Source organism: Macrobrachium nipponense, chromosome 9 (assembly GCF_015104395.2).
Source record: "Macrobrachium nipponense isolate FS-2020 chromosome 9, ASM1510439v2, whole genome shotgun sequence".
Classification (NCBI taxonomy): Eukaryota; Metazoa; Arthropoda; class Malacostraca; order Decapoda; family Palaemonidae; genus Macrobrachium; species Macrobrachium nipponense.
Window position 1 is genome coordinate 9346016 of NC_061110.1, and position 55000 is coordinate 9401015.

The 55000-nt window shown below is 36.1% G+C and overlaps 1 protein-coding gene across 1 annotated transcript; it reads right to left on the reverse strand.

Annotated features, from left to right (window-relative positions):
* Nucleotides 1-5590: 5590 nt before the first annotated feature.
* LOC135218572 (protein pellino-like) lies at nucleotides 5591-28989 on the reverse strand. The gene is made up of 9 exons (XM_064254959.1): nucleotides 28858-28989; nucleotides 24203-24332; nucleotides 23452-23631; nucleotides 23101-23214; nucleotides 22694-22882; nucleotides 21401-21499; nucleotides 20623-20838; nucleotides 16798-16913; nucleotides 5591-14168 (listed from the first exon to the last, which is right to left on the reverse strand). The coding sequence occupies exons 1-9, from the start codon at nucleotides 28965-28967 to the stop codon at nucleotides 14042-14044; spliced, it is 1281 nt and encodes a 426-aa protein (XP_064111029.1). The 5' UTR covers nucleotides 28968-28989; the 3' UTR covers nucleotides 5591-14041.
* Nucleotides 28990-55000: the final 26011 nt, after the last annotated feature.

The following is a 55000-nucleotide window of genomic DNA, read 5'->3' on the forward strand; positions in this document are numbered from 1 at the left end:
TGCCAACCCGGAACCGAAAGCAGGCTTAGATTATTGATGTCGTACCCGGTGCTCCCGAGTTGTCGTTCTTTCTGGAATGACGTCTCGTGATCGCCAAAGTATAATAGAATGGTTCCCATTTTCTATATACTTTGGTGATGGTTGCGTGTTTTCATTCCCTGGACGCTCGATAGCTTTATATAATTTCTTTTAAAGTTTTATCTCCTCTGATGTCTTCATATTCGTAATGTTTATTGGATGTTTCGTCCTACTGTCTCGTAGAATCCTTTCGGTTGGTCTTATGACGGAGTTGGAGCCGATTGTTTTCAAGTTACAAAGAACTATTTGCACGTAAATACATACATGCATGGATAGAAGTACACTTACAATTACATACAGGGAACAACATAACCTCAATATGATTTTGTTCTGAAATCTTATTAACATAATTGTAGTAAAGAAAAATTTATTTTAGACAGAAAGATAAAAATAGCATTTTACGTTTTAAAAAAATACATTATATAAAACTGCATCTGGTGCATATTTCGTGGTATTATTTATACCTTCTTTATCTGTACACTATGCTCCTTTTCTTTATCATTCGTGTCAGGTCCATATCGAGTCAAAAGCCATGGGTCTACCTGACTACATCTGCTAAAAGCAGGGTGAAGCTGGTTTAATCTGCTTATTTGTTACTTTTAGTTAGCCAGAGTTAGATTAACCAGAAGCTGTTTGCTGCCCTTTCAATAATACATTTACTGCGTTAAAGGACAATATATTTGTGATAACCGTCATAATATGGTGTTTCGGTCATTCACCAATGTCTAAACAATAGATCTCTGTTTACCAAATTTAAGTTGGCCCAATAATCATTGACTATTTAAGAAAATCTATTATTATTATTATTATTATTATTATTATTATTATTATTATTATGATATTGAGAAGATGAACCCTATTCATATGGAACAAGCCCACCACAGGGGCCATTGACTTGAAGCCCAAGCTTTCAAAGAATGTGGTGCTCATTAGAAAGAAATAATATTGTGATACTACAAGGTAATGTGAAATACGCAGAGAAGAGATCAGTGATTAGAGAAGTAAAGATCAATGAACAAATTAGTAAATAACTAGATAAAAATTGAAGTAAATTATTGCAATACAAGAGAAACTTTTCAAGTTAGTAATGTTTTAGAGATTTGTGAATACTCAAATTATTCAGTTTCCAAATATCAGTAGTTTTTTTCTTTAATTAGTAATCCTTCCCAATAACTAACACCTGCTGGTTAATTATAAGTCTTGTAGGATATAGCAGGTGAACTTTCCTCGTTTGTGATGCTTTTGATTATTTCTCTGCATAACATGCATATTCATGCATACATACAATACATGCATGTGTTTACTTTGGAAAGCATGAATACTTGTTTGAGATGGAGGCTACTTGTTAAGAAGGTAGCACTGTGGAACACTGCTGTTCCATTTTAGAATTTGCTTCCTGTACTATCAGTGCCGTAGAAGGTTTTTTGTATTTTGTTATTATTTCTTCTAGAATAACAAGTAATGTAACAGAGACTAGAGACTAAACAAAAACAAACATTTCCATGAATAATGTGACAAAATGTGTTTCTCCAGACAATTTCAGAAACATCAGGGTAACAGGAAATAGATTAATAGAGAAGCCCACTCTCTCATTGTTATTTATTTGTTTATATAGAAAACATCAAAACTTTGTGGCTAAATTTTATTTTAGCTGCCAGATTTGGCAGCCGATCATGATGCGACCCCATGGCCATGTGACTTACTATATGTCATTCACCTGTTTTCCATTTGTATGCCTTATCAGGTACCTATCGCCACTTCTCTGTTCACACATACTAGGACAAGACAGGTCAGTTTTGGAGAATAAAGTTATCACATAAACTTAGCATGACCATGTGCTGCTACTAATGGACTATAAGTTCTGGCTTTGCTTTCCCTTGAGAGCTAAAGGTTATCATCCACAAACTTAGATGACCCAGCATGGTTTTTGCATGAATCCTTGTAGATTATTGGACTCAATGCAGCCGTACATACCCCTGGAGGAAAAAAAATGGATATCCCAGTTACTGTGCGCCATTATTGGCTTTTCCCAAAGGATAAAAGAATGAATATCCAGAGTAAAATGTTGTAAGGAAAGAAAACACAGGAAGTCCAAATCCAAACAAGCAATCACCGGCATCATTAACTTTCATCTGCCTCCTACATTGACAACAGAACCCATCTGTCTGGTTTTTGATGGTGAAAATAGAGTTCCACTTCTCCAACATCAAGAGATGCACAAAGAAGGCAGAAACCTGGAATCAATCCCAGACACCCTTTTCTCCCAAAGATCGCAAGTTGGCTTGATGATCAGGGTGGGAGATAATCATATGGGGAACCTGCACCAGAATCTCATTGACAAAATCTCCTGCCCTTACCCAACTATGCCCATCAGGCCCTTAACCTGTTAAACTCACTGTTGGGAGACAAAATGGCAGGGCCAGCCTGGAACAAACTAAGGCCCTTATTAATTCTCCCAGAACGAGCTGATGGGGTTTCCAAGGTTAACCATGCAAGAGAAGTACAGTGACATTGCCTCCCAGTCAACAACCAATCTGCCTTTCCAATGCAAAGTATACTTATCAATGGCATCTGAAAAGGTTGATGAATTGATGGGGGCCTTCAAGGTCTCACAACATAAGATCTGTAGCATATGCTTGGGCAGGGACAAGCAAGACCAATAAGGGACAGTGAGAATCAAGTCGGCACCATGGAGAAGTGCCCTTATAAGCCATTACAGAAAAGGCTCCTCACCCAGGTGCACCTGGCTGCAATTGCAGAAAGTCTAATGGTGGCAGTCACAACCCCAACAGGTGCACCAAGTTGATCCTACCCACAGACAATAGCTTCTGCCTAGAGGCCTCCAGCTTTAGCTGTATACATTCGCACAGTATTGAGGACCCCTACCTATTTGCAGTTCAGGATTCGCAGATTTTTCTGTGGCATATACCCATTATTCGTGGAAAATTTGGCCATTCGCGGTATTGTTCATCAAGAAATATTCACTAATTACGTACTGTATTTTCATATCATTTTCATGACTCAATGCATTTTTTGTGATAAAACTACGTATTAAAATACTCGGGTACGTATAAGAATTTTTAGAGGGTTTTTTTGGTGTTTGAAGTGTCAAAATAGGCAATTATAAGCATTTTTAGCTATTTGGCAGGGGTTGTGGTATGCATCCCCCACAAATACCAAGGGTCGACTGTATAGCCACCAAACCCTTGCCTCGCCATGTATTAGGAAAAAAATACTGGTGGGAATTCATCATTGCTAATTTCCAGATGCCCTTGCAGAAAACAACAAACGTCACTACTTTTTACATATACTACCTACACCTTCAACTACTTTTCTGCCTCTGGTACATCAAAGAATCCTCATAGAAATCCAGAAGACAACCAGAAACATGTATGAACCAACCTGTTCCTACCTCATGAATTATTGTTTGATGGTCCATCCCAGCAAATGTCATCATGACCTTCATTATCGAATTCCTGGGTCATCAATTCTTGGCAAATGACGTATGTCCCCCTGCCCCCAAGGTATCAACCATCAGCAAATACATATCACTCTCTTATCTACCATAAAAGGCCTCCAGGAATTCACAGGATCAGCAAATTTTCATTACCCAGATAGTGTTTCGGCCACCTTCATATCAATGTCTTAGGCCTACTACCTCCATAAGATGGCTTCATCTACATCTTCATGGCTATGAAATGATCCACATGAAGGCTAGATGCAATACTAATTTCAGAAGCAACAGCACATACTTGCGCCAATGCACTCCTCAATGGTTGGGTTAGCGGCCTCAACGTACCTGATGATATAACCTCCAACGAAAGACCAGCTTTCATTGCCAATATGGACCATGTCCAAATTAATGGAGTAAAATATCCACTACACTAATACCTATAATGCTGCTGCCAATGACACGGTAGAACAAACTCGGTGCTCCCTCACAGTCACCCTCATTGCCAGATACAGCCTTCAACTGTAAATATGTGCTTGTGTTTGTAGCTGTTGATACAGTAAAGTTGATGCTCTAAAGTTTGAATCTGATATGACAGGTTAAAGTCAAGACAGGATAAATAATGAAAACTGTTTCTCTAGGAATGTTGTTGTGTTTAGTATGGCATCAGCTCCACCCAGTATGAGCCTTTGTGCATCCTCTTATCTCGTACAAGTGCAGTAATGGACATATCAACAGTTGTGGTAGATTCCAAAATCAAAGTTGTAGTCTTCAGTGGAACTCAGGTTAGTTAAGTCCTCCTTATTGATTAGACTAGATGTTTATATTATTTTACTGGTTGTTGAATTTAAAATAAATTAAATCTCTCTGGGTTTGAAAGACTCGGCAATAAGCAATGAGTTTTCATTTTGTATCTGTTTATGCAGTTTTACATTGGTCAGCAACTATACTACTGCATAATGCTAAAATGCCTGTGTGAGTGTGATGTAGAGCATAGATAGTCATTGTGCGATAGGAGATAGAGCCCTCCTGTCCCGAGTCCTTTGTATTCTATCACTGGTGCCAACAAGCAATATTCTGGTCAAGACCAAATATAAGAAAATCTTTGTAATTGGTTGGTCTGTCTTGTTGACCCCTGGGGGGCACCACGAGTGTAACTCCTTGAGGATGAGCAGTGGATACGGTATCAAATATTTACAGAACTATACTACATATGTGAATTTTTTTTCCGTTATAATTAATATGCAAAAATGTACTGAATTAAAGAGAAAATTTAACTAATGAACACTGTACTATGGACAGAATGACATTATGGGGTTGTTTTTAGGGGTTTGAGGGGTATAGGTCTTTTAAAGGTTTATTTGACCTAGGTCAATTTTCAACTTGAGTCTTGGAACAAATTAACAAGATGTTACTGTATAAGTTTACAAGCAGTTACACATGGGTGCACTGTCAGAATCAACTGCTAATATACATGGGTGCACTATCAGAATCAACTGCTCATAAAATCTGTCATACTTTAAACTGTAGGTTTAAGAGCCTTTCATAAAGACGTTCTTGGTTAATTTTTAATTTTCTAGTCTTTAATCACTTTGAATTCTTGCAGAGAATCCCTTTTACTCATATCTTTTATGGCTCATGAACCTTTTCTTGAAATACATGAAACCTTGTCATCATTCTTCTAATCCTTAATTACTCGAACATGTTATATCATCCATTCTTCATAATCGTCACTTGGTGTTGTCACTTACAAAAGACAAGATTTCAGTAGCCAATTTGCAAAGGTATGTGAAGAGGCAGTATTCTTATTCATCATCATCATCATCATTATTTATTACAGAACATTTGACAACTTACTGATGGTTTTTTTAATAAAACTCAAAATTTCGTTTTGCAGAACTAGGTCATTCTCAGCATAAGAGGACTAGAAAATCTAGCTTCAGCTTATGTACTGCATGTGTGGAACAAAGATTCTTTGGAATAAATTCATTTTTCTCAAGTCTCAAAAATCTATACGTACATGGTTGACTGAAGGAGGTAAGTGGAAAGAAAAGACATGCAATTACTGAAACCTTTATTTATTACAGATTATTTACAGCTACTAGCTTGACTGGCCAGCCAGCCCCCCCGGGTTCCCTTGACACTTATGCAAGGCATTCCTGCCTATACACTAATAAACGTGTTAACCCCATCGACTTGTATGGGTGGAAACAGTTCAAGGAAGTAAATACTGACAAAATAAGTCTACAATAAAAAAAAAAATCAGAAAACAATGCTAATGCCCATATTTAAACCTTAATCAAATTCTCCAGACCAGTCTGCAGAGTACCTCGGCACCACATCATTGATCTCAGTGCTGTTTTGAGGAGGTACTCTTGGATATAATACAGTACAAAATTTCACTAAAGATAATAATATAAAGCTTTGACAAATGATTGATATAATAAATCAAGAAAGAAATCAATACAGCATACACGATATGCACACAAGCACTAGCAGAGGAAGTTTGTCTGATTCAAATGTCGTCATCGCAGGCGCTTCAAAAGAAACAAAAATTAGCCTGCAAACTTCTAATGTCATTTAGTGAAACAATAACAAATAGACTATAATATATAATTTGTACTTCCTCAACAGTTACATTTGAAAAGAGGCAACTAACTGGTACAAAATGTAAAATGTGTCAATACAAAATTTGCAAATTGACATTGTGCCACTACATGACATTTCTCCTCTAAAGATAACAAAATATATTTACAAATAATCAGTCATTGCAAAAAATATTCTAGCAAAAAAAAGTTGACTTATCAGTTAGCATGCAGTCTCCATATACAATATAATCAAATAAATAGAGTTTGCAAAACAGAAGGCAAGCTCAATTTGAGCTTACTGGACATAAGGAAATATCAAGAGGGAAATATCGAGAGGAATAATGGGTATCAGATATAGCATATTGAAAAACTTTCATTGAGTGGGCACAATCAAGGATAGTGCAACAAAATTCCTGTGCAAGGTACCTTTTGAACTTTGCCCTGTCTCCTGCCAGAAGAAAATGAAATAAAGTCTTGCTTCTTTTTCAATTTAGAAAAAAAAAATAAATATAATGGGTTAAACTAACACCCCTGTAATCCTCTCATTTTTTTTCTTATTATTAAACTTATGCAGTTTTTCATATTGGATGTTCGTATTAATTTTAATAGCCCAGGTTCTTCAATGTTTTCCCATATCTTAATGTAAGAGGTTTTCGGTTACAGGAAAATTTAGACAAATCCACACTCAAAATAATTATCCAAGATCTTGCTTTCAATACTGCAAGTTATCTAATGTTAAACCAAAGCCAGAGTTTACATAAAGACTTACATAAAGTTTTAGAAAAATTTAACTCCATATTGTCAACCTCATTGTCTAACTTGCAACTACTTCAGACGGTCAAATACTCTTAGTTGAATACTTTTGTTTTGTTAAATGACAGTGTTAGGATTTCATTTGGGAGCAACGAGGTTTCACATGAAAATAAAAAACACTGGTAGTGATAAGACAAAGTTACTTTTTATTCTGCAGCATATTCTTTGGCAATTTCTCAATAAGCAATGACACGTTGAACGAATTAAAAAATACACTGATATTGACGAGGCAAGGCTGATGCTTCAGTGAAGTTCCTTTTACCTGCTTAATGCACATTATGCCAAGTAAAACCCGTCACATCCTTGCATTGCCAAAAAACAATGAAAAACTTTTCATGGTACACTAATTTACAAACATCCATCTGGCACAAAAAAACAAGACCATTACAATACTTCTTAGGTAAAATATTGTAACAACTTAGGAATATGAATCTGTACATATACATAATTACAAACACACAAAATCATATATATGTAGACATTCAAAGGACAAACAGCCATTTCGTGTAAACTCTTGTAAACTTTTCAACTGACCCAAAAAGGATTCACATAACCATTCAGTTATAAGGGCAATGCTTCATCTATCTGTATACCAGAGCTCAAACAGCAAAAAACTGGAGATATGTATCAACAAAAAGCACAACATTTTTTATTGCAGAGGAAATTTAATAGTGCGTAGTTTACCTAGACCACTGTCCATTCTGTGTACAAATTAACAATGTAGTCTTGTAACAGATTTTAAAGTGCTTTCAGAATAAACTGCGAGATACTTAAACAGGGACTTGCAAAAGGGAACTTATTATTTGGTTCACTGTAAATCTAGAACTGAAAATGTCATTCTTTCATGAAGAATTTAAACCAACTTCACCTTTGATATGCAATGCTACATCAGGACATTAACAGAACCAGCACAAAGCAAAGAGGACAGATAACCTATAAGCTGAATATACAGTATTTTCCTGATCCATTGATTTTGAATGAATACCACCTTATTTGAGTATCATTTTACTTATGGGAGGTCAGTGGGACAGACACCCTAACATCCTCATCTGACTTACGACTGAAAAAAAAAAAAAATAATAATATCAGTACGTAATGGGAAATACTAGAAGCATAGAGAGAATTCTCAAGTTTGAGAGTGTAGAAAGAGAAATTGTCATTGAACTACCCAAATTATTTGATGAAACTATTTTTGTGTGTGCTCTGGAGCGGGAACAAATTTACTCTTGTTCCTCTAATCTTGAAAGGCCAGCTGACAAAGCAATGCCAATGTAAAGAAAAGGTTATGGATTCACATCCACTTGGGAACGGTGTAAAACATAACGCAGGGTCTATTAATAGATCTATAACATACTTGGAGATTGGTTTGCATAATATATAACCAAATACAGTGTGTGTTTATTTGTGTGCATACAAATCAAATGTAAGAAAACAAAAATTTCATAGTAGTTTGAATGACATCCTACCTTTTGATGGTAAAATATACAAGGATGATACTTAGCTATAAACTGACCACTCAAAGCTTAACAACTTAAACTAATAGCATAACCCATGTAAGGCTTGCAGCTACCCGGGGGGGAGTAATAAGTGTGGCTGGATGTGGTCTGGGGTGAGACCATGTGTAGGCTTTCAAAAACAGCTCTTTACAAATTAAAAGAAAAAAATGATTTCATTTGATTAGCTAAACCATGCAATTTAGCACAAAAAATCTACAACACGAAACATGATCAGGCCTGTTAGGTAAGATTGTGTTTCTTCTACCGTCACAAAAATGTCATGAGAACCACCATTGGAACTAGAACAGTTCTAGATAAAGTTTGGAGGAAAAATGGTAATGGAAGGTATTCAGTGGATCTGAAATATTGAACTTCATATAGGACAGTAATGCTGTGATTATTATAAGAATTAATGCCATGATAATTATAAGTAAGAAGTTCAAGATCATAACTATTTTCAAAGAAAATGTTGCAACTCTTAATGGAATACAAAAACTAATCATGCATCATCATTGCAAAAGAAAAGCAACAATAAACATGGCCATCATAACACTAATCAAATAACTGCAAAGAAAGAGCTGCAATGCAAGCCTTCAAAAGTTTCCAGCATTAATGACAGAACTGCACCCCAGGCCAAGACAAATGGTTACCTCTGGACCTATAAAAAGAATCACAGTCTGTTCAGGGGCTTAAACTATGTACAGAGGTGCTCGCGCGTGAGGGGGTAAAACGACCACACACTGACTAGACCACTCGTTTGCACTCCACACACGACTGCATTGCTGGTGGTACATAGTTTAGATTCTCCCTACAGTTATCAACATGTGTGGATTTGATCCAATGAGTAGTAGTAGTAGTAGCAGCAGTAACCTTTGCTATCTAGAACGGTGCACAGCGAGCCACCGTGACCACACTCGCTCAGGGTAGGAGTAAACGGAGGAGGGCTGAAGAGGGGCAAGGCCATCTATTTCAGGGTAACATTACTACCCATGTAATAAGAATGAAAAATAATGATGGCAATGGTAATAATTACAGTAATAATAATGACAGTAATGATAACTATGAAATTCATTTAAATACATCAACACAAAGAGGGTCTCCTTCAATGCTATTACAAAGTTACATCCAACAGAATTTTTTTTGCTTTACCAATTTTGATGGAATAAACCTTCCTTAATGAATGACGTTAACCATGACCACTACAGTTCAAAAGTTCTTTTTGTAAACTTTACACTTTGCCACAATACCGGATGCAAAACCGTCTTGGACAATCTACAGTTGCTTATACATTCCTCTGTGCGGTTTTTAAAAAAAAATTACTTTTAAATTTTCGAAAATGTCAGCTATTTTCTTGTATATTATGCTGATGGTATTTGCCTTGAATTCTTTCATGTTATCACACAACTTGAAGTAAAAACTCTCGCATAAAAGCACAGCAGCAGTTTTTCCTATCAAGTCTGAAGTCCCATATTTGCAGTCATAATATATTTCTAGTAATTAATCACTGAATTAGAACAACAAGATTATTAGTATATTTGACATAGGTTTCACAAGATTGGTAAAAGCCCAGTGAAATTTAGTCCAACATCAAAACTTTCTGCTTGTAATTTTTTTCTTATTTATTCAGTATAAATTTTTGTATGCAGCATTTCATCGAAATGAAAATTTGAAAAGAAGTAGATCTTGGTAAGTGATATTTCATGAAATCATGAACCTTTTGTGCCTTGCTCATAGAACTTGTTAGATTCTTAATACTTGTAGAAAAGGTGTTCTTCAATAAATAAAATTTCAGTATGACCTTCCAAATTAATTAAAAGCTGTCAAGATTTTTTAGAGGACACTTTGCAGTACTGCATTATATTCCACAAAAATGTTTTGAGCACATTAGAGTGTATGGTAACATTTCAAAAGCCAAGGCAAATGTCCATCAAATCTCTAATGCATCCAGCAAAATACAGTCCAAGGAATACTGCTATAGAGAATACTCCCAATGCAAATTTCAGTTTTAGTTCAACAGATCGCAATTCATGGGTTGTGGAGAACCAAGTGAAATTATGGGTTTGATTGTATGTAGACATAAATCCGTAATATTTTGATTATATGGTAAAAATCTAATTGATATTCCCTTACTGTGTTCATTAGTAGACGAAGTTACAGATACAGTATAGTACATTTAGATATATAACTTTTATATACAAGAATGCTTCTGAAAGGTTTTGATCCAAAATGTACATCACTGCCATCAATAGTATGATACATAGATCACTGCTCTTATAAAAGTTCATTACAAAGGGGTTAAAATGAACATGACTTTCAAATAAGGTTAAAAACATTAGCATTCTCATGCAGCAGTCACTGTAGTTTAAATACTCTTAAAACCATATTCAGTCTTTTAGTTATTAAAATGCTGTGTTCATTCTGAAAATGATAATTCTAATGGTTTAAAACATGCATGAAAACATTTGAGATGTGGCACATTATAAGCGTTGCAACTTTAAACTGGCTGCCAAACATTGATTCCCTTTCATTTTTACCACCATTACAGAACTGCTTTCCACGCTACCTGGTAGTAACCTATGCATCTGAAAATCGCTACTGCTGTTTATGATGGTATAGTCTTTCACCAAAAGTATAGTATCCAAAAGACCTTTTGATACAAGTGAGGGGAAAGGCGTCAAGATATGTCACTAAAGTCTATCCTCAACAGAAATCGATGTTACACAACTTTAGTTAAGTGAAAGATTTTGCACAAACAACTAAATGAATTCCATCTTTTAATAAATTATTTTGCCAACTACATTATCAAGGGAATATATGCTGTCAGTATTAAAGTTATCTACCTTATAATCATCAAATATGAATGCTTCTATAAGGATCAGGTACATCTATAAAAGAAAAAAGTAAAAAGCTAAGGTTTAACTTCAGAACTAGCCACCAATGTGAACCATTCCAAAAAGTAGTAACTTAAAACAATGGTAAGCATTACCTAAGTGTCACGTGCGTGACTTTCGTAACCCCTGTCCAAGCGTCCTGCTCTCCTCTAGCCAATGAAATGTCCCCCCTTTAGGATGAAGACTAAGCTTACAGCCTGCACTGTCACACTGCTCCAATGACAATCTCTCAGATTCTCAAGAAATTACAAACCAATTCCATCTTAGCTTCTTTTGAATGCAAATCTGGTGCACCCTTTACTGTACTAGCTAGTGCACACACAGTCCCCAGAACACGTACTGTACCTATTCATAGTTGCAGACCCTCTCTTAGAATAATGAAGATGTACAGGTGAGATAACATGTAAGTATTATATAGTACATATCATAGCAGTGACTACATCTAAGTTCCACATCTGAGTACAAAAATAGCTCATCGATACAAAGGGACACCACTTTTAAAATGTACAGCCTAACTGGTCACTTCAACAGATACCCACAAATACACTATTTTTAATATTAATTATAATAACTTGAACCTCGTGTATCTTTACTTCCAGGAGTTTTCATGGCCATAAACATACTATTTTGTGACTTGCTGCCCCCATCATCCACAAAAAAGGAAAAAAAAAAATATGATCAGAAATAAAAAACAGAATCTTCAGCAGACTCTTCATATTACACACTGCAGGTAAATCTTACTTATAATCGGGGCACTTCCATAGGAAATTTTCCCATTTTTCTATCTGATGAAAACTACTGTTATTTGAACTGCCATCAAGTAATAGTTTTGAATATTAGTCTCAGCAGACATCAGTATGCATACATATTTCCATATGTCCACTTACCCTCAAATTGTATTCAAACTACCCAGTATCACTAGCCCTTAATCTACACTTCATGATCGTGTAAACTTTGTTTGTTGACAGCTTGGCAATTCATATCTGCACAAAGTATTATAACACTTCAATACATCTGTAACCATTTTACCAGAGAATATTGCTCATCAAGCTTGTATAAAACTTAACTCATATTTTATCACACTGAGATCTCTATGCTGTGTGCATGTGCATGGGATGTTTGTGTTAATATTCTGTACATAACCTGCTGTGTTTTGCAATTACACTCACAAACACAACTTTTTTCTATGGTGAGCTTTGTTTTAGAAAAAGATATTAACCACTTATTAAGGAAATTCACTGCCCATGACTTTCATACTATAAATTAACACTATATACTAATAGTACAGTTGGTATATTTTCCCTTTAACAATATGTGTAGCTAGTTAAAGCTTAACATCAGTCCTCTATATTAGGCACACACACAAGATTATTTTCAGTAGCAAAAACCCATTACATTTAGCAACCATTTTTTACTGCATATTATACTGAATAATGCTTCATGCCCCCATAACCTATAATTTAGGCTGCAAACTTTTATGCAATAGACTGTTGCAGTGCACAGGATGCATATTTAAAATCCTCTCTTTTGAAAGCCATGATATCCAACAGTTCATATATGAACATACACACTTAATGAAAAGTTGCGAGGCAGTGCACGATAATCATAAAAAGAAAATTTAGCTGATGCACAGAGTAGAACCTTATTGTTCTCTTTGAATGGCCCAATCTGGTGCTCAGACTCTACCAATGAATATGCAGACAAATGAAATAATACGTACTCTAAAGTCAAAGGCAGTTGTAGTGATTTATATATGGATAGGTGATGGTGAATTACACTGGATTGGGTGGTTATTTAGAGGAACAAGATCTTAGGATAATTTCAATTATGTCACTCATACCCACTCATATTTAGGATGAGTACTGAATTGACAAAGCCTCTCACTACGTTGAAAATCATTTGAACGGAAAAAAAAAATGAAGCTGCTAATGTTCCTCAGTGACAATTTCTTTCCCAAAGTAAATTCTCGATGCACTTTTCAATGACACACTAACAAATGCAATGAAGAAAACTTCCTTTCCTCTTAACTTCCTATTGTACAAAAAGTAAACACCAGGAGGTTTACATATGATAATTACAATCTATGCCTGATGCATGATATGAAATGTCATCAATAATGTTCTCCTTAATTTTAATAGTGGTTATGCACTACACTACCAACAAAACTATTAATGACCACTTGGTTTTACATTAGCTTTCTTTGTGGAAAAAGTACATCACTTACTGCCTGAGACGAGATACTTCAATGAACAGCGAGGGGGACAGTAACAAACTCCGAATCATTCCTCCGAACACAGATCAGAGATTCATGCAGTGCAGCAGCGTGTGGGGTGAGTCAAAGAAGGCAAAAGGATCGTCAATATTCATCTCCTTTTTTTGTTTTTTCAAGTGTTACTGCATCCCTCAGTCATTGCTAATTATTACTCAACAACCAAACGAATAGACAATTACTGTATTTTCAATTTATTCCACCAAAGCTCATGAGCTTAACTCGCAGTTTCAACCAGCTTGCTAGAGTAAAATTTAACATTTAATATATTCTAGTTGCATAAAACACCTGTTAAACAATATACAGTATATGTACGACTGATAACTTCCATTTGTAATAAATACTATATTTCATTCAAACTGTAGAGTGCAAATAAAACTGTGGGTTGGTGATATGATTCCAGAGGCTGCCCCCCCACACACATAACGCTACGATATAGTATAAAGGGAGGGAATTTAATCGCAGTTGTCTTGAAATATAAGTCGGACAAACCCTGGGTCCCCCTCTAACGGAGAGGCGCAGAATGGACAGGCTGCATGGAACCCATTTGTTCCATGGGGAATAGGCACAGCAGCCCAGTACCTGTAGTATAAAAGAGGTACAATGAAAATAAGTGGCATAAAATCCATCAAATCTATAAAAGTTGTAAAATCTTTCAAAGTTAACATGACATTTTGACAAACTGCATGAAGTCAATTTGAATTCTTATGCTCACTGGTTATAATGTACAATATGTAATTCAACAAATATGAAAGTTGGCTTTGCCTTCAAAATATACATGTGGGCAATATCTAAATCCAGTAAATAAGTTTTATCATTTTCACGGTTTCCTGACACAAATTGCATTTTACACAAGCTTCACTTCTACCCTTGCAAGTAACAGCAAGAAATTCTATTGAAATGAAGTGTTATTACAAACTGCAGAGAACACTTCACCTCAGCAAGAAAAGTCAGGCTAATGGGGAAAGAATAAAGGAACTGCATGAAACAAAAACAAAAATTTTACCAATAAGCAGTTTCTACTGCAGATGGTAGTTCTGAGACAAATAGGGCAATGATTAAAGCCACATACACTGAACCCTCATTGGAAAAATCAACCTCACAAGGTGCATTTCAAACAACAAGGCACACCACCAGGAAGCAAAACCCCTTCTACTATAAAACAGAGCCTCAGTTACCCTAATGTTGTATGTACTCTACCAGTTCCTGGATTAAGTGCCACTCCCTTTTCAATAATGTACTACTTTTATATTATTCACCTATCCTTTTCTTCCTTCTCTAAGTCCAAATTATATACTACTCCTTCCACCAACCAATCATCCTCCAGTCTCTCCATGTGAACCAAAATAATCTCTTTCACTAATGGCAAACTTTCTACCACTCCAAAGTACTTCCAAAGTACGGTCTCCAATTTTTATACCCTTTCAATTCAATTATTCTTATATAAGTATACAAAATAAAAAATTTAATTAATATGTAGTCCACATGTAATTTGGTAAAAGAAAACCATACATTTCCAAGATGCTGGTCTATTAATTTGTCACAAGTGCAGAGCTTGAAAGAACTTCAAAACCCCTTAGATAGCTATAATTTTTGCTTCCAAATGCTGTCATGTATTGTATTTCTATTCTGATATTGAAATTAGTTAAGCATTAAGTCGCTTTTTAAACTAACTTTACCTGACCTCTGCAAAACTTCCTGTATACAGTATATGTATTGTAATAGATTAGTAGTTTAAACATTTAATAGAGTAGTAGTTTAAACATTTAATAACATCTGAAAAAAATGTTATCTTTCAAGGATTATTAATAAATACTAAATGTACTATTAATAAATAATAAATGTACCCATTCTAATGTTTATGAAGTAATTAAGTTACTTGGACCTTTATTAAATTATCTGGACGTAACATAAGACTGATAAAAGCCACACACTATGTAAAAATGACAAATTTTCAACCAATTTGTATTTTTCATAACTAACAAACCTTTGGTCTAAACATTACTGGGATCTATACCAGGTCACGGGGTGTGTATTACCAAGAATGCCTTTGGCGTCCTGTGACCTGACAGTTATTTTCCTACCGCCTTTAAGATAGGACGTGATTACTTTCTATGATTACTTTCTATCTGTTTTAAAGCCGGTTTTCGTTTGCCCGATTTTATTCATTTTTTCTCTTTTTACTTCTTCTTTCTCTGGGTGTTCTCAGTGTAGCATCTGTAATCTCTCTTTCTTCTCTCAGTTTGGCGCTGGGTCTTTGGTTCTTCACTACGTATCTACTTTTGACCTGTACTTACGGTTGGTTAACAAAAGTTTCTTGATGACAAACATGGGTATATTAGTGCTAATATTCATAAGACCAAAATAGTTACAATACTGCCAAAAGTATGTGGATGGCCAGTTGTACACAAAAATATATATGCCTACACATTTTCTACCTAAAACAAATTTTATTGGGTACTGGTAACTACATGTTGTACTTTTGAAATAGTCTACCAAATCTTTGGAAAACCTGTTTTAACATGAGGTTAATATCTAATTACTTCCCTCGGTGCCTTCTGGTCAGTCAGTCCTCCAACTAATGGCAGTAAGGGCTGTTTTCTAATAGAATATCAGTAAAAAGACGCTTGAAGAAATAGGGTGAAAGTTCTCTAACTGTTTCTTTTGTGCAAATCCCCAAACCTGCACAGGGTCCAGTGTTGTTCCTTGGAGATGATTACATAATTATTTTAGCAGCTCCTCATGACTTTGAGCTGCTGTACAAGATACCTTGATCCTGGCTGCTATCTGCTATAGGATTTTTTTTTTGTTTTCCATTAAACTTTTGGCTTAAGAGTTTTGATAAATGCAGCACAATTTTCTTTTGATTGAGAAGTGATTGAAATGTCGACGATGGTTTTGTTAGAATTGTTTGGTTGGGAAATTGGCTGTTATCAGAACCTTTTGATTATGTGACTGACATTCTTTTGTTATATGATTTGTTGGTAATGAATTATGTTATTTAAGCTTCCAGGTATTGACAATTTTTCTAGTGAAACAGTGAGTAATGTTTTTCAAATTAAAGAAATTCTATTTGACCTTTTTCCTAATATATTGTTTGCAGTGATATCATGTATTGTACAAGGCTAATAACTTGTGATTAACAAGAAATTGATGGGATTCAATCAATTAATTGAGAAAACTCTTGAACACCATTATATGCAGTACTTACCTCACAGTCTTTTCGGAGGCCATGTGTCCGCAGGGATTAAAGCAAAAAGTTGGATAGCCACTGTCAACATAGAACGCAGGTTCGATTCCCATGCACAGTTTGACTACTGGCCCAACCTGTAAGAAATATTTAAAGTGTATAAATGGTAACAGAGGAATGACTTCACCAAGGCAAACCATCCTGTAACAGGGGAATGACTTTACCAAGGCAAACCATCCTGTAACAAAGAGGGGAATGACTTACCAAGGCAAACCATCCTGTACAGGAATGACTTCACCAAGGCAAACCATCCTGTAACAGGGGAATGACTTTACCAAGGCAAACCAGCCTATCATAAATGGCAAGGTTCAATGAAACCCATGTAATCAGGTGAGTATGCCATACAGTATTAAAAAACTAAAACAGGCAGCTATAAAGGACATTTTGACCAGATTACTAACTTAAAACCTCTCAACCTCTAACAGCCTGGCCTAAAAGAGCTCATTAGATATTAAGATAAAAATTTTATGTATCGGATTGCAGCTTCGTAAAAACTTAAGAACTGAATAGTGAAAATCCTAATTATTCAGAGAAAATTTTTTTATAGACTTTATGAAATTTTATGAAACATTACATATCATTTAAATTTTATTCACATAAAATGTTTTATTGTTAATATAGTATCTTTACAGATGGGAATTACATGAGGTACAAGATAACCCCACTTCTACAAGTTTGCCTTTTTTACAGATGACTTCCATTTTTACTAAGTATTCTATAACAAAGTTGCAGTGTCTCACGTCTACTCTAAATAGAACTGGTCACAATAGATCTATTGGTTAATATGAGTTATAAATTAGAGCAATACACAATTGAATATATTCACCTGGACAGGAAACTCTACAAGGGGAAAAAACACATATATATACAGTACACTGATGACCAAACATGACAAGTACTATTACAATGAAAAAATATGCCATACCTTCCTTCCTAAAACTGTACGGAAATTGTAATAAATGTGAAATAAATTTTTAAAAATTAGTACAAAGATAAAAATGTTCATCCTACTCATTTCAATTATTCTTTGAACGTAATATACAGTATATCTTTACCTTAACTACATCTTTGTAATGCAGATTTGTTCTGAATGAAAAATCAATCCAATTATCTTTCCTACTTAAAGGAAAAGGATGCACCAACTGTCATGTTGAAAGTTTTGATCTGACCAGTTTTTTATCATTTCCAGTTTGAGGATGGTATATATCACCCAACAGTGTTTTAAAAAAAAATCCTGGATCTACCCTTCTCAAACACTTGCACCCTTTACTTTTTCACAAACCAATCCAAAAGCAAAATACAACTGCTGCAAAAGGGACAAGTATTTAACCTGATAAATATGGCAAATTTTTAATCAATTTGCATTTTTCATAGCTTACAAACCTGAGGTCTTAACAATAGGATAATTCTTCTATTCTTCTCGTGCCAGCTGGAAACAGTTAAAAACAATCAAAGATTGTACAGGGAGGAATCTGTGGCATATGGTAACCCATACATATACGAGGTGGAAGCTGGTCACCAACCAAGCTTGGACCATGGTCAGCCTCTTCCTCCTTTCAAACAGTTAGTGTACAACTCAATTTTAAGTCAATGGTCCCTTCTAGTATCTCAAATTGACAAGCATTTTTTAATTAAAACATTAAGCACCACAGTTTTATAAACAAAACTGGTTTCATCACACAAATGACTCATTTACACATGCATAGTACATTCATGGACTAAGTCCCAGATACTGCACTCTTTTGCATAGAATACAGAAGAAAAGCAGTAGCTGCTCAGCAGGTGCACTAACTGGAGCCTACATCATAAGTCATACAAAAACATGTTAGGCTTGAGAACTATTCAAAATATAAAGCCAGGAATTTCTCATTTCTCACTGATGTACTGGGCCTTGGCCAGCTTAGCATAGTTACATGAAATCCTCAAGCTAATGACACTTGGAAAAATTTGAGATACATAAACAGTTATACAATGTCAAACTCTTCTCGACATGACTGGTTAATGCTGTAAGCATGTAAACAATATTTGTAAACTATGGGAAAGGTTGGTGCACTTAAAAAGCAATTATTATTAAATAGTCATGAGTAAGCACCCCCCCCCCCCCCCCCCCAAAAAAAAAAAAAAAAAAAAAAAAAAAAAAAAAAAAAAAAAAAAAAAACAGCAGCTTATGGATGACTTTCCCAACTATATGCCACCCTATAAAATTCTATTTTTATTTTATCTAAATACTGTGTTACATTAGGTGCGAGTACTGTCTATAGTGTCATTGTCTGAAAGCCTATCCTATCTCTTATACCTGCAATTTTTACCTAATAACTATAAGAAGTTTCAGAATGATTTTACTATTCTTTAAATCTTTGAAACACAATACAGTTAGTTACTAGCCTATCCTAGCCTGGCCTGTATACAAGCTTTGGCTAACCTACTTCTAATTAAAACACATAATTGGGTTCATGTGAACAATCTTAGTATGCAAAGTGAAAGTTCCCTGACAATCTTTTGAGACAAGACTTGACATCGTGAGTCAAAAATTACTGTCTCAACACTTATTACTTCGCCATCATTTTTTATAGTACAGGTATATTTAGTATATTTATACTAATCAGGAACTCTCAACTCACTGGAAAACTTAAAAGTAGGTACTAGGCATAAACATGAAGTCTCATTTCACTGCAAAGCATAGATTCAGTAGATTCAGCAGTTCATTTTTTTTCAGGATCCAGAGACCTGTCAGTACTAAGGATTAACTAATTTTTTTTTAATGCACAGGATAGAAAAGGATCTCAGATGGTTATGAATACCAAATCTGCAAGGTTGGTGAAGCATTGACAAAGGGCCTCCGAGAAATTCTGCCATTCATCTTTTGTTATGTGCATCCATTTCCACAATTCCCCAGCCTCTCATCTTAAATCTCACAACAAAATAAAAAAAAAAAAAAAAAAAACTTCATTGTGATTTTTTTACATTAAATCACAAGCTCAATTTTTGGTTTAGTGTTTCATCAGGTATCCTCATGGGAAAAGAATAATTTTTGATCTGCCTCTTAAAGTTCATCAGCACACTCGATCCAGAATAAAATAATGCAAGCCCAGCAAAACTGTATAATAATCAAATTATTTTTCAGAAAGTTAGGTCAGCTGACAATAATCATAATTCTTTTCTGATGGTTTTTTTGTTCTAACAGTTGGTGATTCCACAGAATTCTTGTTACTCCTTTACAAATAAGACTTTTCTCAAACTCTTATATTGATAACCTAGACTCTCAACTATCTTCCTCCTCTCATTCCTGTAACTAAAATAAACTTACTGCAGAGATGGAATGAACCACCACAACCCAAAATGGCATTGTGTAATGCAGCTATGTAGTCAGAATTTTGTTAACAAAAACATTTCATACCTACCGTTAATACGCCTACACATTTTTGTCAACAAACACCACTAGGTGGTGTATTGGAAATTTAAATAATACTATACCTCCTACAGCTGGAACTTGGCCCTTTTCCTTTGCCTCAAGGGAACTGGTTTAATCTACTAGCTAGCAGGGAACAAGTACAAAATTATCTTATAATACATACACTAGTGTTATACCCACTTCAGGTGCACTATACAGAATAAATTTTATCACTAATGATGTCATAATCACCGAAAATAACCACAACACACTTCAGAGCCCATTATTCACCAAGAACATTCACTATACTGCCATGCTTTTTCTTTCTATTCTAATTTCCATTTTTATTATTTTTTTTTTTTTTACAATTTCACTTTTCAACTTTCTCCTTTTACCTTAAGACACATAGGGCAAGTGTGAGAGTTTGAGTCCTTTTCGTGGCCCCACTCATGTAAGCCTTGCACATGGCCACAATTGAGGTACACAACAGGTTGCTTTTCTGTGGCAGTCAACGTTGCCTTACGAGGAATCACAAGTGTGTTCAAACCAACAGGACACTGCGGTCGACCGGCATTCAATTCGTCCACCATTTGTTCAAGGTGTCGCTTGGTCTGAAACAATATTTTATCCAATGTAATTTACATTAAAACATTTAGCACATACTCATTCAAGAATTTGATTGCCAAAAAACTTAGCCTGTAACAAAATGATTGGTCCTTACAATATATCCCATACACATAATGCAAACAACAATCCAAGATTGATAAACAAACTCAAAATAATTACCTACTTCAAACAGTTTCAACTTCAAAACAAGAAAATTGCCTATAACAGTAAGTCCAAGGGCTATAGTCAAACGAAAGCGACTTAAAACCTTATTTCTTTTTTACATAATTCGTACAATGTTGGTCTTTCTAAAAACATTACCACTTCACCCAAGGTTAACCCCATTATTTTTCTTCATTATTTATCCCCATTTCTAACTACATTTAACTATAGTAATTATGTCAAGAGCCCGAAAACTCATCTTTCAAAATGGGAAAATGATGGTGACAATAAACAATTTGACCTTACAGCATATCTAGCAAAAATCAAATGATTTAGATATTAAGGCTACATTGTACTTGGGATGAAAAAGAGAGGAAAAAGGTAAGAGAGAATGACTAGACTTACCGGAGACTTTCCAAGACCCTCTGCCGATCTCCATAACAAAGTGGCACCACATAAGTCAATCAGTGTTCCATCTTTTAATATGTGGGTTTCATCTTCAATCTGCTTAATTCACAAAGAAAAAAAAGTCAGTTATCAACCAGCCTCTGAAATTAGCAAGTTTTCTCGTGCCACTCTCATCAAATAAACAGTAAGAGTAAAATCCTTTCAACAAAGATGCTGCTAATATGCACTGGTGTATAGCAGTTCAAATTGCAAATATTGCTCAGAAAGGATTTGTTCTTTATAAAGTGTAGTAGCACTTATACATACATTTATAAAACTCAATCTGTTATAGCTTCTACAAACCATAATTATCAGATAATCTGAAATGTTGATGACTTGGAAATATGTGCAAATGTTGCAACAAAGGAACTGTAATCATGTGGGTATGCATTAAATACCCAGTATCCATGAGTCAAAAAAAGACCTATAAAAATATAGTAAAACTACTTCACTGCAGTGCCGTGTTTGAAAGGAATGGTCATGATTAGTGTCATTCACCTATTTTACTTGCTGCCTTCTGAGTTGTCCTTCTTTATAGTTTGACATATACTTGTGATGCATACTTTGGTTTTCTTTAAATAACTACACAGGGATGAAACCAGTATACTTTAACATTCACACCAGCCTCATATTTCCTTTAATTTACTACTCTGCATTTTCTTAAAATTTTCAGGACAGTCATATCTTTCCACTTTCAGGGGGTCAAAAATTATCATTTTAGTTGCAGGAAATTTGTTGCTAAAAGCAAAACTGTGTAAACAGAATTGACCAAGATGTGAAACTTTTTTTTTTTGCCTGAAAGTAGCATTACATCCTGGCTCTGTACATATAATAATAGAAAAAAATTGTGAAATGGCCTAATATTAAATTAAAATTATTGTATTAAATGGAATGCCATATTTCTGTATGGGTTTTTCTTTCTAGTTCCTTATTTGCAACAATTTTTCTTTTACGACAAAATTACCACAACTGCATTGGAATGAAGTTGCTATTTTTGAAAATTTATCTCCTAACAAATGAATGAGGTGCTTCAGGTCATCATAAGTTTTTCTGTCCGAGTTTCATGTTTGGTTTTGTCATCTCCCCTTGATATGTATACCATCTGGGTGCTTGGATTGAGGAAATGGATGTCTGCACAATGATTATAAAAAAAAACACTAATACAAATACAGTATTTGCATTTGGGATGATTTAACAACTGGCAAGATATGAAAAAGTATGCAAAAATCTGTATACCACACAATTACTCACCTGTATACCCCTCTGAGGTGCCGACCGAGATTCTCTTAAGGCATAAACCCCACCACCTACTGATACTTCTCTCCATATGCCAGGTGTTGCTTCCCCTCCACAAAACTGATTTGGAGGGTGCATTATCAACACGCCATTTGTCGTTAACCCGTCAATTTCACCATTATTCTGCCACTTGGTTGCTTTCTCCTGTAAGAGTAACAGGCATTTAGGATATATCATCACTTAGCAAAATGCAACGTAACTCAAATTTTTACTAAATTTATTGAGTTTTATGAGGTTTTCCATGAGTTTACTACAGCATTAAAAATGTTTCAGCAACAATACAAACATGAAATAACCCAGAAAAAGTATAGAAGTAAAAAAGAACTGTTTTTAACAGTCAATCCAAAAACAACAATACTCACTCCAAGAAAAATATTTCTTGAGGAATCAAAACCAGCAGCATAAACCTGAGTGACACGCGTTGTTCGGTGAGCAATTATCCGACACGCAAATCTACTAATTGTACTCTGTGTTACCTGAAAAATAATGTGTAATAGCTCAGCTTGTCAAATTGGAAGAAACTAATACAACACCTTTGTGATACAATATCATTAATGTAAAAATACAATGCATTTTTAAGCAATTTTTTTGCTGAAAATAATACAAACACCCTCCTATATTATGACATAGACCTTTAATTCTTTCCTTTTGGTTAAATATTAATCCACAAAACAACCACCTCAATTTTGTCAAAATTGCAACCATGTAATCACCTTCATTTCACCATGTTTGTCACCAGGTATGGTGTCCATGACAACAAAGTCTATGGGGGCTTCCGAAGACCGACCTATTTGAAACATGTCTGTTTCAGTATCTAGTTGATACTCCACGATGACCGCTTGGTTCCGTGATAACGTGTAAGATATACTATGCTGCTGGTTGTCCAATATAGCCTGAAAGATGTACAGCCCATGAAGTTTTTCAATGTTTCATTCTTAATTCCTCAGGAAGTAATAACATCATTATATTCAAGAAAAACACCAAGGCAGTAATCAGCCATTATACTAAAGACCAGCATAGTGCTAACATGTGACTATTATCAAAAGTCAGGCAAAAATATATCATACAGTAAGACATGACACTGAAGATGGAGAAAGGATCTAACATCTGTTTACCTGACTGGTCATAAATTTTGTTTTATTTTTATATAAATATAATACCCAAAGCCAGCCAGCATTTCTGACTCAAAAATTCTAAAATTATTCACTATACTGTATCTTACAACTAAATAAATAAAATCAAGATATAAAAAAAAAATCAAGTCACACAAGGCAATTATTTTTTGCAAAGAAATCCAAACAAACATCACGTGTGTGGCAAAATACAATAAAATATACCCCATCATGTATTGCTACTATATAGTGTATGTATCTACACAGATCAACAATACCCAAGCACTATGTTTGCAGAAGAAACAAACTCATTACTAAACTGTAATAAATAGGAGCTACTGCTTTCACTAACCTGTGTATTTTGAGGCGCCCTGACCACATAGTGTCGGGCTGGCTTCACCCCATTAGCACACTGTCGTCTGTGGAGGACAAACTTACTCCTCCTCCTGCCCTTGTCGCACGGCGGAAGGTATCCATTATACCTGGAAGAATGCCACAGGTTATTACATTTTGGTTAGAAGTTTGGGAGAAAAATAAAATAAAAACTGTTCTTCCTGTCGGTATTGATGTAAATGATTTACTCTCTAAATTAAATAATTAGAAAAAGACAATTGGCTCCCTTTCTTAGATGTTTTGATACATAGAGAACCATTTCAATGTAAATTCAGTACTATTTATAGGAAACCGACCAACAACTTAACTTATGTTCATTTCTTCTCAGGCCACCATCTTAACATAAAAATATCAATTTTTTCCTCTGTTTTTTACGAGCATTGCGCATTTGTCAGTCCACAATATTTTGGATAAAGAAAATTGAATACATAAGAAAAATAGGGAAAGATTTATGCTATCCTTCACATATATTAGATATTTGTTATAATAAAGCCCACAAAAAAAGTTTTATAGCGTAAGTAACACGCAGAAAGAAAAATTCTAAGAACAAAACATTCGGGAGTTTGCCTTATTTAACGGATTTGAAACCATATTAAATCATTGTTAAAAGCTTTTAAATGTCAACCTTGTTTTTTTCCTATATTAACAACACACTTCTAAAAGGAATGTTAATAAAAAACAAAAAATGGCCCCAGAGAAAGCAACAACATAATATATAAAATTCCATGTATGGATTGTCCCTCATTTTATCTCGGACAGTCTAGCAAAGGCCTAGAAGTAAGGCTAAGCCAGCATAAATATTCTGTAAAAACTGGGCAAACATCTAATGCAATATTCATTCATTTAAGTGAAAACAACCACCGAATAAATTGGTTTGGTAGTTCAGTAATTGCATGGTCAAGAGATGTCTTATCACGAAATCTTTTAGAATCTGCTTTAATACAACTTACTTTTCATTGTAATTTCAATGTTAGTCGTGGCCTTTTTCATTTAGACCCTTGTATTTGTAACATGTTTAAGAATGACCTCAAAGAGATAGCCAGAATGGCAGTGCTGAAACTGAATCCTCTTTCTCTCTCTGTTTCTATTTTTCTAATTTCTATAATAATAAATACTATCTTCCAAAGTTATGCCCCACCTTTTTCACTTGACCCTTTCTCTTGTTTCCTTCAGTCCAGGATAAGGACACTGACCTATCATATCTGCCTCTTTATATAACAAATGTGGAGTGAGGAAATATCTGTGGAGTGAGACCACAGTTCAAAGAGGCTCTCTCCTGGCAATCAAAACATAGCCACCACTTCATCCATCTTCAATAATGATTTGTTTAGTGGCTTGATTCACACCAGTGCCTATTACTAAATTCAACTAAATGCAGAACATTACAGATTAGGCAACTGATCTTGCTCAAGTCGTGAAAATGGACGTTGGAGGCGTCAGAGATATGGCATAATGGCAGACTCTCACAAAACCTCACATGTAACAAGAGCATGACTAAGGTTTCTCATTAGAAAACAACACATGTCAAACAAAGTTCTGTACAGTAGTCTCCCCATACATAATCTCCTCCTAGGGGAGACTCCCTTCCCTCCTCTTGGGCTCCACTTTCTTTGGAAAGCCCATAATGAAATGTGACACTCTTTTGTGGATGAGGAGGGCAATTAGCACCTACTTTGGATCCAAGCAGTGATTTTCGAAACTAGTTGTTAGAAGATCATTGAGAGTCGCTGCAAGGATGGAGAGAGTAACAGGAAAGAATTTTGCTCATTCTCCCCCTTTCCATTTACAAAACATCTCATTGTCATAACCCCCCCCATGCTCCCTCCCCCCCTTTTTTTTTATTCCTTGCCCACAAGCACTACCCACGGAGTCTAACTAAACTCCCACCTTTGAATTGTGCATACAGTACATGAACTTTCATATTTTCCTTTCACTTCAGTGCCTTGGTGCCTTTAATCCAAGCACACCTACCTCTGTCTTCCCTAAAAGCAACAATCCCTTAATTGAAAAAAATAAGTAAAATAAACTAAAAATTCTCAAGTGCTTATCAATACATCATCTGGGCTGTCATAAACGCCCACCTTTTCGTAAAGTACATAGAGGAAGAAGAGCCCCCCATGATCACCTGATATAAGCAAACACCACTCTCGCTCGAGGACAAGACAATCGTGGCTCTATGTGGGTCACTTTAAAGTTGATCACTGAGAACCCCCCCAGAAGAGAGAGAGAGAGTGCCAAGACCGATCTTCAAAGACCATCATATACGAGGCACGAAGGATATGAGAGAGAGAGAGAGAGAGAGAGAGAGAGAGAGAGAGAGAGAGAGAGAGAGAGAGAGAGCGCATCTACAGTAACCTTGCCAGCATCTTGACAGTGCAGTGACGAAACTATTCACGTAACCTAGAAGGTATCGGCAAAGCTTCAATAATAATAATCGAAGCCCGAGGAATTTGAGGTTCCCAGGAACCCACTTCCTGAGTCTCCCACAACTTCCGGCGGAACCCATAAAGGTGCAATGTCCACACAGTTAAGTACTAAAAGCTTCGCTGTCCGCTTTTCCTGGCGTCACGACGATGGAGGCACTGGGGAAAGCACTCGGTCTAGGGACGAAAGTTACTTTCTCCCAATTCTATAAAAACATGAATTGAAGTAATAAAAAAAATACATTTAATATACAACAGAATAATACAGTAACAAGAGGAAGGAGAGAGAGAGAGAGAGATCCACCTCAGACGATGAAGCTCAAGTTCACTCTTGTACCCTACGACCTTCGGGGGAGGGGGATGGGTAGGGAGGGAGAGGGAGGGTTAACGGAAAGAATGGGGGTGCGGCTGGGACGGACACAGCACAGCAGAGGAGAGAGATTCGTGACGGGGAAAGATTATGGGGAACTCGGAAGGGGAGGGGAGAGAAAGAGCAATTAAGAGGCCACTGAAATGTATAAGCATGTTCATTGACTGGGATTTATCGCTAGCACAAATAATGGTAAATAAGAGAGAGTAATAGCAGCTGAAAACAACTTTATGTCAGCAAAACTAGAGAGAGAGAAAATGAAGCTGAAAACTAGACTTCACGTTCAGCAAAACGAGAGAGAGAAAGGAGGCAGCGACGCGGAAAAACCTGGTACGGCTCCTCTCATCTCATCGGGCTTCGCTGTGACCCACAGCCCCCTCCCCCCCCCCCTCCTCCCACAGCAGAATGCTTACTAAGCCGTCTTGCAAGTTTTTACGAAGCCAGGAGGCCTCTCTTCCCGCAGTCTCTCACGCGAGCAGCTCTATTAGTACTACAAAAGAGACGCCAGGATCTCGCACACAATCGGGCTGCGTTTCATCTGTTTTTAATGGCAACTTTGATTCTCACAGCAACTCATGACTTGTGGTTCGAATTTTTAAAGCAATGTCTCGTGTTGTCGAAAGTTAAAAAGTTAACTAGAAGGATATCTTATTTACAGGGGAATTGGTCATTCGATCAGCTGATTTCACACACTGATCCAGTTGCTGTGCGAAGTTAAATCACTTAACAACTGAGGCGCCTCAGTGGCGTGACCGGTATGGTCTTGGCCTGCCACCTCGGTGGCCGCGAGTTCGATTCTCGGGCATTCCATTGAGAGGTTAGAGATGTGTATTTCTGGTGACAGAAGTAGTTCACTCTCGACGTGGTTCGGAAGTCATGCATAAAGCCGTTGGTCCCGTTGCTGAATAATCACTGGTTCAGTGCAACGTAAAAACATCCTACAAACAAACCAACTTAAAAACTGTGAGCAGAATAAACTACCTTCAATACAGACAATGACTGATTTGGGGGATCGAGTAATTAACAGTCTTCAGCACTCGTTTTCACTCTCTCCACCCTAACTGCAAACCACAACAATCGACTAACAACTTCGGTACCTGATTCACTGCTTCCTGTCTTCCTTCTATCCTTGGTTCCTTTCCTTCTTCCTACCTTATTTAATTAAGTCATCCTTTCCTCTTTTTCCACTCCTTTCTCCTCCTCCTCCTCCTCCCCCCTCTTAGTTCCTCTTCTCCTCACTCAATCTCCTCTTCCTGTTATCCTTCCTTCTCTCTCTCTCTCTCTCTCCTCTCCGTTTACCCTTCTTTCCTTCTTTTCCTCTCTTCTCTCTCTCTCTCTCTCTCTCTCTCTCTCTCTCTCTCTCTCTCTCTCTCTCTCTCTCCATTTCCTCTTCCTGTTACCCATCTTCCTTCCTTCCTTCTCTCTCTCTCTCTCTCTCTCTCTCTCTCTTCTCTCTCGTCTCTCTCTCCTCTTCCTCCTTACCCTTCTTTCCTTCCTCTCCTTCTCTCCGCTCTCTCTCTTCTCACATTTTCCTCTTCTGTTCCCATTCCTTCCTTCCTTCCCTTCCTTCCTTCCTTCCTTCCTTCTCTCTCTCTTCTCCTCTTCTCTCTTCTCTCTCTCTCTCTTCTCTCTTCAATCCTAATTACTACAGCATCTTGCTCTTCCTCCTCATCTTCGTAACCACTATATAGCAGGCACGTCTCCCCCCCCCCCCCCCCCCCCCCCCCCCCCCCCCCCCCCCACCCCCCCCCCCCCCCCCCCCCCCCCCCCAGCAAAGCACAGCAAAGCAGAAGCAGAAGCAGCATCCACCACACTCACCACCCTAAGATGACGAGCTCGCCGTACTTCAGGTGATGCTTGGCGTGATGGTGCCTGGGTGTCGGCCTCCGGCATCTCCGCCACCTCCTCCTCCCCCTCCTCCACCTCCTCATCTCCTTCGCCCGCTCCCTCCCCGCCCTCTCACTGCGGAAAATAAGGAAAAAAAAAAAATGGAGGTTAGTAATAGTATATATATATAATATATAATATACGAATAATAATAATAATAATAATAATAATAATAACAATAATAATAGTGAAAAAGCAGAGAAATTACAGAATTAGAACAGGTTAGTAATAGTATAATAATAATAGTAATAATAATAAAAAGGCAGAGAAATTACGGAATTAAAAAAGGTTAGTAATAATAATAATAGTAATAAGAGTAATAGTAGTAGTATTTAGTAATAATAATAATAATAATAATAATAATAATAATAATAAAAACTGAGGAATTAACGAAATTTAAAAACAGAAAAATCATGGAAGCTAAGTACTACAGGCAGGTGAAAGACAACAGCTTACAAAATATATATAAAAATGTGATAAAAATAAACTTAAATAAATCAACTGATCCGATGCAAAAGAAATTAACGAATAAGAGACATAAACTGAAAAGACGATGAAGATTAAGAGAAAAAAATACAAATGAATGACAAAAGGTCTACTTATAAACATTTATTTTCATGAATTACTCTGCCATGAAACCATCCCCACATTTATATATACTACTACTACTACTACTACTACTACTACTACTACATGTACTTTATAACTATCGTGGAACTCCTGTTTTAAAAAAGGAAACGCGAATTTACAAGTCAGGCAGGAACGTCACACTTTCTTAATTTGAAATCACTGTTGCATCAATATTATTATTATTATTGGAGAAACAAATCCACAGTTATGTAAATGTACATATATTTAAATTCAAAACTCCAAGGATTGATAAGGGGAACCGAACAGATTCCCAAAAGCAATCATTGGAATTTTAAATTTAAATATATGTACATTTACATTACTGTGGATTTGTTTCTCAGTTTGAAGACTCGTAGTACTATGAGATTTTATTATTATTATTACTATTATTATTATTATTATTATTATTATATTATTATTATTATTATTATATTATTATTATTATTATTATCATCATTAAGTAGTAGTAAGGCTGAGTCACAAAAGGTTCAAGTATCATCATAATAAAAAAATAGAGAAACAAGACGCACACACCACGAAAATTCCATTACTCTTCAGAGCCAGCTTCTTCCACTGGAATAAATGACCCACATATGGGAAAAGCAGCACCAAGGAACGTACTACAAAATACACTATCAATAAACCACCCAACGCAACACGCTCGGAAGGAGAGATAAAACATATGCGCACGGGTCAAGATACAACGGCCGTCGAGAGTCTATAACAAAGGACCGTGACGCTATATGCACTTTTACGGCGTAACAGCCTGACCTTTTTTGACGTAGCGCCTCTGATGACGACACGGGTTACGAAAGGTACGGCGTGTTAGCTGGGTGCATGAGCACGCTCGGCTATAGGAAATAAATACGTGCTCTGTCTGCATCAGTGATTTGGATTACACGATTGCAAAGAATAATTGCTTACAAAGTCTCTCTCTCTCTCTCTCTCTCGAGGTTCGCGAGATGTTAATAATGACATTTAAACAAGGCAAGTGGATATCAACTTAAAAATATTCTTAATACTTTGTCAAGTCCACAAAAGGTCGCCGCACAAGTAAAGGGGAAAACGTTTGAGAAAATGTGAGTCAACAGTCAGTAATATTAATAATAATAATAATAATAAAACGTCCATTAACATAACAGAAATACGAGGAACGTCGGAAACCAAGCTCAAGGGAAAGGTCACGGGAACCAAAACTATCTAGCAGATTCAACGTCAACGACCATAAGAAAAGGCCACAGCCATTGAGTCCAATACTTCGGAAACTCCAAGAGATGGAAAGACGAACCTTTCAAAAGTAAACAACAAAAACGTCAAAGAAAAAGTTCTGGAGAGAGAGAGAGAGAGAGAGAGAGAGAGAGAAAATCGACGTAGGACTGAATTGAAGGAATACTTTGTAGGGTGACGACAGGAATACATGGAATCTCTTTGGGCGTAGAATATGTTTAGTCATACTTAAGCGCCTTTTCGTAGCTCTAATTTCAATTCCCCAACCGCGCATCCATTTTTCTAGGAGGGTTTTGGGGTGGGGGGGGGGGGGGGGGGGCAGTATAAAATAATTGACAATACATCCATGAATATACGACAATCAACTTTTAAAAATCTGACCCCAGCCACTATATATTTCCAGAAATGCCCCCATACCATATTTTTCAGAGAGAGAGAGAGAGAGAGAGAGAGAGAGGTTACGTAAAGGTAAATCCGTGTAAATCTGAAAGCTTGACCTGGTTTTAGGTGGCGGCCATCGAGTACCAGGTGAGAAAGAGGAAAGAGAGCTGGAGAGCTCTCGGAGTCGGCCTTGACATGTCAACAGTGTGAGATGCGGCTTCATTCTGAAAGGATGAGTTCAGGTTCTTCTCCAACTCCCCCCCCCCCCCCCCCCCCCCAACCACCCCAACCCTCACCTTTATTTTTATCTTACAAATTTTAAATATAATATTTCATGTTGTGAAGCTTCGGTTGACAGAAGAAATATGAAGTGTTCTTTCTTGACTAACACTTGCTTCTGAAAAACAGATAAACGACCTCGATTGTGCACACAAAGTGTTTTCTATTTGTTTTTTATCTCAGCATCTCCGAGGAATCCTGAGTTTGCATCTGTCTCTAACCGGCAAGAGCTAAGGTTATCAACCCCACTATTTAAATATATATGTCTATCTTTTCCCTCATGTCTAAATCTGAAAACTCAAAAAGGGGCAAAATAATCAACTTTTATTACTAAAATATACTGAAATGTTTAAGTTTACAGGTCGTTCATTAACTGGAGAGGCAAGGGTCAGGTCACTGCGCTTTCACAGAGTCCTGCAAACAAGATTCGCGTGCACAGTCCGTAAACAAAACATCTTCTATATACCCACGTAGGACCTGGAAAAGCCAGGCAGATGGCTGATGGTGACTCGCAATGGCCCCTCAGAATTCCTCCCACTCTTGGCTATCATAGATTTTAAGACTGTAAGCCATTCTCTCTCTCTCTCTCTCTCTCTCTCTCTCTCTCTCTCTCTCTCTCTCTGCATCCCAGACCATCCAAGATTGGAAGATGCATTAGCAATTCTCTGGTAGACATTAGAGGTGCCTCACACTGAGGGACCTGGGGCAACCCGAACAAGATGTAAGGTCTCTCTCTCTCTCTCTCTCTAGCAGAGCTACAGAATGATCTAGAATAACATGAACTTCCGCTTAGTATTAAGATTTATATATTGCATTCAAACAAACGCAAGTTTCTACGGAGTTCAATCGTAGAGAGGCCTTCAACTAAGCTATGAAGAAACATTTCTAAATTGCCTAACAAATATTTCACATATCAGACTTTCCTGAGATAATGAGGACAGATGAGCCGCCAATGCGCACGCCGGAAATAGATAAGTCATTTTCTATATATATTTATAATATACTATTTCAACAAGTTTCTAAATGAGGGCATGAGTGACACTACATCATAGTATTACCACCAAATATATATTCAGTTAAAATAAAGCGTAGCAAGCAAATTAGTTTAAATACTAAATAAATGAGGGTAATACACCGTCATTAATTACTGTCTTTAACAGGTGTTCGTTTAAATACCACGTCCATGTATCCATGAACGCTGTTCTCTCTTCTATATCTATAAAGTGTGTGGTGTGTGTTTGACACTTGAACAATTTTTCTTTTTTATGTATTTTTCTTGAGACGAATTTATTCGGTTATGATGTTATCACTCGTGCCTTGAGAGAGAGAGAGAGAGAGAGACGTCGTCTGGTGGTGGCTCCTTCCGCTGCATTGCGTCTGAAGTCATCACGAGAAATAATTTTGTTCCTTCAATTTTATTGCTTATTTATTATTTCTAACTCTTCCATCTCACAATTCACAGATCCTTCGTCTCTATATAATAAGCTCGGCTTTATCAACTTTACCATCTCCTAAGCGTTGTACCGCTGACGACTTCATTTTATCTCTAACATTTCTCTCAGTTGCTCTACCAACAGGTAACTGAATGCATTAATCTCACTGGCGTTAAAATGCGGCAATAATTTCGTTAATTACTATAGTTAGTTTATTTCAATTTTCACTAATTTCGTTAATTACTATAGTTAGTAATTTTTATTTTCAATTTTCACTTATTTCGTTAATTACTATGGTTAGTTTATTTCAATTTTTATAAAGTAAAAATTTATTTCATTAATTACTATAGCTAGTTTATTTCAATTTTTTAATTTCATTAATTACTATAGTTAGTTTCTTTACATTTCTACTAAAGAAAAATAAATAGAAGATCGTATCTAGTAGACCTGTCAAGAATTTGAATAAAAAAAAAATTCAACAGGCATTGGAGAAGAGAACGAATTGTGATTTAGAAGTTCTTCCTCTTCTGAAGACGATCTACTATTAGCAACTGAGAAAATAAGAACTCGAAAATTGTAGTTTTTAAACTTTCCACATTCTAGAAACCTCATTACAAACCAAATTTGATGGTTCATGACCGCATCTTCACATTCACTTCAATCGCTCATGAAGTCCCGTTAATGGCCAAAGGTTTATTCAAGTGTTGCAATACATTCTGACAGATAAAACTCAATTGAAAGATTTCCCCTGCAATATCTGTCAACACAACAGCGCTTCGTTCTGGGATCGTTTCATGCGACCAGTTGTTAGTCCTACGGGCCAGATAAATGACTTGACTTTCCTGTATCTATAGATGAATACTAAAGACGATGCCAAATTGGAACAGGTATCGATGCAACGCTACACAAAATAAATAAATATACAAAATAAAAAAAAGTGAAGCCACTGCTTTTACAAAAGAAAATAACTGAAAATATAAAGCCCTGCGCTTTAGATTCCATCGAATAAAGCGAGAGAGAGAGAGAGAGAGAGAAGAGAGAGAGAGAGAGAGAAACTACTTAAAACAAACCTTACTGATTTTTTTAAAAGATGTATACAATTAGAGGAAGTAGAGAACCCTAGCGTATTATATATATTTCACTGTTACGGTCAACAAGTACATTCCTTTCCTCAGCTGGGTATGAGGATCAAACTCAGCTGTCTCGGATTTGGGTTCAGAGTGGGGAGAGAGAGAGAGAGAGAGAGAGAGAGAGAGAGAGAGAGAGAGAGAGAGAGAGAGAGAGAGAGAGAGAGTTCGCGTTCGCTGACGCAGGAAAGCACCAGAAAACTGCAGATTCTGATTAATTCAGGACACAGTGGAAAGACGGGCGTTCGAACGTCATAAATATCAAATTATACCGGTGAACGGTACCAGCTCACCACTGGCACCAACCACGGTGGAATAATGTCCCGGCTATTCTCATAAATAATTCTATATACAATACCCAGGAGGAATTTTAATCAATACAGAAATCCACTTAGAAAAACAAAATCAAGATTAAGTTTGACTGACATCATGAATTTTCAATTATATAAGCGGGAGGCTACATTAATTCTCACAAGAAAAAATAATAGCATTTTAATCAATACGTGACTCTATTCTCCACACACACACAATTCGATTACCAGAAATATTAGGTTACTGCGTTAAGGCAACATCCCAGCACAGCTATGACAAAATACGACGGAGTAAAGTCCAACCATATAAAAGCCCCCAAACAAAGAATTCTAATCAATTCGCGACTCCATTCAGTACGGGACACAAAGACTAAGTTCGATCGGCAAGAACGTTCTCATGACGTCACAGAGGTCGTTGCCCACCGTTGCCAACTTACGAAAATGAATGATGCACAAGATATTTTTATGTTGCTGTTATTGATTGTCATGTAACGACAGCCCGGTAAATAATAAATGCGACGCCAGCAAAGACTTGTTATATATATATATATATATATTAGATATATTAATATATATATATATATATATATATATATATATGAGGAATCCAATAATTGATGTAGGAAAAAATGGGAAATTTGCACTATTTACGTGGTATTTCTGAATTTCAATTTTCAATGATGCCGCAGCTTATTAAAGTCGTGATTTAAACTGTTGAATATTTAGATATAGAATCCAACTACACATAGAGATATTCATATAATATATATGAATATATATATATATATATATCTATATATTAGCCATGTATATAATATATATTATATTATATATAAATATATTATATATATATATAATAGTATATATTCTATCTAAATATAATATATATATATATATAATATATATATATTATAAATATATATATAGATATATATATCAAGATACTATATATATATATATTATAGAGAAAATATATCTATATATATATATAATATATATATATATCTATATTATATATATATATATACGATCTATATATATATATATATCTAACGTAAATAGAAAGGTAAATTTACCTTATTTCTATATTCATCAAGTTCCACATTTTCGTGATTCAGTTACACAAACACACACACACACACACCACACACACACATATATATATATATATATATATATATTATATATATATATATATATATATATATATATATATATGAACGGAGACAATTACGGAGAATTCATTATATCATAACAAAACCCAAAGCAATGATTCTTACCAAGTGCCAGACATTGGATTCCCCCATCCTCACCAATCTTGATATTACTAGAATTCGACTATAATTATGACTACGTGCAGGTGCATAATCCCAGATGCTATTTTTATCGCAAATTCTGAGAAACATATTCAATCTGGCTCTGTTCAGTTGCACAACAAACCCTGTAGCTGAGATGGGTTAATTTTAGATACAGGTCTAGACATCTGGAGATATCCCATGTGAAGTTCTAAGAAGCTGATTTGCATCTTCGTTTTTGTACAAAAACTTGAATGCTACTGAGTTTCCTATAATAGGTATTTCTATTACACTGTTTCTGTCATAAGTTTTCATAATTGAGCGTCCATACCTTCCCAGATTATACTATCATCCAAGTAAGGGAGACTAAATAATCAATTCACACCCAGATTATACTAACATCCAACATCCAAGTAGGGGTGACTATTAATCAATTCACACAGATTATACTAACATCCAAGTAGGGTTCACTAAGTAATCAATTCACAAAGTCCAATACAACTCACTCACACACTTTTCAAGGAGTTTTATCAGGGTAATGTTCTTCCTAACCGTTTTAATTTCAGAAGTTCGTTAGTGCATATATATTCTTTTTTGTGACGCAACTCACATAGTTACATTTTTACATCACTCGTTCCCACCTGTTATTTCTCATTTACATTATATTCTCAACTTCTGTTATGCTTTTTTCAATCTGGGCTGCCTTCCACACTGCGGCTTATGGACTCTCGAAGCATTCTGTTTTTCCAACTGGGATTGAAGACTGTGAAGTAATAATGATGATATACACGTTTGCGTACACGCTTACTCCGTGTGAGTAAATGGTCACTATAATGGACTGGTAACCGCGTCTTTTTATGGGTGCAGCTATTTAGAATATCACTGTTCAGGAAACCTAACAAAGAATCTTAGCCATACACACACAAACACACACACACACACACACAATAACCACCGTTGTGTGTTGACAGCGAACATAAAAGCGGCTACGTTCCCTTTTTAATATTGTATTCCCAGGGAGTGTGTCTTCCCTCTTACAGTCTTCAAGGACACCTAGAATATACATCTTTTTTCTTCTACTTCTTCAATAGCTTGGCTGCTTGAAGGTCAGTTAGGAGTGATATGCGTAGTAATGAAGCGCTTACGCTTAAGCTCTTATTATAATAATGATAAAATGAATGTTACAACCTTAATGGCAATGACGATGATGAAGTCCACAGCAATATTAAGAGGTATGTATATGTATTCACGAATAACTGCTGACATTTTAAAGTAAATACAAAAGATACTGAACGCTGAATTGACGGCATCGCTGAATTTGTATCCAAACTATAATAATAATAATAATAATAATAATAATAATAATAATAATAATAATAATAATAATAATAATAATAATAATAATATCCATTATAGCGTGAGTCTTGAAATAGAGAAACAAATCCAGTTATGTAATATATAAAAAAATAAACATACGGGTACATATATTTATTTTTAAATATACGTAGGTACTTGTACATAACTGTGGATTTCTTTCTCTAATAATAATAATAATAATAATAATAATAATAATAATAATAATAAAATCCACAATTACAATATAAAATATTTTTCTATGTATATAATTGTGGATTTTTTTACGTTTTGTTTTCACGAGACTGTTAATTCTTAACAATTAAAATAATATAATAGTAATAATAAAAATAATAATAATAATAATAATAAAATCCACAATTACATATTAAAATATATTTTTCTATGTAAAAATATATAATTGTGGATTTTTTTAACGATTTGTTTTCACGAGACTGTGAATTTCTTAACAATAATAATAATAGTAATAATAATGACTGCAGTAACGTCTGGACTAGTCTAGACCTCAACCTTTCAACCGCGCCGCCAGACTCCTTTCTTCAAAGTTTTTCTTGTAAATTCTTATTTAAAAGGAAAAAAAAAAAAGAACCAGCTGCATGCGGCATCCTCATCCTCCTTTCATTCATCTGGCTATTCACTGTGGCGTCGCATCGAGTCTGTGTGTCGTTCCAACATGAACAAGGCTTCAGTGATGTCATGCTGACGAAGTTTCTCTTCTCACGCTGACTGCGAGTTTAATAAAGTAGTAGGGGTCGGGGTCTTCTCTGGATCCTGAAGTGGGTGAGGGGAAGGTGAGGGAAGGGGAGGGGGTTGGGGGTTGGGGGGGGGGATGCACTTACAGAAGAAGACAGGATAAAGATATTTCCGCCACGTTTATAACTGAAAAAATACTGACGACGCTGGATCATTCAGGAAAACTTTCATTACTTCTAGGAAAGGTTGGTGCGACGAAGGTGGTTGCTTTAAATGGTAATACTGTTACTGTTACGTGTAACAACGACTAAAACTTCAAGCGTTGCACCACTTATCCTCAACGTCCACGTGGTGGGAGGATGACTAACCTCACTTCGACTTATCGAAACCAGATACTGTACTGGGAACCAAATCGAAAACCGTGGTCGAAAATGAAAGCAAATCGCCATGAAGACCTTCCCCTTAAATATGGGATATATATATGGATGTTTACGCATTACTAATCTTACTTATTCCATAGAAGCGAACAGGAATACTTAAAATACACATTGCATTTAAATAAATATAAAAACCGTTGTGAATTCTGAGACTTCCCCGTTAAAAGACAGATAAACGGAACGAAAAATATAACCTTTGTCAGGAAATAAATTAATGTAAGTGGCATCCGAGGGGGGAGAGAGAGAGAGAGAGAGAGAGAGAGAGAGAGAGAGAGAGAGAGAGAGAGAGAAAATGTGGGGATTACCTCGTCGTGGCCCTAACATTTTAATTACCGCCTCTCTCTCTCTCTCTCTCTAGCCACGACCCACAACGATCGACCAACAACTAGGTGCAAAATCACAGTTGAAGACAACAGCAGAGGCATAACAACCACCTTCAGGAATCGCAGAGATGTGTCCCTCCTTGTCAGGAAAAGTCTCTTATTTCCCTTTAGCCTTAAAGCCCAAGAAGATGGGAAGGGTGCCCCCCTGGGAGGAGAAGGGGCCGGCAGGGGCAGGGACAGAGATAACGTATTGGAGGGGGGGAAGGGGGGGTTATAATGCAAGTGGAGAGCCTGAGGAGGAGGTTAGCACTATTATGTAGGGGCAAGGCGTTAACGGATTTCTTGCGGTCTAGAAAAACTCTCTCTCTCTCTCTCTCGCTCTCTCTCTCTTTCCGTTGGTCTCCAGCGGTATACTGAGGGTCACTATTAGTGTGGGGAGAGAAGGAACAAGCAATATAATAATATAATAATAATAATAATAATAATAATAATAATATAAATTTCATTCTTTTCCTAATCTTCTAATGTTGTCTTTTTCTTCTTTTGGAAAAAAAGACAAGACCAGGAGATTAGAAAAAATTGAATCGCATTGCAACAGCGATTAAATTCAATAAAATATGCTTAAAATATGCTTATTACCAATAAGAGAGAGAGAGAGAGAGAGAGAGAGAGAGAGATAGAGAGAGAGAGAGAGAGATGAGAGAATTGGCGAGAGAGAGAGAGAGATAGAGAACTTATAATACAATCCAAAGAAAATTTAGCAAAAAAAACAAAAAAAAAATAATATATATATATATTTAACTCACGCCCACCCAGGGTTCCACTTCATTAGTATCAAGGTTCACTCACCTGTAAAAGAAAAAAAAAGGACACTATTAGGATTTTCTAAAGTTACCAAGACTGCCTAATATATTATTTTTAATGATTTACATGAATGGTTATGTACGTAAGTATAAATATAAGCAAACTAACCCTATATCTATCTATCTATCTATATATATATAGATATATATATATATATAGATATATATATATACATATATATATATATTATATATATATATATATAATATATATATATTTATATTACACCTGCAAAAGAAGAATTAAGAGGGTTCATTACATAAAAAAAATTGCTATAAAATTTATTAAGAACAGAATGTCATTTTGGATGAAGCTGGCCTTCCGCCAGCACGGGCTCTTGCTCATAGAGCACCCGTAAAAAAATTAGAATTTTCTCTAGTGATAAAACGCAACACAATGAACATCTTGGGCTAAAGTCTGGGATGCTTAATGGAAATGTAGTCTGCGGTCAGTAGTCCAAGAAAATACATGTTACAGACACATCCCGTGTAAATATTACTAGTTTTATTGCGACACAAACACTTCAATGACGGAACTGTCCTGATCATATTTCTAAGGTGATTATAGAGTTTCACATTCGATAAACACGTTTGCAATACAATCCACGTTACAAAAACCACAGAGGCAAGTCCAAACACATCCCTCAGTGACTGCAGCCTGAGAAGGCTACCGTAGGAACCAACGACGCCGATGATAATAAATAATAATAATAATATTTATAGGTTCCAATCAACCAGTGGTTCTCATTCGTCCCTCTCCAGCTGAGAGAGAGAGAGAGAGAGAGAGAGAGAGAGAGAGAGAGAGAGAGAGAGAGAGAGAGATTATTTTGAAACAGTTAATAGGCCTTAGCTGAGTCGACCAGCGGAATTGGACTTCTGGTAGTTAGTCGAGAGTGGTGGGTCACAACGAGAGCGGAGGAGAAGAGAGAGAGAGAGAGAGAGTATTTTGAAACAGTTAACAGGCCTTTGCTGAGTCGACCAGCAGAATTAGACTTCTGGTAGTTAGTCGACAGTGGTGGATCACAACGAGCGGAGGATGTAAAAGGGATAGTATACCTTCATCCTAACGAGAACCTGGAGGTTTTTTTTAAACCTCCTGGAGGCTCCAGCCTCTCCCCCTTTTAAAATACAATGCATGATATTAAGAGCAATAATTCAAAGTGAAGAGATTTATTAGCGTTTTTCCACGCATTCTGGATAAACAGGAATACCAAATATAAAAACTAAAATTCTTAAAGAACATCCACAACAGCAGGAATTTGGGAGGTCACCTTTCCCAGTTTAGTGATACTTCTTACTGAACTCTGAAATGTCCCGTGCAGACCACTTCTGAGTTCCTGAGTTCCAGGTGACATCTGGAAGACACTCAACCTCTCAGCATGACAGTAGCAAAAGCCAAATAAATTCTAAGCGTATAATCTATGAGAGTACAATCAAATTCCGTTTTAGCGGAATCCCAAAAATGAAGATTCGTGCATCTATGCTCCACGCAAGTATATAGTTCATTGCCATCTCTTTGAACAAATGCCGATTCCACATGGCGCCATTTGCTGATCAAATGAGGTTAATAAAACCCCACAATTACTCTGATTATACACTTTATAGAATTTGCCACGTCACCATCAATATAGGCTACATTTTATCGGCCGTATCCACATCTTGACTTTCTAATTTGAGTAATTCCTGACTAATTTATCGTCCAGTACGATGTGAGATTCTTCCACGACTCCTCATGCATGTCGTCAGGTGCTGTACTACATTGATTTGGGAGTGCCAGGGTCGTCAGCCTCTCTCCTAATGCGATTCGTCGTCAAAACGTCTATAATGAAGATCAACTTGGCAGTAAGGTATAGGTGATCGGCATTACAAGTTACTCCGCGAACTTTAGCAGCTGAATCCCTTTGTGCGTCGTTATTAGCATTCTGCGGAGGTGGACTGGACGATGTAGTAATTTTTTTTATTATATGTTATCGTATATATATTTCGAGAATTTCACTGGAATTCAAAATAACATTTTCTACTGACGAGGTAATCCCCCTCCCTTCAGAAGTCGCCTGGTGGAGTGGAACCAATCATCAAGTAATCTCGTAATCTCCCTTGCTCTATATATTTATCTGGCCAGAGAGAGAGAGAGAGAGAGAAGAGAGAGAGAGAGAGAGAGAGAGAGAGATTTATAGGAGCGATTTCATCAATATTAGTACTTACATACTCAAATCAATTTCCAGATACCTTCAATGGACGTCCAAAACAAAACTCAAAAAAAGTGTGTGTGTGTGTGTATTTTTGGTTTAAAAAAATGTCTGGGGAATGAAACCTCGACAAAAACAAAAGAATGGTAAAAACATCCTCACAAACGCCAGGCGCGCGCCATATTAAATTCGCTACACCTCATGAAAACAAGCGACTCGTCTATAACAAGTAAAATTAAACAAATTGCATTTATAACAGTTACTTATCTATTCCATTTATCTTGCTTTATGACACATCTATGTAGACAAGTCGGCCCCTGGTTAATGAAAAAAAAAAAATGTTCATTCACACAAAAAATTAGCATGGGAACCCCATCAAAACCAACCGAAATCACTTCCACAAAACTTCAGATATGATAAGAACATTAAATAATCTTTATGGCGTCAAAAGTGAACAACTATTCCCTGTGACGTCATATTCCAGGCACGACCTTCTGCACTTCACCCCCGCTGCCGAAATTGGCCAAGTGCGCCTCTTTAATAAAAATCTTTTGGCCATGCACAGCGCCCACCTGAACATGCGGACAAGAACACGTTGAACCCAAGCGAGTCGCCCGCCCCCTCCTTTCTCTCTCTCTCTCTCTCTCTCTCTCTCTCTCTCTCTCTCTCTCTCTCAGGAATACTTCTCTCCGTCTTTTTCCCACCCACGCATAAATTAACAAATGAACATATATTTTATACTGTCCATAAATTCCAATAAAATAATGTGGAAATCAATGTCGGTTTAACTCTCTCTCTCTCTCTCTCTCTCTCTCTCTCGAACTGAAAATATTTTATTCAAAGTATAAGTTTCGATGGGAAAAAAATTCTTCAGACCTCGTGAGAATCTCTCTCTCTCTCTCTCTCTCTCTCTCTCTCTCTCTCTCTCTCTCTCTCTGGAATGGAACTACCGCAGTGCAGAGTCATGAAACAAGAGACAACCTCCCCCAAATGTCTAGGAAAGGGGGAAAAGGGGGTTGGGGGGGGGGGGAGGAAGGGAGGGTCTGGAAGAAGGATGAATAGGGAGGGAGGGAAGGAGGGAGGGCTTCTTCCCTCCTTTTGGCTTCCATCCAATACGAAGATAAGAGACCTGAATGAACAATGGGGGCGGGACGGTAAAGTGGAGTTAGTATACTTTAAATTAAATAAGCTCCCAAACCATTAGAAGATGGATAAGTTAATCTGAATGAGTGATATAAACACGTATGAGAGTCTATATACATACATACATTCATACACACAAATATATTCTTTACCAGTGACGTTGTGTTAAATGAATAAAATTTGTACAATGATGTGGTGCTCAATGTATAAAAGCTGTACGATAAAAAAAATATAAAAGTCACATTTCAAATCCATGACAGTTATATTCCTCGCTGAGCTAAAACCGAAAGCCATAAAATTCGGCCTGGCAATGAGGTCATACAGGCTGCTGCTATCGAGGTCACCTCTTATCGGAAGGTCGCTCTCGCCGTATTCACAGTCAAACTCGACTCTTGGAGCGTGGATAGTGGAGAGATACCTGTGCAGAACACTGACAAAAGAATGTGTATGTGTTTGTCAGTATGGCGTTTTTACGTTGAAATGGAACAGTGAAATAATATTGATATGCCATGTAATGCTGTATGTGTATGTGTATATATATATATATATTTTTACTATATATATTATATTATATATATTTATATATATATTATATATATATATATATATATATAATATATATATATATATATATATATATATATAAATATATATATATATATATATATATATATATATATATTATATATTTTATATATATATATATATATATATATATATTATATATCCACACATACACACACACACACACACTTGTAAGTTTTCTGCACAGGTACACATCCACGCTTCAAGAGTTGAGATTTTTACTTGATATCGGCGAATCGGACCCCTTCCGATAAGAGGTGACCTCAATATCAGGCTGTATGATTTTTAGGTCAGCGTAGAATAACTGACATGGATTTAAAATGACTATTTTTTTTTTACAACCTTTATTCGTTTAGCCACATCACTGGTAGAGAGTTTTACTGCTAAATGAAAGCTTTTCTTTATCACGACTAAAGACCGCAGCACACTTCGTTAAACTCATTGCAAGAGATTGCACTGGATTGTTAACATTTATCTTTATATTGCAAGGAAAGTGAGTTTGCGGACGCATGTGTCGTTTGGCAAGGTGTTCTAATACACCGGCAGCTTAAACATCTGTTAAATGGTGAGTGGGCGAAGGATTATCTGTAACCATTCAGTGTGGGAGACTTTGACTAGGAATTTAAATTGACTGGTAGAGGATTTTCCTTGTTCGTACTTAAATCTTACTTACTGTAGTTACTGAAAGCAGTGGAGAGAGAGAGAGAGAGAGAGAGAGAGAGAGAGAGAGAGAGAGAGAGAGAGAGAGAGAGAGAGAGAGCGTTTAAAACCAATATGTGTTCATAACTACAGCACTCACAATAATCCTACGTAACATAAATTTATAAGATTGCACTTTTTTTTTATTGAGCGTGAGGATGTCGTGCAATTAGACCTTGAAACATTCATGCAAAGATGCAATGTATTACTTCCCTAATATAATACTTGTACCTTCTTTGATTTACTCATATTTCTATATATTTATTGCTTAATTTGTTAAGTTTGCTTTATGTCAGTATTTCCCATTACCTGCTGTTAATTCTCTCAAAGGAACACCTTATCATTTGGAAGGTTGAATATCTCGTTAATGGCCACTGGGCTAGTTCCAAATGTGCAGGATTCATCTTCTGAATAATAATAATAATTAATAATAATAATAATAATAGTTCACTGCAACACTAACTTATTAGTCACCGTCTGTCATTTCTACGAGAAAATAACATATACATCGAGTCCCGATACTTAATTATTGATTTTTTTTTTCCAGAACCACCCAATTACCACGTCTGTTAACCCTTAAAAGTCGAGGTAGATTAACACTTTCTTGAAATGACTAAGACCTCGATCCTGAAATTGATGCCCGTCTCGGAATCCAGAATTATACTTTACACTTAAGATGTTAGAATGTTGATGCTCTCATCTTAAGAGAGGTTCTGTCACAGTTAATTGATTACGTTAATCCATTTCTTTATGTTCTCACACCATTCCACGGAGGCTTCATTAGCTTATTCCATTTACAGCAGTAATAACGTTACTTAAATACTTCAAAAATTACAGAGAGAGAGAGAGAGAGAGAGAGAGAGAGAGAGAGAGAGAGAGAGAGAGAGAGAGAGAGAGCTGGCGACAAAGTGAGACCCACGGAATCACGTTTCACATCCGTTAAGACAGAGGAGGGGAATAAGGAACCATATTTAAGGGGGGGGGGGGTAGGGAGGTTAATGTGAAAGGCAGGGTGTCGGGTAATATTACTGAATGTATGAGAGAGAGAGAGAGAGAGAGAGAGAGAGAGAGAGAGAGAGAGAGAGAGAGAGAGAGAGAGAGAGAGGTGTGTTAATCAAATGGTTCACATGTTATTAACTAATTTGAAGAAGCTCTAATCCAACACATGCTACCCTCTCTCTCTCTCTCTCCTCTCTCTCTCTCTCTCTCTCTCTCTCTCTCTCTCTCTCCAACCCGGCGGCGAAGCACTACATTCTGTGAACGAACTCAGGTGTGTGTGTTTGTGTGGACAGACAAGGATAAGAGAAAAAGTCTGCTAACAATAAAACGGAGACAGATGACGAATAACTTTCGGGAGAATTAAAGAGTTGTCATGCAAGAAAATTAATAGAGATGTGTTAATGATCAAATGGATTTTTAAAATAAAAGATGCAAAATTGCAGTCACACAGTTCGATGGAGTGAGTACTTTTAAAAGGTCTGCTGAATGTGGAAGATAGAAGACATCCAGTATCTGCATAACACAAGAGTGGAAAGCGTTAATATAATTGAGAGACTTGTCTCTAGATAAGACGGAAAGTTAGAAGTTTAAAGAATGGGAAGACTCAGAAATTACCGAGACTGAAAAGTGACAAGAGGGTGTTGGTATGATTTAGGTGGTTGACTGGGGTTTGTAAGGTACGTCTGCGCGAGGGAAAGGCTCTCATAATGAATGGGTGACAGGGGACGACATAAGAATTACAGGGCATAACATTACCTAGTATGGCAGGTGAGGTTTATGGCAGGCGTCTCATTAGGAATGCAAGGTGACAGGACGATGAACAAGAGAAAGAACAGTGCGTGCTTCCTCAACAAGGAAGCGGGTTTGCTATGAAAGTCATGCAAGGAATTTCAAGGTAATGATAGACTTAGAGTTTTCATGTTGCAAACTTGGACATTGAAAAGTACACGAAGGACTGACCGACAGAAGGGCAACGAGAGGGGGTTTGAGAATGGCATAAGATACCCATTCCTTAATTCTAAATATATAATCCCTACAGCATGACAACTTCATAAAACAAAATGGAATTTTATAACCTATTTTATAACCTATCAAACTGCATTTCATCATCAATATTAGTCCAGAATTTCCCGTTCTACCTTAATGAAACTGGTCACGTTCCACCAAAATACCCAGTGAAACTGTTTGGTGGCATCAAGCCCCGAAAAGAATGACATTTTCCTGTCCGCAACGTCGACCTTGGTCCTCGTGAAGCAATCAGTTCGAGTGAGGTCAAATTTCCGAAAATTAACTATATGGAAATACTTCTTCTGTTGACCTAAACAGCGAATTATGTACTAAAACAAAGATGGCCTCAACGAGGTAAGGTTTATCAGAAACTCTGTCATTCTATCAAGTTTTACCCTTTTTCTGCTTATTCTAATTCCTCATTATTCCTAGTATATGAATCACCACGACACCTCACTTGAATTTCAGCTAAACAATTATTACCATTCCTAAAACATTCACGGAACAAAAACATTAACGGCTACGTTGATACTCGTAGATTAATTAATCTCTCTCTCTCTCTCTCTCTCTCTCTCTCTCTCTCTCTCTCTCTCTCTCTCTCTCTCTCTCTCTCCTAAAACATTCACGAAAAAAACATTAACGGCTACGTTGATACTCACAGATTAATCTCTCTCTCTCTCTCTCTCTCTCTCTCTCTCTCTCTCTCTCTAAATGCCTATCAGTTTGATCTAGCATATCACCATTGTCAAAATTAACAAGAGCCACATACTATGAAGAACATGATGATATTATCACCGCTTATTTTATCAAACCTGGGTACCCAGGGTGGACGTCATTGTTTGATTAGGAACCGGGTGGGCCATTGAAAAAAATCATTTAAATGGCCCACAAGTTTTGTGCGTACCCTGACCGCTACGGGACATCTTTTCATAGTTTTAAATTCCGAAAATGATCTAAATGCATTGTCAAACAATAAAACGTTGACATTAATTAACAGGTAAACCACAGGGACTGAAATGAACGTCAGCCAGATCTCCAGTCCGTGGTATTTACAGATTGTGTCAAAATAAAAATAAATAAAAATAAAGAGAATATCCATGGTATTTATAGTTTGTGTCAAAATAAAAAAATAAGAGTATCCATGTTATTTATAGCTTGCTTTAAAAAGAATATTCATGGTATTTGTAATTTATGTAAAAAAAATAATGATCCATGGTATTTATAGCTTGTGTAAAAAAAATAGCCATGGGATTTATAGCTTTCATAAAAAAATAATAAACTTGGTATTTATAGCTTGTCTAAAAAAATATCCATGGTATTTATAGCTTATGTAAAAAATAATATCCATGGTATTTAGAGCTTATGTAAAAAAAATAACATCCATGGTATCTATAACTGTGTAAAAAAATATCCATGGTATTTATAGCTTATGTAAAAAATAATATCCATGGTATTTAGAGCTTATGTAAAAAAAATAACATCCATGGTATCTATAACTGTGTAAAAAAATAATATCCATGGTATTTATAGCTTATGTAAAAAAATAATATCCCTGGTATTTATAGCTTGTGTAAAATAATAATATCCATTGTATTTATAGCTTGTGTAAAAAAATATCCATTGTATTTATAGCTTGTGTAAAAAAAATATCCATTGTATTTATAGGTTGTGTAAAAAAAATATCCATTATATTTATAGCTTGTGTCAAATGAAAGCATAACCAACAATGATTCATTAGTGTAACTTCATTACTACACAGATCACATATCGTCTTGGAAGGGGCCACAATTTCCTGTTCAACTTGTTCGTGTTGCCGAATGATTTGGTAGGGTCTGGTGAAAGGCCTAAAAGCCCTCTCTTTGTAAAACATCGAGAAAACAGTAGCTACAACATAAATTCAGTTTCCTTTCTTTTCTACGAATAAATTTCTCAACCCTGAACTTTCCTAGTAAGGTGTGTGTGTGTGTGTGTGTGTGTGTGTGTGTGTGTGTGTGTGTGTGTGTGTGTGTGTGTGTGTGTGTGTGTGTGTGTGTGTGTATATAGATATATATATATATAATATATCTATATATATATATATATATATATATATATATATATATATATATATATATATATATAGATATATTTGACGATAGATTAACACCATCTGCTTCATGGTTCCAAAAGATAATACCGTTGGCATTACTGACCTTCTCTCTCCCAATCTCTCTTTATTCGTACTTCTATCATCATCACACGAAACCGAATTCTACCTAACTGGTAGTTATTCTCGGACACAAGCAACATACAATGCAGGGGAAGAATATAAAATAAATGTCATCTCTCCCACCCGACAACAGGTCAAGATTATAATTACGAATTTGCGTTTTTTACCTTTCCTTGAAACTCATGTGCAACATATGTGAAAAATAAAAGGATATTCTCATTCCTGAAGCATTAGTTCTCTTCGGGAAATCCTACGGTCTACGTCTATTAATATTCCGTATAGGAGCCTTTGTGTCTACGCGGAATATTGGTTGGCCTATCAACACGGGAGGAGGCGGACTGTTGAAATGCTGAGAGAGCTTTGGGTATCATGTCCTTGAACGCTTGATGGATTTCCAGCTATGCCAGGGAGCAACATTTCCCTCTTGTGTCGGGGTTCCTTTTCATGGTTATAACAACCTCTCATGAAGAGCGAATTAAACATTTCAAATATTCGTCACTGGATCAAACGTTCTTCTCTTCTTTCTACCCGATGGATTGGTAATTTTCAAGGAAAAGAAAACTGTGACAAACTTACTGTGACAAACTTCCAAAAGGAAGACTTAAGAAAAACTGAAAACAAGGCCAGATTACACTGCTTAGAAACCCCAGAGCATCTGCAATAAAACAACAGCAAATCCCTACATGAAGGAAGCTATGAAAGAAGCCTATAACACTGAAATCAAAGACAAAAGCCTAAGCTAGATACAAATATCTATCAGAAAGAAAAGGGACACTAAAGCCTCCGTTGAGGAAGCAGATTCAGAAACCAGCAACTATGCTACAGTAGACATACCACAAGGACAAACACGTGGTCAGAGACCCTTTTCCGTGAATATATCAGAACAAGATACCCAACCAGGATGACACTAGGAGAGAAATCTCAGAAGAAATTAATACAAGCATTCAATACCCCGAGTCCCAAATTTCTTTAAGCTTCAATACCCGGGTCCCAAATTACTTTTAAGCTTCCATTCCCTCCCCAAGTCCCCAAATTACTGTAAGCTTTCAATACCCCAGTTCCCAAATTACTGTTTAAGCTTCAATTTTACCCCAGTTCCCTAAATTAACTGTAAGCTTCAATTACCCCAGTCCCAAATTACTGTACGCTTCAATACCCGATTCCAAATTACTGTAAGCTTCAATCATTCCAAATTACTGTAAGCTTCAATACCCGAGTTCCAAATTACTGTAAGCTTCAATTCCCCAGTCCCAAATTACTGTAAGCTTCAATACCAGAGTCCCAAATTACTGTAAGCTTCAATACCAGAGTCCCAAATTACTGTAAGCTTCAATACCCGAGTCCCAAATTACTGTAAGCTTCAATACCCGAGTCCCAAATTACTGTAAGCTTCAATTCCCGAGTCCCAAATTACTGTAAGCTTCAATACCAGAGTCCCAAATTACTGTAAGCTTCAATACCAGAGTCCCAAACTACTTTAAGCTTCAATACCAGAGTTCCAAATTACTGTAAGCTTCAATACCCTTTTCCCAAATTACTGTAAGCTTCAATACCAGAGTCCCAAATTACTGTAAGCTTCAATACCCGAGTCCCAAATTACAATATATTACTTTAAGCCTCTTATTCTTACGAATAACCATGGGGCTCATTTGCCAATGGTAACCAGTCCAAATGGTGATCAGACTAAATGTTGTCTAACGTCGAAGCTACCACGACCATCGATAGACATAACGAGAGAGAGAGAGAGAGAGAGAGAGAGTAACAATACAATCCTACTGATTTCTACATATTATGATCGGAAAATATACCCAACAAAACAAAAACAAAATCTCATTCAAAATCTCTGAAAAATATGCAAATTAATAATCAGATTATCAATTAATAATCTTTTCAATTTGTACTAATATAAGCTTATCAGAACATCTAATTTACTTGTGTCAGGTTTGTAAAACAGAGCTACGTACGAAATACTTAGTTTCGAATTATATGAGTGCACAATCGTTTAAATCTCGCATAAATATCATGTAAGGTAGAAAAATACCTTCTGAATAAAAACGTTATCATTATATATATATATATATATATATATATATATATATATATATATACTATATATATATATATATATATATATATATATATATATATATTATATAATTAATTAATAACCTGACTATACATTGTATGAAATACAATAACATTCAACAATGTTTAATTCACAATCATGAAAAAAGGATTCAAATTACAAAACCCATTACAAAATAGTCTGAAAAATTTAGAGAAAATGAACAAAAATTGTCCAAATTAGAAATGAGTTATGAATAAAAAAACAAAGACAGCAGTGCATACTCATCTCATGAGTGTATTAACTGAGCCAAATCTAAAAGGATACCCTAAACAATTAGCATTCTCTATGAAAACCCAATCATCAGGCATATTACTCACCTGTTTAGCACCATGAGTGCCGCGAGTGGCCTTGAGGTGAGCCAATTCACCTGAATAACAACAAAGTTGGGCCAAAATAATCTTGTTGAACAGTTGGACGGGGTGAGGTGGTGTCTGTGTGTGGTTTTTTTCTTTGATTTGTTTCTCTCCCCTGTTGAACAACTGACGCGACTATTATGGCAGTTGCCAGGGAACTTTTTCTTTTTATCTCGAACAATTACAGGTTGCGCAATCCTGACAGTTTACAACTTTTTTATTTCTCTCTCTCTCTCTCTCTCTCTTAGCTCATTCTCCTCCGCTGAACAACTCGGGCCACCTTGCAGACCTGACAGCTGACAGGACACGCCGTCAAGCCCTCAACGAAGATAGGATACAAGGATGACAGAGAGGCATTTGACAAAGTCCTCGGCGGAGACAGACAGGCAGGCTTGGTGTCTCAAAACCACCTACTCCAACACCCTCCTCCTCCTCCTCCTCCAGGTATTCTTTCAGCTGAGGATCAAAACAGCATCACCGAGACCACCACTTGTTCTCCTCCTCCTTCTCCTCCTCTCCTCCTCCTCCTCTCCCTCCTTCAGCGGGATCAACCTCGACGCCGAAGTCGCCCTCGAAAAAGGCCCTTTATGTCTGATCGGAGTCAACTCTCACTGCGAGGGGCTCCCACTTCTCCGACGCCGCCGAGGACAACTTAAGGCACTCGCAGGATAATCGTGGTGGTCCATGGTGGCACTCCCACCCCTAAAAAAAGCGTGTGTCAATAGGCACTCGACACGCACTCACTGCAAGCACGAGCGGCTCATCTCACACACAACCGAGGAGGTTGTTCCTCTTCCTAACCCCCTCCTCCTCCTTCTTCCTCTCGTTCCTCCTCCTCCTCCTCCTCCTCCACCTCCTCCTTCTCCGCTATAACCAGTCTTGGAGAAACCGAGTCTTGGCATAACGATCACGTTGCATGGCGTTGATAGTTTCCTTCGCTTTTTTTAATTTGGTCGGTGGTCAGGCTGCCGTGTTCTGCATCGCCTGTCTTCGCCGTTTTTTTTTTTTTTTTCTCTCAAACCACTGATACGATTTCGTTGCTGCTGTTGATGCTTCCTAAAACCATATATATATACAGATTAATTTACTCATAATTTATCTATTAGGGATTCACTTTTACACTTCACTTTATCGAGAAAGGTTTGTCCGTTTTAGGTATCAAGTTCAAACACAACATGTTTTAAATCAGTATCTTTCCACTCTTTCCACTTGGGTATCAAGTTTAAATACAGCATGTTTTAGCATTAATATCTCTCCACTTAGGTATTTAATTTAAACACAGCATGTTTTAAATGAATATCTTTCCACTTTCGTTATCTTTATGAGATATATACCCTCATGTGACGTTTACAAATTTGGAATGGCACGTACCTGAACGCAATACGTATGGGTACATGCCCAAACACTCCTAATTCATATATGTTTAATATATTCATATATGTTTAATATATATATATATATATATATATATATATATATATATATTATATATATATATATATATAATGTTACACAGGCATAAACACCTACGTAAGCACCAAACCACCACATACATCCACACATACCTTAGTGCCTATTCCCCTGCAAACACACAAACACAACAAGCACATAAACACATGCGCGCGCCCGCGCTCACGGAGCGCATAAACATCAAAACCTGCTGAAAGGAGGTAATCATAAAAAAAATAAAATAAAAAAAAAAGTTACGCGAAGTCTGAAAACCACACAGTGACAAAACCAGGTCGAAATCAATATCGGGGCAAGAAAACAAAGGACTCTGAGGTAGAGACGTCTCTCTCTCTCTCTCTCTCTCTCTCTCTCTCTCTCTCTCTCTATCTCTCTCTACACAACGAGCAGCACAGGTTCCAGGCGACTTCTAAAGTACTTGTGACGAACACAAGGACTTAAAACTCTTGTTGTTACCGATATTGGTTAAATTAACCCTTTTTATGTTATTGATAATCCGTCATAAATGTAACTTACAAATTAATATCACTAGTAATTCCATTATAGGTGGTTTGTTTATTATTATTATTATTTAATATTATTATTATTATTATTATTATTTATTATTATTATTATTATTACTTAAATTTAAACATAGTACGGCCAGGAAGGGCAAAAGTTAGCTAAAAAAATTTTAATATGCTGAACAATAAAACAAAAAGATTGTTGAAGAGGAATATATATATATATATATATATATATATATATATATATATATATATATATATATATATATATATATATATATATAGATATATATATATAGATATAAGGGCAACTAGATTGGCCATCAATACTAAAATAGTGATCATGGATATTACAATCCTTATATCTTACTTTTATATAAAATAATAATAATAATAATAATAATAATAATAATAATAATAATAATAATAATAATAATGAGGATAATTATGAAGAAAAATAAATAAGGATCAAAGTTTTAGGGATAAAGATAATCCACAATCGATTAATTATTCCATGTGAGGTTAAAAAAATTTTTAAAAGCATAAAATATATTAAAAAAATATGTCGACATTTTCTCATATATGTCTCGTTCTACGAAAACTAAAAATATCCAAACTTTCCCTCCCCCCCCTGTCTCTCACTCTCTCAACCTTCACGCCCCCACAGACCCCATTCCAATCACTCATGAAGAAGGAATTCATAGGGGCGTGGTTAGTTTGGATTCACGCTCTTGCTGAAGTGTAGTATGTATCCACAGTGAATAAAAAAAAAAAGTGTAGTATGTATCCACTGAATAAAAAAAAAAAGTGTAGTATGTATCCACAGTGAATAAAAAAAAGTGTAGTATGTATCCACAGTGAATAAAAAGTGTAGTATGTATCCATAGTGAATAAAAAGTGTAGTATGTATCCACAGTGAATTAAAAAAAGTGTAGTATGTATCCACAATGAATAAAAGTGTAGTATGTATCCACAGTGAATAAAAAAATAAAAATTAAAAATCGGCAAAAACACGATGGAAATGAAAAGATTATACGCAAATAAAATTGTACACGAAAATACATTTTTTATGAAAAAAAAATCTAAATATAGAATGGCGTTGGGGAAACCTTCAAAGGACAAATGATAAAATTACATTTTAAAGAAAGAACAAGTATATAAAACATTACCGCGCAAAATGCGAAAACGTAAAAAAAAATAATATACATTAAGTACCACACGGATATAAAGAGAAATAAATGCCGCAATTTATAATAAAAAAAAAAAAAAAAAAAAAAAAAAAAAAAAAAAACGAACAGAATTTCCCTCAGAGTCAACCACGGCGCTGTCTCCGAGGCGTCGGTCACACCCACTGTGTGTGTGTGTGTGTGTGTGTGGGGGTGGGGGGGGGGGGGGGGGGGGGGGGGAGACAGAGAAATGCAAAGTGACGACTTAAGCCTGAGCATTCGGCATTTGCGTCAACTACCTCCGTCATTAGCGTAACTACGAAGCATTTCCTAAAATGCCAGTTTAAAGCGACTTGCTCCCACGCATTTACACACAGACGTCTCGGTAGATGTGTCGCATTTTTAAAAAATCGCGATTAAACTGTTGGGTTATTTAAGTACTATTTGCCATTAGATTCTGTACAACTGCTATTAGTATCATTACTAATAATACTAATACTAATATGATGCTTTACAATAGATACTCCATGGTGGAATAAAATTGACTACTATTTTAGTTTTTCATTATTACTGTGAATGCTCTAAGTTTACTTTTTCATTATTACTGTGAATGCTCTAAGTTTAACTTTTTCTACCGTCAATTTTCGTAATTAGCCCTCTGGACCTGACTACTGTAACCATCCAAGGTCTCTAATTCAAATTCAAGTTATATAGTCTGTGCACTAACTATTATAAATCTCAATACATTTTTTTTCTCCAATGTTATTACCGTTATCACCAGCATTATGATTACTATCTTTTATACTACCTAAGCTATTGTGTGGATAGTGCCATTTATTCACTTTTTTTATCGTTTTGTTTCACGTGCCTAGATTGTGTATGTTACTGTTTGTTTATTGTATATTCCTTGTATATGGCCCTAGGCTGAAATAAAGGATATTATTATTATTATTATTATTATTATTATTATTATTATTATTATTATTTGCAATGTCATATAAAACCACTATTAATAATGATACAGCTGGCAGCTGTGCAGAGACTGCTTAGCAGACAATAATAATAATAATAATAATAATAATAATAATAATAATAATAATACCCCACACTATAAATACCACACAGTCGAATTGGAGGACTGTGATAGAGCAAAAAAAAATAATAATAATAATAATAATAATAATAATAATAATAATAATATCTTATTAAAAAGAATGGCAGAGTTAACTGAATTATTTTTAAGAAAGAATTG

What these genes read in the sequence shown, in the direction of transcription:
- LOC135218572 (XM_064254959.1), bottom strand. Translation starts at nt 28,967, where the DNA reads ATGAGGAGGTGGAGGAGGGGGAGGAGGAGGTGGCGGAGATGCCGGAGG. An exon ending in CACCTCAGAGGGGTATACAG is followed by an intron (nt 21,500 to 22,693) that starts GTGAGTAATTGT and finishes TGAATTAAGCAG; the next exon opens with ATTGAAGATGAAACCCACAT. An exon ending in AGGGTCTTGGAAAGTCTCCG is followed by an intron (nt 20,839 to 21,400) that starts GTAAGTCTAGTC and finishes ATATTGTTTCAG; the next exon opens with ACCAAGCGACACCTTGAACA.